At 51.3% G+C, this 70509-nt stretch overlaps 2 protein-coding genes across 3 annotated transcripts; both read left to right on the plus strand.

The window, feature by feature from the left end:
* Window positions 1-4988: 4988 nt before the first annotated feature.
* On the plus strand, window positions 4989-18259 carry LRRC15 (leucine rich repeat containing 15). The gene is made up of 2 exons (XM_043594561.1): window positions 4989-5070; window positions 12831-18259. Exon 2 carries the CDS (start codon window positions 12836-12838, stop codon window positions 14585-14587), a length of 1752 nt encoding a protein of 583 aa, XP_043450496.1. The 5' UTR covers window positions 4989-5070; window positions 12831-12835; the 3' UTR covers window positions 14588-18259.
* A 4361-nt stretch (window positions 18260-22620) lies between these two features.
* On the plus strand, window positions 22621-31228 carry CPN2 (carboxypeptidase N subunit 2). Of its 2 annotated transcripts, none has more exons than XM_043594564.1 (2): window positions 22621-22744; window positions 29274-31228. In XM_043594564.1, the coding sequence occupies exon 2, from the start codon at window positions 29274-29276 to the stop codon at window positions 30915-30917; it is 1644 nt and encodes a 547-aa protein (XP_043450499.1). In that variant the 5' UTR covers window positions 22621-22744; the 3' UTR covers window positions 30918-31228. The 2 variants fall into 2 exon arrangements, with proteins under 2 accessions (XP_043450499.1, XP_043450498.1); XM_043594563.1 differs by having other exon boundaries at window positions 22634-22744; window positions 29271-31228.
* Window positions 31229-70509: the final 39281 nt, after the last annotated feature.

Genomic DNA, 70509 nt, shown 5'->3' on the forward strand with positions numbered 1-70509 from the left:
GCCATTTTGCTTTCTCAGTAGCAAAGAACGTGCTGCTCCATGAAAGAGGGGTTCTTGGTGAGCTAAAGCTCACAGGTCCTGTAGCTGGATCCCCAGTCTGGAGAACTGGTCCTTCCTCCATGGGCTGCTTACTGTCTTGAAATCCATGTCCTGTCATGAAGACCAGAGAGGATGGTAGGAGTGCTTTGGAAACTGGATGTCCTGTGGACAGCCAAGGGTCTTCCATTAAATCTGAAACTCCTGCCATACTATGCTTCCTGCAGTGTGGCTCTGACTGTGCCTCTACTCTCCTCCCAAACCCTCGGTGTCTCCCTACTGCCTGTAAGGGACCTCATGTTCCTCAGGGAGGCGTCCCAGCCCTCTCCAGGAAGACCTGCCACAAAGCCTAGGCTCAGAGTTTTTGGAGAGCCTCCTCTCCTTGCTCTGATTCAATGGTTTTCCTTAACTCGCTGCTCTCATATTTCCAGATCCTGCTCATCTTTGAAGGCCACCTTCTTCACAAAACTCAAATGCATCCACATTTATCCAACTTATGCTGAGGACTTCACGTGCCTTGACTTCTTGAAATCTTTACTCTAATTTAAACATGGCCACACTCCTATCTGCAAGAGTTAAGTGAGTGTAAGCACACAGTGGGAGGGAAAGCATACAACGCACATCCAGGGTTTGAATTTTGGCTCTGTCACTTAGAGTGTGATCTCAGGGAAATTAGTTAACTGCCCTGAGCCTTAGTTTTCTTATTTGTAAAACAGGGACAGTTACTCCCACTCACAGGATTATTGGTAGATCAGTGGCTCTCAGCTCTGTGCGTGTGTGGGTGGGTGGCTGTGCATGCTCTGGCAACATGCATTTTTGGTTGTCTCAACTTGGGAGGGACACTAATGGTATCTAGTGGGTTGAGCCCAGGGATACTTTAAGCATCCTATGATACAGGCATATCTCACCTTTTTGCACTTTTTTTTTTTTTTTTTTTTTACAAATTCAAGATTTGTGGCAACCCTGCATCAAACAAGTCTATGGGTGCCATTTTTCCAATAACATTTGCTCACTTCATGTGTCTGTGTCGTGTTTTGGTAATTTTTGCAATATTATAACTTTTTCATCATTATTATGTTTGTTGTGGTGATCTCTGATCCATCATCTTTAATCTACTATAGTAATTGTTTTGGGGATCCACAAACCACACCCACATAGCATGGTGGACTTAATCCATAAATGTATCTGTTCTGACTGCTTCACTGACTAGCTGCTCCCCCCATCTGTCTTCCTCGTTTTGAGCCTCCTAATTCCCTGACCCATAGCAATATTGAAATTAGGACAATTAATTTCCCTCAAATTGGCCGTTAAGTGTTCAAGTGAAAGGAAGAACCACACATCTCTTGCTTTAAATCAAAAGCTAGAAATGATTAAGCTTCATGAGGAAGGCATGCCGAAAGCTGAGACAGGCTGAAAGCTTGGCCTCTAGTGCCAAAGAGTTAGCCAAGTTGTGAATGCAAAGGAAAGTTCTTGAAGGAAAATTAAAAGTGCTACTCCAGTGAGCACATGAATGATAAAAAAAAAAAAAAAAAAAGCAAAACAGCCTTATTGCTGATATGGCGAATGTCTGAGTGGTCTGGATAGAAGATCAAACCAGCCACAATATTCCCTTAAGCCAAAGCCTAATCCAGAGCACGGCCCTAACTTTCTTCAATCCTATGAAGCTGAGAGGAGAGGAAGCTGCACAATTAAAGATTGAAGCTAGCAGAGGTTGGCTCATGAGGTTTAAAGAAAGAAGCCGTCTCCATGATATAAACGTGCAAGGTGAAGCAGGAAGTTTTCCAGAAGATCTAGCTTGGATAATTAATGAAAGTGGCTGCACTAAGCAACAGATGCTCAATGAAGACGAAATAACCTTCTCTTGAAAGAAGATGCCAAGCTGACTCTTTTGTTTGGTGACTTGAAGTTGAAGCCAGTGCTTAGTTATCATGCTGAAAATCCTAAGGCCTTTAAGAATTATGCTAAATCTGCTCTCCCTGAGCTCTGTAAATGTAATAACAGCACCTGGATGACAGCACATCTGTTTACAACGTGTTTACTGAATAATTTAAGCCCACTGTTGAGACCTACTGCTCAGGAAAAAAAAAGATTCTTTTAAAAATATGACTGCTCATGGACAAAGCACCTGGTCACCCAAGAGCTCTGTTGGAGAGGGGAAATGAGGTTTTCATGTTTGCTAGCCCGACATCCATTCTGCAGCTCACGGGTCAAGGAGTCATTTCTACTTTGAAGTCTTAGTCCTAAAGAAATACATCTCAGAAAGCTCTAGCCGTCATAGATAGTGATTCCTCTGATGGATCTGGGCAAACTACACTGAAAACCTTCTGGCAAGGCTTCACCGTTCTAGATGCCATGAAGAACATTCATGATTCATAGGAGGAAGTCAAAATATCAACATAAACGGGAGTTTGGAAGAAGTTGATCCCAACCCTCATGGATGACTTTGAGGGCTCAAGACTCCCGTGCAGGAAGGAACTGCCAATGTGGTAGAAATAGCCAGAGAACCAGAATCAGAAGTGGAGCCTGAATATGGGACTGATTGCTGCAACCTCTTGATAAAATTTGAATGGATGAGAAGTGGCTTCTTAGGGATGAGCAAAGAGGGTCGTTCCTTGAGATGGAAGAGACTTCTGGTGAAGATGCTGTGAAGATGGTTGAAATGATAACAGAGGATTGAGAATATTACATAAACTTAGTTGATAAAGCAGTGGCAGGGTTTGAGAGGTCTGACTCTGATTTTAAAAGAAGTTCTGTGGGTAAACTGCTATCAAACAGCACCACGTGTTCCAGAGAAATTTTTCGTGAAAGGAAGTGGCAAACTCCGTTGTTGCTTTGTCTTAAGAAGTCACCAGTGGCCACAGTTTTCAGCAGCCACCACCCTGACAAATCAGCAGCCTCCCACACTGAGGCATAAGTTCCTATCAGCAAAAACATTATGGCTTGCTGAAAGCTCGGATGATGGTTAGCATTTTGAAAAAAAAAATCTTTTCTACATTTATTTATTTTTGAGAGACAGAGCATAGTGGGGGAGGGGCAGAGAGAGAATAAGACACAGAATCTGAAGCAGGCTCCAGGCTCTGAGCTGTTAGCACAGAGCCCGATGCGGGGCTTGAACTCACAGATCGCAAGATCATGACCTGAGCCGAAGTTAACCGACTGAGCCACCCAGACGCCCCGATGGTTAGCATTTTTTAGCATTGAAGTATTTTGAAATTAAGGTATGTACATCGTTTTAGAAATGATGCTATTCTTCACTTAATAGACTACAGTAGAGTGTAAATGCAACTTTATACGTTTTAGGAAACTAGAAAATTCATTTGACTCGCTTTACTGTGATACTGGCTTTATTGTGGTGGTCTGAAACTGAAGCCACAGTATCTTTGAGGAATGCGTGTACCTGGGACAGCTCCCCACAGTAAAGAATCCTCTGGCCCCAAATCTCAGTAGTGGCAACATTTAGAAACCTGGTATAGATAAAATACTGTAGAGATGTAATAAGGTGCCTGTGGGCTCTATGGTTCACAGTAGGTGCTTCATAAATGTCCGTCCTTCTCTCAGCTCTTCACGGGCAAGAAAAGTATCTGATTCATCCCTGTGCGGACCTCAGCAGCCAGTGCAGAGTGGCTGAATGTTAGAATCAGGAAGGAAGGAAAGAAGGTAAAGAGGGGATATTTTTATTCTTCCAGGTTCTACAAAAAGGTGGTTGACGGCTTCAGTTTGGGGAGGTGAAGGTGCCTGGGTAGTAAGAGGGAGGGGGGTCTCCACACAGAATGTTATTTGGAAGGGAGGTTGGTCGTTGAAGAACCAGGGCTGGGAGCTGTGGGGAGATCCCTCCAAGCGGTGCCTGCCCCTCTTAGACTCATGTCACTTAATGGACAGGGTGCTTTTTGTTTCTGGCTCTGAATCATGGTGCCACCAGTGAGGAGGAATGTGACATGATTCAGGCTGTAGGGCTTGACCATCGCAAGCCACCCAAGTGACTATTTCGGTAATAACACTATGCAGTTTTATATCTTCCTTTCATCGCCCATCTCAAAGCACAGTGCAAACATTAATTAAGGCTCCTGGCATTCCATGAGGCATTGTGTGTAAATATCACTCTCCCCACTGGGCTGAAAAGGTAAACTGAGCCAGGGAAGGGCACGTGGCTCAGCCCAGCGCAGTTCCTGCCTTATTGAGGCTGCATCTTGGAGAAGATGCTAGGGTTTGGTTGCCTCCTCACCCCATAAACTATGACTTCTTTCCCTTCTTCCCCAGGTTCTCTTGGTGACACCAAGAACAGAAATGGTTTCTTGTTCCCCACTAGGGCAGCCGGGAGTGGGCTCCAATGCAGAGGTGAAGGTCACAGGGAGCCTCTCATTCTTAAATATGCCCCTTGACTGCATGCCCCTATCTCTGCGGGGCGGCAGCCAGGGAGCAGAAGTTGATATCAGAAGGGAAACGAAACTTTGTGTTTTTTTTGGGGGGGGGGGTACTTTATCTCTCTTTGGAACTTAAATGCTTTTCCCACCATGTTAACAAATAAGCAAATTGGGTTAGGCACAGAAGAGTGTTCCTTGTATTATTCTTGCAAATTATCCGTAAATTTGAAATTACTTCCGAATTTCAAAGAAAAAGGGAAAAAAATCAATGCTTTTCTACAGCCACAGAGCTTTCCCAGAGCCGAAATGGCCAAGGCAGCGACTGAGTCCCAATGGAGCATTGGAGGCAGGAGGAGAACGTGTTCTGTAAAAAAAAAAAAAAAAAGAAAAGAAAAGAAAAGAAAAGAAAAGAAAAAAACCACAACTAAATCATGCAGGAGAAGCCCCCGCACCCTGCATCTCCGAGGAGGCTGTGCCCACGGCTGGGCCGCCCGCCGGCCCGGCCCGGCCCCTCCCCGCCACCGCGCCGACACTGCCCCCGGCGGTGACTCACGCCCGGACCGTTTAAATACGGGGAGTGCCGGGCCCGCCGCACTCATGCTGCCGCCTTGAGCCGGCCGCGTCCTGCTCTCGGGCTCCCTCTGGTCGACGGCGGGCGGGCGCCGAGCTGCTGGTAAGTGGGCAGGCCGGCCGCCGCGCCCTCCCTCCCTCCCTCCTGCCGGCCAGCGCCCCGGCTCTGTCCCCCACCTCGCGTCAGGCAGGCCGGCGTCCAGGGGAGAGGCGGGCGGGGTGCCTGGGGATGCTCTCCGGAGGGGGCCAACCCCCGCGAGCCTGGGGCCACCCGCCCCCTGCCCCACTTACCCTTACGCCCCATGAGGTCAGTCTGCGGTGCTGCCCAGGTAGTTTTCAGATGCCCCGAAAGTTAACTAAACTATCCCTGGGACTGTGCTATTAGGGGAAGAAGTTCCCTTTTTCCAAGGTTCGGGTTATTTCGAACCCGCGTCCTTTCCCCCAGCACTTACTGTGGTGGCCGCCAGTGGCTTGCCCAGAGACAGATCTGTCCTCTTTTCCTGGCCTTATCATTGCTACAAAAGTGGCTTCAGCAGAAGTGCCTGCCCAGTTCGGATCTCCAATTTGGATTTCGGCTGTGGACTGAGCATCGTTTCGGGGTCTAAGTTTGTGTGTGGCTTAGGCGGCGGGCAGCTTTGCCCTCTCGCCAGCCAGATGTGTCTGGGGGTGGCCGGGGCTGCTGGCTCTGAGCTGGGAGTCGGGGCTGGGTGTGCATGTAAAATCCTGTGACTGAGGCACCCTTACCCGCATCTCTGCTCAAATGTAGAGGCAGGAGTGGGGCCACGGAACCAACTGTGGAAAAGCAGAACTTTTCTAGAGCTTCCCCCCTGTGCTGAAGTGTGAGAGAGCCAGTCTACCTCCAGGGCCAGATGTATTACCTCAGGGCAGGCCTCGATGCTCTTGGATTAAGGTGTCACTCAGATTGAAGGTGCCAGCACCTTCTGGGATTATAGCACTGGATCTCCAGCGACTCCCAGATATGCTGGTGCCACCGTCTCCATAATTTAGAAATTCTCTAACGCTGTCACTTCTTTCACTGCACTGATGGGACATCGGGGGTACAGTCAGGACCGGACAGTCCCATTTGCCTGTGGTCTTGAGTCAGTGGGTGGGCTCGGCAGTGATGAGACAGGCCTGGGAGAGAGGTCAGGGCCAGGGGGGAGCGTTGTAAACAGACCCTGCAGAAAGTCAGGGCACTGGAGGCTACCTGGGCTTGCTCCGTAAATGCCGGGCGTGGTGGGCTGTGGATGGGAGTAGTTCCAGATGCCAAGACATAAGGAGAGATGGGGGAGAAGCTGTCCCCACTCGGTCCTGCCAGCACATGCTCCCGAGGCTGTGATTACACATGGCAAATTGCTTCCCTAAATCCCGACCACGAACGAATGAGTATAACTTCTGGTTTCACTGCCTCTCTGGGGCTCTTGGGACATAGGATTTAGAAACTTTTTCCAAGATGCTTTGTTGAGAGGTTCATCCATTTCTGTCTGTTTTGGGTCCCCTGGGGGTCACCCCGAGCAGGGGGCTGTAGCCGGTGGCTTCTTTCATAAAAGCGTCGGTCGAATGGGAGCTTCTCCCCTGCTCCGCTGACAACTTTGTTAGTATCTCCTGCCCCTTCCTGCGAGCTAATTACAGGCCTGCTTTGGCCTCTGCAGGAAGCCCTACCTCCCCTAACCCTGGGCTGGAAAAGACTTGCTTTTTCTTACTCATGTTCATTTTTAAACAAGTGAAGAATGTTTTGGCTTTGAAGGGCCAGGAGAGATGGGGTCAACAATCGAGTCAGGTGGGGGATGAGCCTTGGGGCTCCAGCATGCTTTGTGTTTGGGGTAGAGCATTCCTAATTTGGGTAAAACCCTGAGGGGGCTGTGTGTTCAGATTATGGGATTAATCCCTTCTGGCAACCCCTTCTGCTCTTCTAGGCCACTCAGGTGAAATTGAGCCAACATAGCATCAGAGCAGCCTTAAGGAAGGACATCCCTCAAACAATGCAGGCTGGGAGTAGGGAGGGGTACTTGATCTTGGTTAATAATGCTGGGCAGCTGGAGGGTGGATTGCATGTGAGCCTGAGATCATTTTAGGACAGAGGGAGTAAAGCCACCTCTTCCCCCCTTTCAGGCACTGCCAGACACGTGGTGGATAAGGTCCTGAAGCCTCGTGATAAGGTTCAGGGGCTCACCAAGCTCTCCAGTTAGGCAGAGTCCTGATCTGGATGTCAGGAACCTTCAACTGACTGTATGACCTTGAACAAGTCTGTTCCTCCTCTGGGCCCCTTAGTTTTCCCATCTACAAAATGACCAGATGGTTTGACAGGATAGTCACAAGGCCCTTGCACCTCCTATGTCCTGGGCTCTAAGTGCTGCTTTTGGAAATAGCCTGTACTGCTATGTTCAAATTAGCATAAATCTCAGATTTCTGACAGCGGTGACGAAAGGGCCAGGGAAGGGAATATTGGTAGAGGTCTCTGGGCGAGGTCTGTGATTTGGCCTTCAGCTTCCTTGATCCTGAGTTCAGTCTCTCTGTTCTTGGCAGGAAATGACACAGGTCAGGAGTATGTATCTGAGCTGGGCTAGACCCCAGTGAGTGCTTCTGAGTATAGACCATGGACACCTACTTCAGTGTCCCTTGGGGAATTTGTTAAACGCTACAGAGTCTGGGGCCCACCCAGGCCTAGGAATCAGGATCTCTGTGGGTGGAGTCTCAAGAGATCCTGGTTTTACTCAACAGCAGAACGAACAGTAACTATCAGTGACATTTATTGGGTACTCATTCTGTGCCAAGAACGACTCTCAGTGCTTTGTGGGTAGGATTCATTTAATCCCCACAGCTGCAATGCTACTTCTATTCAACAAGCATCCCAGGATCTTCCAGGTGATTTTTATCTACTGATTTGGGGTGTAGGGTGGTTACCCCCCGTTTAGTGCGATGGGGACGTCTGAATACACTGAGCCTTTCAGTCAGTGGCTTTAAGCCCGTTGACCAAGCACTGATGAGCAACTTGATAGAGGCTGATACTGGCTGGAGGGGGTGGCAGAGTTGCTGGGGGTGGGGGAAGACAACCCCTCAACAGCTCCAAGCCTGACATCTCCCTCGGCTGGATGGGGCAACATGTCACTGCAGGTGAGGCCATGCTTAGGGGAAGACCTCTGTGGGGAGAGGGCACAGGCCAAGGAAGGAGATCTCTCAGGTCCTCAGTTTCCCCGGGTGCACTGGAGGGGGTCAGGACCAGAGGCTCCCCAATCTCATGAAATGGCTCTTGGCTATTTGAAGATGCACTGATTAAGAAGCGGGGTTGCCCTGCCTGGGAAACTTCTGCAACAAGGTAGACCTGAAAAGATGGGTATGAGTTCCTCAGTCTTGGCATGAAGGGGCCAGGCCAGGTAGCATTGCCGGCCGTTCAGGGTAACCTGCGTGGTCTATGGGAGGGAGGGTAGGTGAATGGTGGGGCTTCAGGCTAGATTTCCTTTCTGTCTCCAGTCAGAAGATATCAGAGCTATCAAGGGCCCTTGGAAGTCTTTACAGGAGGCCTGGAGAATGTACCCAAACTCTCACTCCAGTTTAACATCAAGACCAGCGTCGCACATCTGTCTCCCAGGCTTTTTCCAGAAGTTTGCTCCGTGGCATTGCAATAAGAAGGCATCTCCTCCCAGGGAACCTCATGTTTAGGGGATGTGAATGATGGTAATAAACCAAAAAAGTGCCAACCCACCAACCAACAAAGCCCAGGGCTTCAACGCTAATTATGTGTTCACTCATGAGTCACAGGCAGTTCTTGCTGAAGAGACTCACAAAGTGCCTGGGCCAAGTGTTTCTACTCCTGGGGAGGGACCGCGTCGGGGTGTCCGGGTGAGCTGCCTGTCCATCTGCTTGGCTTACTGAATTCCTGGGCCGGCGACAGACCCCGGGCTGTCCCTCCTCCTAGGACAGGGGCTGGGCTGAGTCGCTGCAGTGACTGAGGACGCCTTTGGCCGCCTGGAGGAGGAGGGTATAATTAGGGTAGCTTTGTGGGTCTTTAACTGGCATTTGTCACGGCTGCCAAGCGGCACCGGGCAGCGTGTGCTATTAGGCTGCTGTGTGCCGGGCTCCTGAGCACGCCCGCAGCACTTGCTGGCTGGCCAGCCCCGCGCCTGTGGCCCCTCCGTCCCCTGAGGGCTCTGTAGCTGGGTTGGAGGTGGGCCCTCTGGAGGTCCTCTGGAGCAGTCGGTGCCTTGTGGCGGGAACAAGTGCTGGAAAACAGGAAGCTGCTGCGTGTGGCGCTGGGGCGGACTCCGCAGACATAAGGATTTATAAGAAGGAAAATCTGCAAATTCTTGCAATGTTTGTCAAGCTGAGTGTGGTCCATTTTGAACAACAGTGGCTCTGTTCCCATAAGGGAATTATCTTTTCTCTCTTCTTCTCAAGCCGTGAGGCACCCTCCCCTGGCCCTGGGCCCTCCCTGAGACTGGCATGACACCCTCCCCACCTCCCCCCGCCCCAGCTGGGGAATGCAGACTCAGGGAAGGTCTGAGATGGCTTCCTCAGAGGGCATCTCATCCCGCACCCTCACTTACAGATGGGGAAATCTGACAGGGACTGTCTTGGACTTGCCAGGTTGTGGGCACTTAAGTTAGTCCCCGACATTGGGACCACGGCACCATTTTGAAGCATGGTGAGCATAGAAGTAGAAATTAAAAATAAATGAAGCACATCGCATTACCAGGAGCATTTAGAGCTTCTCCTTTTTTTTTTTTTTTAATTTTTTAATGTTTATTTATTTTTGAGAGAGAGACAGAGGCAGAGCATGAGGGGGGGAGGGGCAGAAAGAGAGGGAGGCACAGAATCCGTAACAGGCTCCAGGCCCTGAGCTGTTGGCACAGAGCCCGACGTGGGGCTCGAGCCCACAGACTGTGAGTACCTGACCTGAGCTGAAGTCGGACGCTTAACCAACTGAGCCACCCAGGCGCCCCATTTTGTTGTCAGTCCAGGGGGTAAGTCTTTCACACACACATGTACCAAGGAGATGGGCAAACACCCACACCTGTCCACACAGACCCTTGGGAGCACAGGCACAATTAGCTGGGTATATGGATCTCACATCCTTGCTCTGGACTCAGCCTTAGAATCCCAAAATCTTGGGGGATAGACAGGACATCAGCTGTCATCCAGTTCAATACCCTCCCAGATGTAGGAATCTCCCCTCCAGCATCCTTTCCAGAGAGTTGGTCTGCCTCTGCTTGAACACTTCCAGTGATGGGGAGCTTACTAACGCCATAGGTTGTCCATTCTGATTCAGACAGTGGTGAGCTGAAATGTGCTCCCCTACAGTTTCTGCACACCACTTTTGACCTCTGGAGCCACAGGAAGGCTGCCTTCTGTGTCCCAGGGCAGTCCTTCATGTATTCTTAGCAAGTGCTTATAGCCTCCTCCTATCTTCTTCCAGGTATCTATCCACAGTTCCTTCAACGGGTGCTTGGAGGTTCTCATTTCTACGTCCCCTCACCGTCCTCTTACCCTTCTCTACAGGGCCTTCAAGGGACCAGTTTGTTATTGGCCTTCTTGAAGCTGGGGCACAGAAGCACAGGTGTGGCCTGATGAGGGCCATGTAGAAGAAGACCGTCACTTTCTTTGTTCCACACTTAATACTTCTGTTAATGCAGGCTAAGATCGACATTAGTTTTTCTGGCCAGTCTTCTTTCTCTGCTACGATCAATAAAAAGTCTTAAGTCTTTCCCCTGGGGTGGATGTTGAGTCACTTTTTCTGTGCCCCCTGTTTAGGCTGTTCATTTTCTACTCTTAAGTTCTGGACCTTCTTTTGTCTATACAAATTTGTGCTTCTGGATGTGTCTATAGCTTCATTGGACCCCATTCCTCTGCGTCTAGACTCCGGTGGCCAAGTTTTTCTTTCTTTCTTTTCTCCAACACGTTACATAGTTACTCAAGTCCTTAATGCAAAAATACAACAGGTCGGGGGCTTGGATGGGCTGTGAATAAATGAAAAATCAAGGTCTGGGTGGGGAGAGATAAACTTGGGTTCTGTCCTCAGAGTAGGCTTGTTGAGAGGGCAGGAAAAGGGTGCACTGAGTTAAGGCCAGGTTGGGAAGCCTGGATTATTCTGAGTTATGGGCCAGACTTTGGACTCCATGAGTTCAGGAAGAGAGGCTAGAGAAATACCTTCCCCACCCAGCCAGTTTATGCCTCACATGCCATCATTTCAGATTCCTTGCTCTGACCTGTATTGCATTGCAATAACACTCAGAGCACTCACCCAAGAATCTGGAGGTCCCGGATTTAAGCTCTGAGCCTCAGTTTCCCTGCTTCCTTCATCTCCAGAAAATAGTGGGGATGTATGATCAGCCGCTCTTCGCCTTTGGAAGTTAGAGACCCCTTTGAACCTCAGTTGGAAGTTACAGATACTGCTTTACACATACTCAGAAATCTCTAATCCCCTTAGGTAAGATTTCCAAGATTGAAAACACTTTGAGGCCTTCCTGCCTCCTTGAGTCTATAGAGTCCAAGTCGTGGATGACCTTGAACAACCGCACACATTTGCACAACATTGTGAAGGACACCCCCACATCCATTCTTCTGTTTGCTCCTCCCAGCGGCCTCAAGAAGGGGCAGAGGCTATCCTCCCAACTTAACACACGAGAAAGCTGAGCTTGAAGGTTTCAAGTTTCCTTTCAGGTCAAACAGCTAGTTAGTGGTTCTTAACTCTACGTAGGGCTCAGTGCCCACAGCTCATGACTCCACCACATTGTATACGTTATATATCTAAATATATATATATATATGTACACATATCTGTATATGTATCACTTCTGACCTCTGATCTTAAATATCACCTCTGACCTCAAATATCGAACCTTTCATGGGTTTGGGCTCCATTCCCAGATCAGCACCATGCCTTGTGGGAGTATATGGCCCTACCACCTTTCAGCTCAAAGTGCATCCCAAGTTTTCTGGGACTTACTCAAGGCCACTCAATGTTTCTTTGTGGAAACTGGAACTATACCCAGAAGGTAGACCCCAGGCATTGGCTCCTTCCAGAGAGACAGGAAGTGGCATAGATCATTTCCTTTCACTGGGAAGGGTTTGAATTAAAGCTGGGAAGGGGTACCGAAGGGCCAGGTTGTCAGTGGTGGTGATGGGGCAGGGAAGTGCCGGGAAGTGCCAGGCAGAGGAAAAGCTGAACTTGCCCTCTCGTCCTTTCTGCCAGATCAGCAGCGCATCCCACCTTTGTTGGCTGCTGCTGCTTTCCCAGAAGAGGCCCATGTTTGTGGTCTTAGCATCTTCTGCCAGGTCTCATTTCCTATCTGCTCCTCCCCAGGAGGTCATGTTCAACCAGCCAGTTAGTTGCGCTGTGAGGGATACAAGGATGCGTCTGATCCAAGGGGCTGGATCCAGGGTACAACCCAGACAAGATACTGTTCCTGCCTTAAGGAATCTCTGGGGATGAATGATGAACATCCCTGCCCTTGAAAAACTTATTGACTAGAGAGGGAGAGAGACGGGGACACAACGAATTCCGAACGAGGCCAGCTGTGGCATGGCCATAATGGACACTGGGAAGACCACCTGCATGGGAGGGTAACTAATGCTGACTCACAGAATCTGGGGAAAGCTTCCTAGAGGCGACTGCATTTGAGCTAGACTTGGAAGTATGGGGAAGATTTAGATGAGGACAAAGAGCACTCCGGGTGGGGGAATTGCTTGGCATGTGGGAAAGGTGAAGGGGCTTGCTGACCGGACCGTAAGTAGCATATGGCAGGGCATGTGGTTGTGGGGTTCAAAGGCAAGCCGGTGTTTGGCACCAAAGGTTGACGTGGGCTTAAAAATAACAGCAGTGTTGGTGAGATGACCCTGACTCACGTGTGCTCTCTCCCCTTGCAGAGGCCATGTCGCTGAAACATTACCTTCTTTTGCTGGTGGGCTGCCAAGCCTGGAGTGCAGGGCTGGCCTACTATGGCTGCCCAACTGAGTGTACCTGCTCCAGGGCCTCCCAGGTGGAGTGCACTGGGGCACGCATCGTGGCAGTGCCCACTCCCCTGCCCTGGAATGCCATGAGCCTGCAGATCCTCAACACGCACATCACTGAACTCAACGAGTCCCCATTCCTCAACATCTCAGCCCTCATTGCCCTGAGGATTGAGAAGAACGAGCTGTCCCACATCGTGCCTGGTGCCTTCCGTAGCCTGGGCTCGCTGCGTTACCTCAGCCTTGCCAACAACAAGCTTCAGGTGCTGCCTATTGGCCTCTTCCAGGGCCTGGACAACCTCGAGTCGCTCCTTCTGTCCAGCAACCAGCTGGTGCAGATCCAGCCGGCACACTTCTCCCAGTTCAGCAACCTCAAGGAGCTGCAGTTGCATGGCAACCACCTGGAATATATCCCTGATGGTGTCTTTGACCACCTGGTGGGCCTCACCAAGCTCAATCTCGGCAAGAATAGCCTCACCCATCTCTCGCCCAGGGTCTTCCAGCGCCTGGGCAACCTCCAGGTCCTCCGGCTGTATGAGAACAGGCTCTCAGAAATCCCCATGGGCACTTTTGATGGGTGTGGAAACCTCCAGGAGCTGGCTCTGCAGCAGAACCAGATTGGTATGCTCTCCCCTGGCCTCTTCCACAACAACCGTAACCTCCAGAAGCTCTATCTGTCCAACAACCACATCTCCCAGTTGCCCCCTGGCATCTTCATGCAGCTGCCCCAGCTCAACCGTCTCACGCTTTTTGGGAATTCCCTGAAGGAGCTCTCTCCGGGGATCTTTGGGCCCATGCACAACCTGCGTGAGCTTTGGCTCTACGACAACCACATCACTTCTCTGCCTGACAACGTCTTCAGCAACCTCCGCCAGCTGCAGGTCCTGATTCTCAGCCGTAACCAGATCAACTACATCTCCCCAGACGCCTTCAATGGGCTGGTGGAGCTGCGGGAGCTGTCCCTCCACACCAATGCGCTTCAAGAGCTGGACGGGAATGTCTTCCGCATGTTGGTCAATCTACAGAACATCTCCTTGCAGAACAACCGCCTCAGACAGCTCCCAGGGAATATCTTTGCCAATGTCAATGGCCTCATGACCATCCAGCTGCAGAACAACCAGCTGGAGAACCTGCCCATGGGCATCTTCGATCACCTGGGGCACCTGTGTGAGCTGAGGCTCTATGACAACCCCTGGAGATGCGACTCAGACATCCTACCACTCCGCAGTTGGCTTCTGCTCAACAAGCCCAGGTTGGGGACAGATACTCTCCCGGTATGTTTCAGCCCACCCAGTGTCCGAGGCCAGTCCCTCATCATCGTCAGCGTCAGTGCCGCTGTCCCCAGTGTCCAGGTCCCAGTGATCCCCGAGGTGCCCAGCTACCCGGAAACACCACAGTACCCGGACACACCCAGCTACCCCGACACCACCCCCATCTCCACTACTGAGTTCACCAGCTCCGTGGAGGACTACACCGACCTGACCACCGTTGAGGTCACCGATGACCGTGGCACGTGGGGCATGACCCAGGCCCAGAGCGGGCTGGCCATTGCCGCCATTGTCATTGGCATCATTGCCCTGGCCTGTTCCCTGGCTGCCTGCATCTGCTGTTGCTGCTGCAGGAAGAGGAGCCATGCAGTCCTGATGCAGATGAAGGCACCCAACGAGTGTTGAAGAGGCGGGCTGGAGGCGGAGCTGGGGGACAGTGGGACCACTGGAAGATCTGGGAATTTCATTGTTCCACCTCCACCCCTGGGTCCACAGAGCCATCCCCTGCTTCCTCTCTGCTCCCCAAGAGAAAGGCTCCCCCCCCCACAACTTTTTCCTGACCTGCCTGGTTCTCCTATAGAGAACTACAGGAGAATCAGCTCTTTCAGGGCCTTCGTAACCACCAGGGAGATCGAACTGGCCATGGCAAAACCCCCCTGGGGTTTCTAATTCATGTCTAATTCACTCAAGAAGGCCCCTCTCCACAGCCTCACCAGCTCTCCTCCAAGAACAAGCTTCCCTGTGTCCACGGCCCTGCTGGCCTCTGTAGACTCCGTTCCCATGTCTGCTCACTTTGTGGGAATAGTTCTCCCCGGGGGGGTGGGGGCAACTCCCCTCCCAAGTATGATGTAAGTTGATTCCCCTTCCTTCGCTTCCCACCCCCCGCCTGTGGCATGGCTGTCCCCTGTCCCCTGAAATGAAAGGTCTCCCTCAATGTTCTGCTCCTGAAGGCAGGGTGAGTTCTGTCCTCAAAGAAGGCTTCCACCCACTCAACTGGCTTCCTGAGAGTGGCCAAGCACCCTGGCTTTCGGATGCTGTGAAAGAGACAAGGAGGGACCATGTCGCTCAGTTCCTGTGGAGAGGGCCACTGTCAACATCTCTCACGGGATCGTTATCTGGAAAAGGAAGAAGGGCACCAGTGCAATAAGTCAGCCTCGTGGAGAATATTTCTGAACTGCAGACTTTGCTTTGAAAATTTTGGTCCCTTAGGGAATAAGATCATGTAGAATGTCTGCCCCCTAAAAACATTTAAAATCAGTTTATTGGTACTGGATGGAGAAAGCACCCAGGTACCAGGGGGCCCTTATGTTCACCCCTAGGGTTTTTTCTCTTTTAACTTTTTATTGAAGTGTAGCATACGTACAGAAACGTGGGAGTGTGATCATGTAGAGTTGGATGGATCTTCACAAACAGTTCATACCCATGTAATCAGCATCCACATCAAGAAACAGAGTATCACTAGTATCTTCAATACTGGGCTTTAACTGGAGAATACAGGCTTTTGGAGATGGGTCCCCATGAGCCAAGCCAGCCCCTCACTGTCCCTGCCAGCCAGCCCTTGCAAAGGCCCAGCTGCCAGGGGTGGCGGAGAGGATGTGGGTACATTCCGGCCTAGACAGCAGATGTTATTAGATCCCCACGCCCCAAGGCACCCAGGATGGCCAGGTTAGAGGCATCTCGACTGCAGAAGACCTTTCTCTGCCTGCAAGCTGTCTGCTGCTGATCGGAGGCCCCTCTGCCTGGCCCTTTTATGGGCATGCTATGCCTTATATCTGTTTTTAATTTTCACTCCCCATTTGAGGGAAGTGAAATAGTTCAGAGATGAGATCCTTTAATTGAAAAGCCAAGTGTAATGGAACCCAGTAATCCTGTTAGTGTGGTAAAATCCCCCATCAGTCAGCTAGACACGGATGTTCATCACATACAGCAGGCAACATCAGGGCATACAGAGAGGTCACGCTGGGTCAGGGGGCTCTCTGGGACTCCTTGTGCCTGTGGCCTGGTTATGAGAGTGGAGTTGTTTGGTCCGGGGTTATAATAGTCACATAAATGCCTGCCTTTGTCACCCTTCCTGCTCCACACACATTCACACTGGTAAAGAAATTTTGCTCAGGGCAACTCACATCTTCGTCTGGACAACTGGTCTATCAGTTGAGAGGTAAAAACAGTGAAATGGAGAATTTCGGGTGCCTATGTCTGCCCAGGAAAGAGCTGCAGCCAATGCTATCATGATTGGGAAACCCTGACTGGCTCTTACTAGTTTCCTCTGTAGCACAAGACGAATGGGAAATCCCGCGAGGCCTTAGCAGCACGGTGCTACGAGGTTCCCAACAAAAAGGGTCCATGAAGGGATGTGCTAACTAGTACACTTAGTAGTGTTACACTCTCTGTCCCAGAGAATCTGGGAGAGACAGGGCTTGTCAAAGGCAAAAGACATCTTCTCTCCAAGGTAAATCTGGGCCTCCAAAATGTTTTCAAAATATTTATAGCAACTAGTGGACAGGTACTGACACTTGCCAGAGCATGGAAGGAAGTGAGCCCAGAGCTTGGGGCATGGGCATCATTCCACTGATGGTGCTGCCCTATTCGATCCTGGGGCCATCAGGGGAAGCGGCCTGCTTTCCTCCAGACAGGAAGCATGGTGTGGCACCGCCTCCGGTGTCTCGTTGTACAAGGGTGCAAGTGGGCCAGAGATGGCAGGGAGGTGAGGAAGGAGTCATCTTCATCCAGTGTGTCCCCTTTACCTGACCCTCTGGTTTGCCTGTCCCTTTCTTTCATCAGAGTGGCTTGGATGGAGCCACTGGGCCTCCAATTCTTCGGCAGGCGTCTTGGCCTCTGCACCATGTTGTCTGGTCAGGAAGCTACCAGAAAAGCTGGGTGGAGTTTCCTTTCCCACAAGATATTGCATTTGCTCACTTCTCAGCGCTGGAGCGAGCTGCTTTGTCCCCCAAGGCTGAGGTAGGGCACAGAGTTCACTTTAATTTTTCACCTTGCCGGTACTAGCAGCTTCCATTAATGTTAATGTTGCAGGAAAGATAATAAAAGCCAGTTAGAACCACTGTTTAGCGACGATGCTTACGTAAGTGCGTAGATACCCTTTAAAGCACTTAACGAGCATTTTCTTTTTAAACTTCACAACTCCCTTGTGCATAGGTACTACCGTTATCCCTTTGAAATGGGTCTAAAATCACTTTCTTCTGCAACATTATTCAGTGGGCTGTGGGTTTCCTTTCTGTCTTCAAACTTTGTACGAGACCTTGTGGCCTGTCCTGCGCTTTCATCAGTCGAGAAAATGGGAGTCACTTTCCTGTTGCTTCTTATAGTCCCAGGCATGGGAACCTCATGTGGTAGTGTGTGGACCAGAAGCCTGGTCAATACAGGAAAACATGAAGTCACCCGTCCCTTACAAAAAAAAGGCCCCTCTCATGGAAACTGTTGGGGCTGTGTGTATGCTCTCTTCCTCTTTAGGAGTTAAGGGCGCAGCTCAGCTCTCAGGGACTCTTCATGGGCAACAACACAAGTTCACGACCCTTCAGATGTCAGTGCAGAGCAGTTTCAGGAATCTGTTTCCAAACTCAGGAAGCTTCCGGAGAGCAGACAGCTAGAGATAACTAGGTAACTAGAGCTGGTAACCAGACGTTGGCTGTATCCCAGCCTTTAGCTACAAACCACTCCGAGCTCAGCCCACAGATCCTACAGTCAGAACCGAATCCAGGGTGCTGGGGAGGTGGTGGAGGGCTCGAGGAAGAAGCCATCACTGGGGTTCGGAGAGGGGGGCCGGGCGGGTGCTTCTCCAGGCCAGACTCCTCCCAGCCTGGATCTCTCCTTCACCTACAGAGAGCTCCTTCTCACCAACCCGTTGCCTTCATGCTGCATTCAAAAGTAGATCATATTCGCCTCGCTTAGAGAATCACTGCAAATAATCCCAGGTGCTTGGTGATGTGTTTAGAGATTTCTAGGCCCCCAGGGTTTTATAGAGTGTGAGCCCTGGTGGGCAGGGTTGGGGGTCCAACTTCGCTGGACGCTGCCCGTAACAACCGTGGTGTACAGAATCAACAATAAATGGTATACACAGGACGCCTGTGCTCTCTATGGACGTCTTGGCTAAGGAACCTCACACCTGGTGATTCTACTCCTGTCACATGCGTGCAAGGCTGACCCAGACAGCCCCTGACAGAGAGTAGATTCCGAGCTGGGAAAAGGCCTTTCGAAAGTGAGGGGGAACAAAAATGGAGTAACCAATGCTATCTATAGGCCACTGTGGCTGGAAGGAGTCTTAAGAATAGGTTCAACCTGAAGAAAGTGAGATCCAAGGGGGAAATGAATTTCCCACAGTCACCTAGTGAACTGAGCTGAGCTTGGACTGCCGCGGGTCCCCAGACCCCCAGACTGGAGGTTCTTCTATGTCACCAGAAAGGCCACGAAGTCCACTCAGCCTTCATTGACCGTGCACGTGCACACACACACGCACACGCACACACGCAGACTCAGGCGGACAGGGCTCTCCTGCACACCTCAGGACTCCTATCAGTGCTGAGCACCAGGCTCGGTGAGTCACAGGCTGTCAGAAGACACTAGCTCCCTCCAACGTGTCCAGGTGTCCCCAGGACTCGTTCAGGTCTCCAGATTGCAGGGGCTGCCATAGTGGCTGACATAGTGCTTCAGAGAGGAATGACTCTGCTGTTCCTTTATCCCGCTGCTATGCCCAATAAAGGAGCTTCAAACTGTATTTTCCCGGGCCCTTTTTAGCTCTTAGATCCCTTCTGCCAGGTGTAAGCTTGTCCCAGGAAGCTGGACCTGAATGGGGGTCAATAGTGTGCTCGTTGTGCTTCAATGACTTGGGGCAACGCTTGTTGTCCTTCCTTCACCACTGGACCTGGCCTCTTAGACAAGTTTCTGGAGTTCTGGGTAATGGAAAAAGGGGTTAGAGTCTTTATCCCATTTCCCAGAAGGTCCCTAGAGTTCCTAATGCAAATCTCCCCTTCACACACACACATCAGCCCTCTACCACACCCATTCCACAGATGGGAATGCAAAGACTTGTAGAGATAAAATAACTTGTGTGAAGTCTGGTTAATTAGGTGAAGAGCCAGGATTCCAACCCGGATCCAGTGATACCCAATTTCTCTTGTTCACCATGATATTGACAAACAGACAACTCTCTTTCTGCAGATGAGTGTCAACATGATAAGAACCTATTCAGAGCACAGGGCAGATTGGACTGTTCCCCTAGCCTGGCTGTGAGTCTTCTCCAGAGGTGTGCCCCCTTCATTCACCCCTTGGCCTCTGGCCATTCTTCCAATGTGCCATCTTGCCTCTGTCAGCCTGGGTGCTATGAAGGTGGGTGCTATGAAGGGCGGGTGCTTTGGAGGGTGGGAGTTATGGAGAGCGGGTGCTTTGGAGGGCAGGTGCTATGAAGGGTGGCAGCTATGGAGGTCCACAGGTTTTCTCCCCTCTGACGTGCTCCCATTTTCCTCCGCCAAAGTGTGGATTTGTAATATGTCTCTATTGAAAAATGTTTTCTTGCTACATTTTATCAGACCTTTGTGGTTTGGCTGATGAAATATTAGTTAATATTTGAAAAGGAGTGAGATAAATATTAATACCATGCAACGAATTTTTTTTTCTGTCCCCTCTTTCTCTTTCAAAATGCCCCAGTTTGGGTAATTAATCATATGGGAATCCTACCTATTTGTCACGCTGTTCCTTGCACCTGACACACTTAAGTTAGAACTAGATCTTGCCCTATAGCAGTAAGTAATTCATATTAACATCATGCACAGAGTAGTGCTACTTCTGAATACCATTAAATTTTAGAGCCGGAAGGAATTTTTAGATTGCATTTAGTCCAGTGTTTTCTTTGTTTTCTTTCTTTCAGCACTTTATTATTTTTTTAATATGAAATTTATTGTCAAATTGGTTGCCATACAACACCCAGTGCTCATCCCAACAGGTGCCCTCCCCAACACCCCTCACCCACCCTCCCCTCCCTCCCACCCCCCATCAACCCTCAGTTTGTTCTCAGTTTTTTTTTTAATATATGAAATTTATTGTCAAATTGGTTTCCATACAACACCCAGTGCTCATCCCAAAAGGTGCCCTCCTCAATACCCATCACCCACCCTCTCCTCCCTCCCACCCCCCATCAACCCTCAGTTTGTTCTCAGTTTTTAAGAGTCTCTTATGCTTTGGCTCTCTCCCACTCTAACCTCTTTTTTTTTTTTTCTTCCCCTCCCCATGGGTTCCTGTTAAGTTTCTCAGGATCCACATAAGAGTGAAACCATATGGTATCTGTCTTTCTCTGTATGGCTTATTTCACTTAGCATCACACTCTCCAGTTCCATCCACGTTGCTACAAAAGGCCATATTTCATTTTTTCTCATTGCCACGTAGTATTCCATTGTGTATATAAACCACAATTTCTTTATCCATTCATCAGTTGATGGACATTTAGGCTCTTTCCATACTTTGGCTATTGTTGAGAGTGCTGCTATGAACATTGGGGTACAAGTGCCCCTATGCATCAGTACTCCTGTATCCCTTGGATAAATTCCTAGCAGTGCTATTGCTGGGTCATAGGGTAGGTCTATTTTTAATTTTCTGAGGAACCTCCACACTGCTTTCCAGAGCGGCTGCACCAATTTGCATTCCCACCAACAGTGCAAGAGGGTTCCCGTTTCTCCACATCCTCTCCAGCATCTATAGTCTCCTGATTTGTTCATTTTGACCACTCTGACCGGCGTGAGGTGATACCTGAGTGTAGTTTTGACTTGTATTTCCCTGATAAGGAGCGACGCTGAACATCTTTTCATGTGCCTGTTGGCCATCTGGATGTCTTCTTTAGAGAAGTGTCTATTCATGTTTTCTGCCCATTTCTTCACTGGGTTATTTGTTTTTCGGGTGTGGAGTTTGGTGAGCTCTTTATAGATTTTGGATACTAGCCCTTTGTCCGGTGTGTCATTTGCAAATATCTTTTCCCATTCCGTTGGTTGCCTTTTAGTTTTGTCGATTGTTTCCTTTGCAGTGCAGAAGATTTTTATCTTCATGAGGTCCCAATAGTTCATGTTTGCTTTTAACTCCCTTGCCTTTGGGGATGTGTCAAGTAAGAAATTGCTACGGCTGAGGTCAGAGAGGTCTTTTCCTGCTTTCTCCTCTAAGGTTTTGATGGTTTCCTGTCTCACATTCAGGTCCTTTATCCATTTTGAGTTTGTTTTTGTGAATGGTGTGAGAAAGTGGTCTAGTTTCAACCTTCTGCATGTTGCTGTCCAGTTCTCCCAGCACCATTTGTTAAAGAGGCTGTCTTTTTTCCATTGGATGTTCTTTCCTGCTTTGTCAAAGATGAGTTGACCATACGTTTGTGGGTCTAGTTCTGGGGTTTCTATTCTATTCCATTGGTCTATGTGTCTGTTTTTGTGCCATGCAACGAATTTTAAAGTCAACAGTCTGCTTTGAATGGGAGACTGGACATTGAAAATCATCTGAGATTGCTTATCTGGGTCATGCCTTCACCCTGCATCCCTTAAAACATATACATGCTTGGGGCGCCTGGGTGGCTCAGTCGGTTAAGCATCTGACTTCGGCTCAGGTCGTGATCTCAGAGTTCATGAGTTCGAGCCCTGCATCGGGCTCTGTGCTGACAGCTCAGAACCTGGAGCCTGCTTCGGATTCTGTATCTCCCTCTCTCTCTGCCCCTCCCCTGCTCATGTTCCATCTCTCTCCTTTAAAAATAAACATTAAAAAAATAAAAAAACATATATATGCTCATATACACCCCCACCCCCCCTCCCCTCCCCCCTCCGCCCTCCCCTCCCCCCTCCCCCCTCCCCACCTCCTTCTCCTCCCACACACAGTTTGCCTCATTCTGTAGCCCCTGGATGAACCTTTCCAAACAGGAAAACCACTGCCTCCCAAGGCAATGTCTTTCATCCTTGGCTAGCCCTGTGGTGAAAGCATGCCTCTCCATATTGGGCCCAAATCCACCGCCTTCTATCTTCTCCCTTTTTAACCCAGAAAGGCTTTAGAAAGTTGGCTTATGAAACAAACAGACAAACCAAGGAACCAGCCCACAGCCCTCTTAGAATGTCTCCTGTCATTGATAGCCCAGCAGATGTCTGTGGCTGGCTGTTTGGCCGAGGTCAGGCTCCCAGCACTGGCCTGGCCCTTCACCAGGAGAGGATGTAGGCGTGGACCCCCGGTCCTAGTCCTCACCTCGGGATAGGCCTATTGGAAACTTTCTAGGGCCTAGTGGATGCCCTGGGGTCCTCCTGCAGGTGCCAGGCCTGGGATCTTAGCCAGATTTTGGCCTCCGTGTGGATCTGTCCATGGAAACAGTTCAGGGTTATTTTGTAATCTTTAGAGGCCTTGTGCCAGATTCTATTCTCCTGTCCTGTGACCCTGGTGACATTCCGGGAACACTTAGGCCACGTGAGGGGAGGAACCACTGCCTGGAACTTTGATCCGTGCTGGCACTGCTGGGTTCATACTGATCACAGACCACAGCAGACCCTTCCGCTCCACCGGAAGAGCCAGGGCGGCTGGTGTGCACCTGCTCAGCCCCTCACGGTAGGTCTCCTGGGGTCTGTGGGGACGTGGGAGGAATCTGGCCTCAGTCCCGGCTGTGGGGCACGAGAGGGGAAGGCCACTCTCCCAGGTTTCAGAGCCTGTCCCCAACTCCAGGCAGGCTGCACTATCCGCGTCCTCTGCCATGGGAGGAGAGGCCCCTGAAGTGCTCAGCCGGGTGCTCAGGTGCTGGCCTGAGGCAAGGCTTTCCTGAGATCAAGGTGACCCGGTCGCTGTGCTCTGGGGGCACATAGTGAACCGTGGGGATAAGCAGACAACCACATGCCCAGGTTTGTCTGGTTCCAGCCTCGCTTGTGCCCTATTAATATCACCCCGGCATAATTATCCATAGCTCCTGTTTTAGTCCTGGCTTAGTTGATAAAGTCTATAGTCCCTCTAGGAATAAAATACGTATGTAGCTACCTTTTACTGAACATTTACTGTTGCCCAGGTACTGTGTTAAATGCTTTATATTTACTATCTAACTTACGCATTGAATACTAATTTTAACCCCGAGGGACGGGGTTATAATCATGCAGGGGAAAATGGAGGCTGGATGACCTGGCCAAGCCCACACAGCTTGTAGGTAGCAGTGTCAGAATTTGAACCCAGGTCACAGCCCCGGCAGAGCTCAGGTGCCCCCCGGCTCCACTAAGCAGAAGGAACATAAGGCGTGATGTACAGGGTGCCACGAGCCACAGACACTTGTGGTTCAATTCAGCACACAGCACCTCGCCCGGGCTCAGCTCAGTGCTGGGGGCGCTCCGTCAGGTTGGACCCGCTGCAGAGGGCAGAAGCCCAGCCCCCTGAGGCTCACAGTCAGATGGCTGCAAGTGATCAGAATTTAGAGCAGAGGAACGCAAGCGTTCCACTGAGGACGGGAATGGCCTGTGGGATCCCCAGGAGATGCAGTCAAGGAGGGCTTCCTGGAGGAGGTGTGACTTGCACGGGCTGGGGGTGCAGGCAGGATGGGGAGTCTTGGGGGCATTCTAAAATGGAAAGGGCTGTAGAAGCAGGAGTTAGAGGTGGCACCCTGTGGAAAGCGTTCGAGGAAACACCGTGCTCAGTTCGCAACTTGTCTGATTTCACAAGGCTGGCTATCTTCAAGAACACCATGGCAGCTGGGAGACGGGCTCTTCCAGGCTTTTGCAGTGTAATTTCAAGGAGGGAGAGAAATCAAGGGAGCCCATTATGTGTTTGGAACTGTGCTGTGTGTTTTACAGGATGACCTGAATTTTTATAATAACTTTTGACCTTATATCAAAAGCCACTGGTTTGTTATATTTTTAGAATGTAAAACATATATGATAAAAGCAAAAGGAAAAAAGTAAAATCACCCACAGTTCTATTTTTCAAAGATTACCCCAGCAAATACTTGGTGTACAATCTGAACTTTAGGGGCCCATGGAGAGTCACTTCATTGACATAAAGATGTGGGTTGAAAGGCGCTGACTATGAATAACAAAAGAAGCCCCCTATTATCTCTCAGGAAGCTTCAAGGGTTTTTGGAGCTGTGTCAAGAACCAGGATAAAGAGAGCAAATGTATATTTCTTTTTTGTTTTTTAATTTTTATTTATTTTTGAGAGAGAGAGAGAGAGACAGGGTGAGAGTAGGGCAGGGGCAGAGAGAGAGAGAGAGGGAGACACGGAATCCGAAGCAGGCTCCCGGCTCTGAGTTAGCACAGAGCCTGACACAAGGCTTGAACTCACAAACCCATGAGATCATGACCTGAGCTGAAGTCAGACGCTAAACTGACTGAGCCACCCAGGTGTCCCCAATTTTTTTAAGTGTACTTTTTTTTTTTGAGAGAGAGACATAGAAACACAAGTGGGGAAGGGGCAGAGAGAGACAGAGACACGGCATCTGAAGCAGGCTCCAGGTTCAGAGCTGTCAGCACAGAGGCCGACCCAGGGCTCGAACCACAAATGTATATTTCTTATATCACCATGTCACTTTTCTTACGTCATTACCAGTTCTCTTACGTGATTACCGCACTAACTGTAACAAAGCCTTAATTTAGGGAGTAGTGTTACTATCGTGACTGTTCTCAATTTACGAGTGCAGAAACTGTCCCCGAGGGGCCACTCCCCTGCCTGCGACACAGTGGGCAGCAGGGTGGGGAGGGCCGGCTGGCTGGGGTGGAGGCAGGAGCCCAGGAAAGGAGGCTGGGATCCAGGCAGTGGCAGGCGTTCCCCGGGGACCGGGATGAAGCAGTCGGTGGCTCCAACCTCTGAAGCCCCTCTTGCTGCTCTCGGATGCCCTGGGCCCATGCAGACGCCAGTGTCGACATCTCTGAGTATAGCAGCAGTCCGCTGGGGGTTTGGGGCTGGGGCTCTGGGCTCCCGTCGCCCTCTGGAAGGAGTGAGGGTTGGCTTTGTGGTGGATGAGAGACTGGCTTGTGGCACACACAGAAGTGTATCAACCCAAAAGCAACTTGAGAAGAGGAAAAAGTTCATCTGCAAGCAGTGAACCGCCCTCCCTGCCCCCGCCAAAGCCAGACTTCCTTGGCTTGCTAAAGGCATGGAACAGTTTTTGCGGGCATTGGCTGGTCTCTGCATCAATGCAGAGGTGGTTTCTCGGATGAAGCAGGAATCTTCTGGCTGCCGCCCCACAGTCCCTTCTGGTACCAGGCTCCATGGTGCCTAGGCAGGGGCACTTCCCATCTCCAGAGCCCCCAGTGACCTGCTCTTAAGGGCGGTTGAGGAAGGGGCCCAAGTCCAGGGCATCCTAGCCAGAGCCATCAAAATCTGTGCTCTTCTAAACCAAGGGCAAAGCAATTACATGTTTCCCTTGGCTGGGAGGAAAGAGCCAGAAAAAGTGCTACAGAGAGGCATCTCGCTGGTCCATAAATGGGGTGGTTGGACGATCTCATCAGGTTTTCCATAGCTAACTTCTGTGATGACTTCAGAACAAAGCTGGGACTGGCCTGAACTCAGAATAATCAGGGTCATTAACGCTCTGTTGCTGAACACTCACTGTGGGCAGGGCTCTGGGTTTGTAGCTTTCAACACATTTTCTCATTCAATCCTCAGAACAACTCCATGAGGAAGGTAGTATTGAAGCTTGCTGTTTTGAAGATTAGGACCTTGAAGCACAGAGAGGTTAAGTAATTCAGCCAAGGCCACACAGCTAATGAGGGATGGAGACAGGATTTGAACTCATGCTGTCTGACTCCAGAGCACAAACTCTTAGCCATTCTAGAGTGGTGACAATGAGTCTCGGGCTGAGAGTAGATCGTTTGGAAGTGGTCAGTGTTCCACACCTTCACTGTGAGTGCCGTCCCCTGCTTCCTCCAGCCACCCCAGACCGGGGCTCTTTCTTTCCTGAACTTCAGAGGCCCTGTTCTGGCCCTCTTCCCACCACGACACCTCCAAGGGGTGAGAAGTTTGCAAAACCATAGGGACATAGCCATCCGGAGGCTATGCCCCTATTTTATTTTATTTTATTTTATATTTTATTATTATTTTCTATTTTTTAGAAAGGGAGGGGAGAGAGTGTGCGTGAAAGCAGATGAAAGGCAGAGGGAGAGAGAATCTCAGACAGGCTCCATGCCCAGCATAGAGCCTGATGCTGGGCTCGATCTCATGACCACGAGATCATGACCTGAGCCGAAATCAACAGTTGGATACGTAACCGACGGAGCCCCCAGGCCCCCCAGTGCCCACATTTGAAATCATGCTTCAGGTACCCAGGGGCCACGGCTCATGTGGGCTGCCTTCCCAGGTCCATTTTCACTATGCTGATTATGTCACAGAAGTGCATACCCTTAGGGATCTGGGGACAGACAGCACGTGAGGTCCCTTGTATATATTCACTCCAGGGCCTTCATGTCCATACTAGTGGAAGTCTTTCTGGAAACTGCCTTTGAGAACCAAAGACTAAAGGGGTTTGCAAGGAAGGATACTGGCACAGTATGCGTTATTATGCATTATGGTACGTTTAACATAAAAATTGTTCTCCTCTCTTACTCTCTGGAGGAGAAGCATTCGAGTCTGCTCTCACGGCCTGGCTGATGGTCATTCACTTGGGCTCGAACCATGCTAGGGAAGGGCAAATCTACCTCCCACGCTGCTCATACCAGCGATGAAGCGTTTGGGGCCACAAACCCTAACCAAGTCCACGGTAAGTCAGCACCGTGCTGGACGCTGAGCACAGAGATGAGCAGCCTCATCTCACAAAAAAGGACAGCCATGAAAGGCCACCGTTCTGGAGGGCCCAGCTAGCTGTCAAGATGGAGAAGCAACCACCAGGCACCTCGTTTCTGGGCTCAAGGAAGTCTTCTGTCAGGATCCCTAGGGGCAGCCTGGGTGGGGGTGGGGCAGTGGCTGCCTCATCCTTCTCCAGAACCTCTGCTTCTTATCTGTATCCTATACGTACGACCTCAAGAGAATAAAGTCTTGTGCTCAAGCTGAACTCTGTAACCGCTGGTCTGAGCCTTGTAGCACCAGGGGGCACACGCTTGTCTGACGCTTGTTACTTTCCCTCCTGTGCCTGAGTGGCAGGCAGGCGCAGTTACTATGTGTCCTTCCCGGCCACCTCCTGTGGCTGACTCAGTGTCTCTGCAAGCATCAGGGGAGCCTCAAGGGAGGTATGCACTTTTTGTGGGACAAACGGTCCCTTCTCTATTGATTCGGCAGAAAAGTTCCTGGAAAAACTGAGTTATTGAGTGTCTGAATGGGGGAAGGGTATAGGGGGCTTTTGTAAGCACTGTGTTTGCAAACGGAGCCCTTTGGCCAGAAGTGGAATCTTGGGATGGAAGAGGCAGCCAGCAGAGGGCAGCAGAGAAGCAGCCAGCAAAGAGGCCGTTGGGGTCCAGATTCTCCAAAACCAAGCCAATTGTGAGTGCTTACTGGGGACAGATTGTTTCTGTATTTCTTCCTTCTCCCTTGTCTCTTTTCTTCCTTCCTCTCTCCCTTCCTAACTTCTTTTCTGTCTTTTTTGGTAAAGTCAAATGTATTCTGTCTAAAGGACATTCTGCTCTTCCCACTCTTTCGGTGTTTAAAAGAGTAATGATGTAATGATGAGTAATGATGCAAGGTGGCTTGCAACCTTGAACCATAATTAACACACTTGATTAATTTCTCATTCCATGTTAGACACTGGCCTAAAACTTTTGCTTATTTGTTGTCATTGAGTCCTCGCAATTCCCCTGACATGGTAGGCACTACAGATGAAGTAAGACGCCCACGGTCCCACAGCTAGAATGTGACGGAGCTTGTATTCAACCTCACGGAGCTTGGGCCACTACAAGCCATGGAAACGATGGGTGGGGGAGAGGGGGGCGGGTTGCACACCCCCTAATGGGGCAACAAAGCCCCAGTCGGTCTTGTCATGTGGGAATGTGAGCCCACAGCCCCTAAATCATCCTGAAATCTGGACTTTAAAAAAAAAAATCTTTTTTAATGTTTATTTATTTTTGAAGGAGAGAAAGAGCGTGAGCAGGGGAGGGGCAGAGAAAGAGAGGGAGACACAGAACCTGAAGCAGGCTCCAGGCTCTGAGCTGTCAGCACAGAGCCTGACGTGGGGCTCGAACCCACGAACTGCGAGATCACGACCCGGGCTGAAGTCAGACGCTTAACCGACTGAGCCACCCAGGGGCCCCCTGAAATCTGGACTTTTAATGTGAGATTGCTCCATGTTTACATGTTGGCTGATAGTTCACATACAAAACAGACTGAGCCCTAAAACACACTTATGACCCACAGCGCCAATCCAATCCTGTGGTTGGATGCTGGCATTAAAATTTTTTTTTTTAGTTAGCTAAAAACTCAGTCCTCTTCCCTTGAAAACAGAAACCCTGTGGGTTTCTGTGGAATCCCTGCAGCTGGGACCCTCTTTGTCCACACAATGTTGGAGAGTTCCAGGGGCTCCGAGGTGGGGGGCACAGGCAGGTGGGCAGGAGAGCACTGGGCAGCCATAGTGAGGAGCAGGGAACATTCGAGGTAAGAACCTGTCTTGTCCCTTCTGCTGCTCTCACCCTCAGCGGATGCACAGGAGCAGACGCTGAAATCTCCTCATAATTAGGGTCCGAAATGTGCTGACGTCTGGAAGCTCAGGAAGAGTTACGGTTTAAAGATTTCCAACTCACTAATAATCTGCCCATATTTGACCCATGACCTTAAAAAATTCCATGGGCAAAAATACCCATGCTCTCCTTACGCCCTGTCTTTCATGCCTTTTTATCCCATTTCTGCCCTTTCTCTCATCTGGAAAGAGCATGGGAAGTCCCAGAGGCCTGGGTCGCTGTCCTGCCACTAACCTGCAGGGTGACTGGGCACAGGCCACATGACACCCACAGTGTCAGGAGGTCAGAATGCTGGTCTTGCTGACCTCACGAGGCTGCCGGAGGCAGTATGGGAACAACCACTGAAAACACAAACGGCTGCCCCAATGGGTGGCCTCCCTGACAGCTGATCCCCGTCCCTGTCCCCCCACCCCGGGTCTTCTGGCTGACCCAGCGGTGTGCTGGCCACCGTGCTGCACTGCCCTTAAGGCGTCACTTCTGTTTTCTTTTCCCACTGGGGTCAGGAGATGCTGCCCAGAGCCTGGCTACCCTGGGCCTGCCTCCTGCTCCTGGCCAGGCACGCCCAGCCCTGCCCGGAGGGGTGTGACTGCTTCATCGGGGAGGTGTTCTGCTCCGATGAGGGGCTGGCTGCCATCCCGCCAGACCTCCCACCACACGCCACAGACGTCATCTTCGTAGAGACCTCGTTCGCCACGGTGGGAGCTGGGGCCTTCAGCGGCAGCCCCAACCTGACCAAGGTGGTCTTCCTCAACACGCAGCTCCGCCACTTGGGGCCGGACGCCTTCGGGGGGCTGCCCAGGCTCCAGGACCTGGAGATCACTGGCAGCGCCTTCTCCAACCTCAGCACCGACACCTTCTCCAACCTGACCTCGCTGGGCAAGTTCACCCTCAACTTCAACATGCTGGAGGCCCTGCCCGATGGCCTCTTCCACCAAATGGGCGCCCTGGAGTCTCTCCAGCTGCAAGGCAACCGGCTCCAGAGCCTGCCCGGGAGGCTCTTCCGGCCCCTGGCCCGTCTGAAGACCCTCAACCTTGCTCAGAACCTGCTGGCCCAGCTGCCCGAGGAGCTGTTCGACCCCCTCAGCAGCCTGCAGACCCTGAGGCTCAGCAGCAACGCGCTCTCCAGCCTGCCCCAGGGCGTGTTTGACAAACTGGGCTGCCTCCGGGAGCTCTTCCTGGACGGCAACTCCATCTCCGAGCTGCCGCCCACGGTGTTTTCGGGGCTCTTCCGTCTGGAGAAGCTGTGGCTGCAGCACAACACCATCAGGCACCTGCCCGGCTCCGTCTTCTCCTCCCTGGGCCGCCTGACCTTCCTGAACTTGCAGGGGAACGCGCTGCGGACGCTGCCCGCCGGCCTCTTCGCTCACACCCCCGCCCTGGTCAGCCTGTCTCTGTCCTACAACCAGCTGGAGGCTGTCGGCGAGGGCACCTTTGCCAACCTGTCCAGCCTCAGTTCCCTCACGCTCTCGCACAATGCCATTGCCTGTCTCCCCGCCGGCATCTTCAGAGACCTGGAAGGGCTGGTCAAGCTCTACCTGGGCAGCAACAACCTGACAGCCTTGCACCCAGCCGTCTTCCAGAACCTGTCCAAGCTTGAGCTGCTCAGTCTCTCCAGGAACCTGCTGACCACTCTCCCCGAGGGCATCTTTGACACCAACTACAACCTGTTCAACCTGGCCCTGCACGGCAACCCCTGGCAGTGCGACTGCCACCTGGCTTACCTCTTCAGCTGGCTGAACCAGTACAGCGACCGGCTCTTCAACATCCAGACCTACTGTGCGGGCCCCGCCTACCTGAAGGGCCAGGTGTTGCCCGCCCTAAAGGAGGAACAGCTGGTGTGTCCCATCACCCGGGACCGCTTGGGCATCCAGGCCCCGAGGATGGAGGACAGGGAGCCCGGGGAAAGCTGGGATCTGGTAGCGGAGGAGAGGGCAGCCGGGAGCCGGTGCACCTACAGCAACCCCGAGGGCACCGTGGTGCTCGCTTGCGACGAGACCCGGTGTCGCTGGCTGAACATCCAGCTGTCCCCGAGGCAGGGGTCGGGCTCCCCGGGACTGACCCACAATGCCAGTCAGGAGTGGGACCTGAGGTCGAGCTGCGGCTCCGTGAGGCTCACCGTGTCTATCGAGGCTCGGCCCGGGGGAGACTAAGTATAGGGTCACCGAGCCGGGAGCCTGCATGGATGACCCCCAGGGCCTGACCAGGCGGGAGGTAGGGGCAGAGGGGGAGCTGGTGCTTTGCTTTTTCAGAGGGATGGAGCTACATCTCCAAGGGAGAGGAGGCCACGCAGCCAGCTCCACCAGCCAGGGTCCCCTCGTCCTCCTCCTCCTCTTCCATGATTACCACCCCAGCTCAGAGGCTGAGCGACCTGGCCGAGACCTGCCTCGGCCTTCCTCAAGCTTTGCAAAGCAGCCGTTAAAGCTGCACCACGGTCTGGAGAATAAAAGAACATTCTCTCTGGTGTTTCTTGATCCTCTAATACCCATCTCACTCTCATCCTGCCCTGAGGTTCCGGAACCTCCAGTCCACGTCCACAGCACGGAAGCTACCCTCTTTGGACATCCAGATGTCCAAAGGCCAGATGTCCCTTTCCATCTCTCTCCCTGGAAATTTGTTTTTCATTGACACTGAGGAAAACAAAGGAGGTGATAGAAGCGGGAGTGACCGGAAGGTTTAGGGGCAGAGGTGTGACTGCTGTGCGGGGCACTTGTGTCATTAGGGGCCACGTCTGGCAGCATGGCCGGGAGAAAACAGGATGAATGGTGCCTCAGGAGAGCAGACACGAGCTGTCTGGCTCTCCCCACACCAAGCCCGCTGCCCCTTACATCCAGCAGATGACGGGGCTGCTCCTTGAGGAGGAAGGGAGGAGGGGGCATGAACTGGATGGGCTGGCATGGAGGTGCTTCGGTTCTTAGCTTTCTGATGGCATCTGACGCCGTGGGCCACTTGCTCACTGCAGTGCTTCTCTGGTTTGCTTATAGCCCTGGCCACTCTTCAGCCCCCCCGGGCCACCTCTTCCATGCTGCTGCCCTGACGGTCAGCCTCCCTGGGGAATCTCATGCATGTCCCTGGGGTCCGATGCATGATGACCCAAATCTTCATCCCGGGCTCCCGTCCTTCTGGCCCCCTGACGAGATATCATACTTCCCATGTACAATTATGCAGCCACAAACACGTGTAGACCAAACCCCTGTCCCCAGTTCTTCCCGGATTCCCATGGAGCAGATTGCCAAGTCCAGGGGCCGAGCGTGTTCTCTAGTCTCTGCTCGGCCTTGATCTCCATGGCCTACCAGTTGGTGGATGCCCATGAGTACCCCTCTCGCCTCCCCCATTCCCAGCCCAGGGAACCACAGTGCAGCGTCTTACCTGGTTCTCTGTGTGTAGTGCGGATGGGTCTGAGAGAACCGCTCGGTGGGGGAGGGAGAAATGAATCTGGCAGTTCCCTCCAGGAACTCACTTGAGGTCTGGTGGGAGAGATCAGACGAGGGGGCATGTGAGTGGAGTGACTCCCAGCTTTCTCTCCTGGGTGGCGGGGAGGACAGCGAAACCAGTAACCAAGGACAGGAACAGATTTGGGGGACGGGAGGAGCAAGAGGTCAGTTGCAGACAAGGAAGTGGAATTCCTCCTTCATGTCCAGGGATGCCCTTTTAAAAAACGTGCTTCCGGGGCGCCTGGGTGGCTCAGTTGGTTGAGGGTCCGACTTTAGCTCAGGTCACGATCTCACGGTCCGTGAGTTCGAGCCCCGAGTCAGGCTCTGGGCTAATGGCTCAGAGCCTGGAGCCTGCTTCCAATTCTGTGTCTCCCTCTCTCTCTGCCCCTCCCCCGTTCATGCTCTGTCTCAAAAATAAATAAATGTTAAAAAAAAAATTAAAAAAAAAAAACGTGCTTCCTGGGGCACCTGGGTGTCTCCGTTAGTTAAGCGTCCAACTCTGGGTTTCGGCTCCGGTCATGATCTCGCAGTTTGTGGGATCAAGTCCTGCATCGGGCTCTGTGCTGACAGTGCAGAGCTTGCTTGGGATTCTTTCTCTCTCCCTCTCTCTCTGCCCCTTCTCAGGGGCTTCTCATGCTTTCTCTCTTTCAACACAAATAAATAAACTTAAAAAAATTAAATTAAAAAAACCCCACACTTCCTGAGGCTCAGATTAAAATCACAATAGATTCTAAGGTGATGGAAGATAGAGTTCAGCAGATTTGCCAGAGGAACAGACTCTCTCCCAAATTTACTGGGTTCAGTTCCCAGAAGCATTTGGTTTCATAATCTCAATCGGTCCTCCAAGGCTGGGGAACCCTGCCATCCCAGAAAGGCTGAAGCCCTGGGTGTCTGAGAGCCGGGTAACACCAGCCCCAGGCTGCTGGCACAGCCCAGGCTGGAGGCCTGGCTGCCTTAGGCTGCTGGCAGCCATCAGGGGGTGACACTATTTGGGTAAAGCATTGTCACACCTAGCCTGTCTGGTGCTTCACGAACCTCCATCCAATGAATGAGCTACAGCCCAGGGTCCAAACTGTCATGCGTCGATGGCCAGGGATAAAGGAACAAAATAATCAAGCGGACATTTCTCTTAATTATATTTTCCCCCAAACTAGAACTCTTTATGCAATTAAAGTATAATCACTTCTGTCTGGGCTGAATGATGCTGGGGAAAGAGCACTGGCTGGCGGCCAGGGGCTGTGCGGTCTGGGCAAGCTGCTTGCTCCCCCTCCGGGCTATGTGACTGACCCCAGATGCACTGTGTTCTTTCGGGTAGGACTGCTGGATTCTGCAAATAAACAAACCTAAACATGTTGCGTGGGACCTACTTATACTACAGAACAACTGGTAGTTTATCTGGAATCCAAATTTAACTGGGTATCCAGTGTTTTATCTGGTGACCCAACCACATGATGAATGTCGGGAAAACAGTGGGGCAGAGGTGGTGGGGAGCGGATGGTTCTCCTCAGGGCCAGAGGGAGGCCGGGGCTGAGTCTGCAGTGGTAGGAGTCCTGACCACTGACCACAGGACCTTGCCGGGAAGCAGGAGGTGGGAGCTTTCCTCCAGCTCAGACGGGGGGAAGCAGAGAAGAGGCTCCGAGTGTGCCGCACCCCCCAAGCGTCCTCATGCCCTGCTGTCTGTCCCCTTGTGGAGCCGTCCCAGTCTGGGGCAGCAGTAAAGCTTCTGATGGGTTCTGGGATAGAAATCAGGATACTTGACTCCTCCCACTTCCTGAACCTTCAGCCTCTGGCACATCATGGAGCCTCTCCGGGCCTTTCCTCAGCTATACAAAAAGGAGTTTGGTTCTCAATGTGGATTGAACCTCAGAATCACCTGGGGAGGTTAAGCAAACCCCCAACAGCGGGTACCTGGGCCCCACTTTCAGAGATTCTGATTCAGGTGGCTTGGGGCCGACCCAGGTACCTGTTTCATTTTTAATTCCTGCAGGGACCCTAATACTCAGCCAAGGGTTGAAAACTCAGGCTTGATTTTGTCCTGTCCTGGGTCTCACAACCATTTGTAACTACACTTGAGGCAGCCAGACCCACCTCCTGTGATGCTCCGGATGAACTCAGGAATGAAACAAGCCCCAAAGCTGCATGTAAAAATATTTCATAGGGTTTCTTTTTTCTCGTTGGTGTTTTTTTTTATTTCACCATCCTGCTGCCCCCCGTAGATTTTGAACAAACAAGCTGGATGCATGCTGCCTTGTTTTCCTGAAGTACAGGAATGGCTAAGTCGTCCCAAAGCACCTCCTTCCAACAGGCGGGGCCCCTCGCCCTGATGTCTTGAACCTTCCACAGTTCTGTGGTTCCCTGCCATTTGCTCACAGTGTACTCTTGGGCAAGTTACCATAGCTCTCTGTGCCTCAGTTTCCTCATCCATCCTGTTTATCACCGGCACAGTGCTATTATTGGTGAAGAGAAAATAAATGCATTCATGTAAGGTGGCCAGAGCAATGACACGTGGGCTCCCAGAATGCTATCTGTTATTATTTCTAGAGAAGTGTGGTGGGTGTGGCAGGAGGCAAGAACTGGCCAACCTGTTTCCACTGGTGTTTCTGGGAGGCCATTAAAATTGCTGTCTGCATGTGGAAATTGTATTGTTTGGGAGGACCGGAGAAGCCACTGACAAACTGTGCAGTACTTGCCGGGGATACTGGAAAGCTGGACAGCAATGCCAAAAATCAGTTTAGCACAGTGTAAGCCCAAGTTCTTTCCCACCCTGTGTTTTCAACCTGCCTCCACGTCCCCATCTGCAGACTTTTCCACATTTCACGAATGGCAGACGGGCCGATTCGGCGTCCCAGGGCGCCCCCTTGTGGCATACTGGAGGAACGGCTGTCCTCGCGGGGCCTAACGAAGCGGCGCAGGCGCTGCGCGGTCCGCTGTGAGAGACAGAGGGGCACATTGACTCGGTGGTGGGCCGCTCCCGGGCAGGCGGACGGAGCTGCCGAGGCGTCTGTCTCCTGCAACTCTGGGCAAGGGCCAGGCCGCTCGGTGCCCGGCCCGAGGGGCGTCCGGTGGCGTCCGGACACGCTGGGGCGTTCTCGTTTGCCCCAGTGAGGCTGCGTGTCCCGCACCGTGGGACAGCCCCGAGCGACAGGGAGTGGTCACGCGTCACCCACGACTTGCCAGCGGGCTGCCAGGCACTGCTGTGGGTGAAATCCTGTAGGGGTCTCCGCCCATCATTGACCCTGTCACAGGTGGACACAAAGTTGTCCTCCCTGATGGGACACTTCTGGTTTTCCAGGACGGCACCTTAGCATATACGTGCTGGGAAGACGGCTTTTTCTTTGCAATTTTATCAGAGGTGTTCAGCATTTTGGAAAATCTTACCCCCTTGGCGAGGCTTACCCCGTACTTTCAAGAAGACAAATACAAACAAAAAGCAAGTTCTCTTAAATTGATCCTTTGCTCAGTATCTAGTAGGCGAAAGCTGCTGACTGCTTCATCAGATCTCTAGTGAGGTCTTACTGAGGCATTTGCATATGGAAATGAATATTCTTTTATCCTAAACTACCTTTTATTTCTAATTGATTGCTGTTAGGACACTTAATTTTTAAATTCTCTACACGATCTGATTATAATTGTCCCTTCCTCCACCCTTTTGTTCTATTCCCGCCCCTCTTCTGGAAACACCCTCACGAGACGCACCCAGAAGGAATGTTTTACCAGCTCTCTGGACGTTCTCAAGCCCAGTCAAGGCGACCCATGAAATGAACTGTCACAGTCTTTACTGATTTGGATTATTTCCTGGCACTTTTCCCCTTATGAGGTGGAGGTCCCGGGTCCCTGCCTGTGGCTCCCGCTTCCCTCGCTATGGGAGAGCACCGCTCATTTTCACGTTACCAGAGACTTTGTAAATGGGAATAGAGATTGAAGTCGGGTGTGGAGGGAGAGAAAAGATTAGGGACAGTAACCAGGGGCTTTGTGCACACATGTTCTCTTCAGATGGGTGTGTGGAGGGTCCAACCTTCTGCCCCTGCCCTCCCGGGTCTGCCCACTTGGCCTGGGGGGTGGTGGGTCCCCCGGGAACAGGGCCCGGGCCAGAGTCGAAACTCTCAGCCTTGCAGGGGGGGGCAGCTAGACTCCTGGGCCACAGCTGATGTGCACGTCTCTTTTCCCACCCACGAGAGCAGGCATGTGACTTCTCGGGAGAGGAGAAGGGGCCTCCGGCTTAGAGTCGGAGACCAGACAGGGAGATCTGTATTCAATCCCTGGACTGAATTCATTTTTGTTCTCAAATCTGTGTGTCAACCACTATTCTTTGTGTACGATATTGTTTTGACATCTGTGAAGCTGGCGAACTGGCGAAGTCTCCTAGAGTTTTGAAAATTGGATCTGTGAGATGAGCATATCCTAATAAATGGCAAGCCAAAAGCCGTAAGGCCTTTGCGATAAGTATTATTAGACCCACTGCGTTTGCCCACAAACGCATCCCGTATTTAGATTGAAATAGGAGAAGTCATTCAAGCAAAATTTCACTACCCAACTACTACACTCTCCAAGTTAGAGCTCCAAACCAGGAAAAAAATAAAAACATCTCCCAAGCAGCAAAAAGAAGTTTCCAATGCCTTAGATGAAAGCTTGTGCATTGCTCAAAGGAACATTCCTCCACTCAGAGTCCGTTCACTTTTATGTCAGACACAAATCTATCAAGTTTGGTCATATGGCTTCCAGACTGTGGTAGATTAAAGGCAAAAATCACAAACAGGGAGGAGGGTGGAGGTCCTGCTGGAGACATGCAACAAAGAAAGAGATGGAAACATGGCAAAAATCAGACACAAACTCCCAAAGAGCACCAGCCCGGGCTGTTTAGCGGAGGGCACCTCCCGAGCTCCCGAGGCAACACATCACTCCAGCACAGAGCTGGGGGTAAATAATGAGCTGAGGCGGGTGGCCATGACCCTGAGCTGCCCGGGAAAAGTGGACATTAGGAAGAATATGGTTTTGGTTTGCGTGCTCATGAAAGCAGAACTTGGGGCAAGAACTTGGATGTAGTTTGATGGGGAGGGAATCCCAGGAAGCAGCACCATTACAGAAGGACAAACCACACAAGGATGTTCTGTGGACGCTGCTGTTGCCCAAGGGCTCAAGTCCCTAAGGACCTGCCTGAGAAGCACCCAGAAGGTCCTGGAGCTGCCCTTACTCGCCCCGCACCTACCCCCAGCTTCCCTTCATGCCCACTTCTGGAAGTGGCCCCGGGGGAAGGCCAAGGGGCAGAGAGACAGCGACAGCCAGTTTTGAGGCGGGCAGCTCCCACGCGCCCAAGCTGTCGCTGAGAATGGGCGGGCCGGAGGCACCTGCCCCAAGCACCCTCTGTCTACAGCAGCAGCTGTGAACTCCAAGCGGTGTAAACGTTGGATGCGGGCTGTGGGCTCACGTAGCGTCCCTGGGAGTGTTGAAGAACCTGTGCTCGTGGGTATGGTCATGGGGGTGCTGTAAGTGCAGCTGAGCAGCTGTGCAGCTGTAAGTGCAGGCACCTGGGCACTTGTCATTAATCCTGGCTTCAGCCCTCCGCACACCGTCTTTGGGCCAGGGCTGCTTCCCTAGTGTGACAAATTCCCCTAGTCACCCATTATGTTTCATTTGCCCCTCTCCTGGGCTGGTATTAGGGTCCATCCCTTCATTCATTCCACAAATGTTTCCCAACGTCTTAGGTCAGGCTCCCCGGAAATAGACGATGAGATGAGGGTCCAGATGTAGGTGATTTCTTTTTTTTTTTTTAAGTTTATTTTACTTATTTTAAGACAGAGAGTGTGTGAGCAAGAGTGCGAGCTGGGGAGGGGCAGAGAGAGAGGGAGAGAGAGAGAGAATCTGAAGCAGGCTCTACCCTGAGCCTGACATGGGATTCGATCCCACAAACTGTGAGACCATGGCCCGAGCCATGATCAAGAGTTGGATGCTTTTTTTTAAAACATTTTTTTAATGTTTATTTATTTTTGAGAGAGAGACAGAGACAGAGCATGAGCGGGGGAGGGGCAGAGAGAGAGGGAGACACAGAATCCGAAGCAGGCTCCAGGCTCTGAGCTATTAGCACAGAGCCCAACGTGGGGCTCGAATTCACGAACCGCGAGATCGTGACCTGAGCCGAAGTTGGATGCTTATCCGACTGAGCCACCCAGGCGCCCCAAGAGTTGGATGCTTAACCACCTGAGCCCCTCAGGTGCCCCAGTGATTTCTTGAAAGGAAATGATCCCAGTGAGAGAAGCAGGACAAGGACAGGAAGCCATGCAGCATGTGATTTCAGGTGGAGAGTCAGCCCCTGTCCAATCCAGCAGGAAAGCTCTGGAGTGCAAATTGTTTCTCAGTTTGCCCCAACCCAAGGCAAGGAGCTGGGCTTTCTACCCCTCATCAGTCAGCCACTGCCAAGGACAAGTCCCCCGCATCCCAGCTGCTCCCCAGGATGCGAAGCAGCCCCAGCAGCCTGGGGACAGCTCTCCAAAGAGGCACAGGAGCTCAGGTGAGGAGTGAAAATACCCAGAGGCCGAGGAAGAGCACACAGAACAAGAAAAAGGGGCCCCGGGGATCTGGAGGAGCTTTGCCGGTGCCCAATACAGTTAGGCTTTACTCTGAGCCCGGTGCAGGGTGGGGCTTTACCAAGAACTCTGGGAAGAACTGATTTTGGCTATTCCTGTCCCCAAGTGCACTAGACCCTAGGAGACGCGAGTCCTCTATCCAACCCTGTAACTTTAAGAGTTTTGGTTTCCCGTATATAAGTGAGGGGGTTAGACTCTGTAAGACCTCTCCCCTTCTACACTGACAAGTGGCGTGGTTGGTCACTGAGGCCTAACGTTATGGCACATATGCACTGACGAACGGTACACCTTTTAGCAATCGCGTCATCTTGTTTTTTTCTAGAAGCATACGATTAAAATTCTGCTATAAGGCTGCTGATGAGACAGTCAGATTGTTTTCTTCGGTGGTAGGGTAGAATCACACGAGCATTTTACTTATGTAAATTCCATCACAAGAGTTCCGCAGAGGGAGAGAGAGAGAGAGAGAGGCAGAGAGGAAGTAGGGCGAGGTATGTGATTTTAGGTGGATATCTCCAGGGTGTTGAGATAGTCGAGACAAACCAGGTTTAAGAACAAAAGGTACGAATGAAAGAATAAAAGGTAATTGCCACTTGAGACCAGGGCCAAAGGAGAGTAAACAGTGGAGCTCCGCTGTCATCTGGCTTTTGCCCACCCACGTAGCGGAGAACACAAAGGCCAGATTTCTGCCTGGAGTAGTAGCTGTTATACGGAGCGGGGTGGCTGTGGTTGCCGTGTGGGGTCATCTGTGGTGTAGGATTCACCGTGACCAGATCCACCTCGTGGATGTGGCTGTGGGTCTGCTTTCTGGAGCCCATCCAGGAAGGGGTGGCGTTTTGAGCGATGAGGGTTTTCCTGCCTGTCGCCGGCATCCATAAAGTATACTGGCAGGGCACGGGGACGGCTCAAAGCAGTGTGCTCCTGGCTGACCCAGTCTGTGCCTGGGAAGGGCCGCTGCACCCCCAAAGAATGCCTGGGGCCGGGGTCGGGTCGAGGCGGAAGCCTGAATGCCAAGCAGTCATTAGGGGAGATTGATGGACGGCCGTGCTTTGCAGGGGAGGCCCCGGCAGCCCGCTGCAGTTCCACTGTGGTTATTTATGGCCCTGCTAGGGTGTCAGAAGCCAGGTTGACAGCTCCCCGTAACCTGACCCGGCTGGTGCACGGCCTGCGGCCTTCTGCCTGCTCATCCCTCAACGTGAGGAATGTCGGCCTCAAAGACAGTGACCAGACCCGGTTGGTGTGGGAAGAAAGATTCCAGAACGCATCCTAACCCAGAGACCTCTTTATCCAGAGGGAGGTGTGTGTGCGTGTGCATGTGGGACACACGCCGGGACCCCCTAAATATTTATAGAAGCAGACATTGGTGAAATAGACAGAGCACAGCTAAATGGACTGGTACTCTTGGTCCCGGGCAAGGGAGCTCCAACAGCCCCGAATAGTAAGTCACCCAAAACCAGTTCTTTGTCATTGGCTTGGGGAACGTACGCTGAAGGTTTTTGTGTGTTTGTCTTCTGGGTTTGTTTGGTTTTGCTCTGCGCGCGCGTGTATCTTTTGGTAGCCATGGTGCCGGTTCTCATCCTATCTGATTTACCCGAGCTTTTTTTTTTTTTTTCCTGTGCTTAACTGACGCTGCAAGTCAAGAGGCCTAGAAATGTTCCGGGTGCTGAGGGCTGAGCCAAGCCGGTCAGGTGTGTGTGGCTGATTCAGCCACCCAGGCCCATGCAGCCGGGCTCAGCGCGGTGGTTTAGCAGCAGCCCGGCTGACGGTGGCCAGCATGGGGCGAGGTGTGCAGGCACAAGTCTGGGCTGGAGTGCCAGTGGGACCCGTTCCCTTTATAACACTGGCCTTGTCATTCCTGCGGATCTGCCCCCATGGCCGTGTGGCAATCAGGTGGAATGAGGCAGGAGAAAAGCCTCCCCACGCCGAGGTCCGTGTCCTCGTGAGACGGCTCTGAGTGGGGGGCCTTTCCGGGAAGGAAGTGTGGGTCCAGCCGTGGAGAATGGTTTGGTCTGTGACTGCAGAGCGGTGTTCTGTGTTCGGGGTGGCTCCCTGTGGGGTACAGCCTCGGGGAGTGGGGGGTTCTCTCTGGGGGTCTCATAGAGTCCCCGGGGCAGCGGCGGGGAGGGAGAAAGTGAGGCTCCATGAGAAGAAGGACACTGTGGAATCCAGTGAGCTGTAAATACAACTTGGTGGTTCCCTGAGGTCATTTAGCCTGGAGGGACATGGCGGCCATCGGTCCCTCTATGTCCTTCATCTGTTTACTCCACAGATGAATGTCTGCAAGCCGTAGGAGACCAAGGCTAGTGTGACCAGTTCGTGAGGCGTTCAAGGTTTAAATGAATATATTCTCTCTGATACTTAATTCATCTAAAAAACACATATCTCCCGGGGCACCTGGATGGCTCAGTCGGTTTAGCGTCCGACTCTTGATCTCAGCTCGGGTCATAATCTCATGGTTTACGAATTTGAGCCCCGCGTCGGGCTCTGCACGGTCAGTGGGATTCTGGGATTCTGTCTCCCCCTCTTTCTCTGCCCCTTCCCTGCTCCCTGTCTCTCTCAAAGTAAATAAGTAAAAACTTTTTAAAAAGTGAATAAAAATCACGCATCTGCCATCTTTAGAGGAGTAACTCAGCTAGGAGTTCATTTTTTTTTTCACGTTTATTTATTTTTGAGACAGAGAGAGACAGAGCATGAACGGGGGAGGGTCAGAGAGAGAGGGAGACACAGAATCGGAAACAGACTCCAGGCTCTGAGCAGTCAGCCCAGAGCCTGATGCGGGACTCGAACTCACGGACCACGAGATCATGACCTGAGCCGAAGTTGGACGCTTAACCGACTGAGCCACCCAGGCGCCCCTAGGAGTTCATTTTTGATACAACGAATCATCTTCCTGCTAGTTCCTGGGTTTCATTGGGTAGAGGTTTGCTGAGTGCCCTTGGGGCCCCAGAAGGGAGGCTGGCCCAGGATGTGGGGATGGCAGGTGGTCTGGGCCCTGGGTCCTCAGGGTCTAGCGAGGAGCCAGAGCTGTCTGCCAACAGTTACGGCTCATGGATAAAATGTGCTGGCAGAGAGAAGCCCAGGCGTCCTGGGCCTCCAGAGAAGTACTTTTATCAATTGCTGCACAGTAAATTACCCTAAAACAGAGTGGTTTCAAGCAACAGCAATTATTTATTACCTCGCTGGGTTTCCGCGGGTCAGCACGCAGACAGGCATGGCGGGAACACTTTGTCTCGGCGCCATCAGGGGATAACCTGAAGGCACACCTGTTGTGACCTGTTGGCCCGGAGGCCTCCTAAGCATGGTGGCTGGGGTCCAAGAGCAGGTGTTGAGAGAGAGAGAGAGACAGAGACAGAGAATAAACACAAATACGAATAAGAACCAAGTGGAAATGCTGACCTCTTCTGACCTAGCCTTGGAAGCTTCCCCTCCACTCGACGGGTCAGAGCTCTCACCAGACAGACCCAGACCCAAGGGGAGGGCCTGAGACCCACCTCTCCACAGGACCAATGTCAGTCACACTGCCAGGAGGTCCGGTGGGATGGGACAAGTGCATGGGAGTGGCCATCTTCGGAAAATACCATGTGCCGTGCTGTATGGGAGAGGGGGGAGGGGCAGACGCTCGCACCGAGTCTTAACGACTGGTAAAGCTAACATGTGTGGCGAGGGGGGTGGAAAGGGGCTCCAGGTAGCGAGGCAGCACCACTAGGCACCAGGATGTTGACGAAGCATGGAGACTTTGGTAACTGCAAGCAGTTCCGTGGTGCTGAAGCCACTTGTGTGAGGCGGGGACGGCAGGGGACGAGGCTGTGGAGTGGGGGGAGCTCAACCTGGAGGTCGTGACCCACCGGGTCTGCCAACTCTTCTCAGAACCTGACGGAAGCTATGGCCCCTCTCTCAGGAAATGGTGCACAGGATATTGTACACCATTTCAGGGACCGGGGCAAGGCCTCCAACCCAAGAGGACCTCAAAGACCCCTTCCCGCCCTGCATTCTCTGGAGCCAGAGTGGGCCCCAGGCTTGCCAGTGGCTGTGAGCAGGGCGCTAAGGGCAGGGGGTGAGGAATTCACCCCCCGCTGTATCAGGAAAGGAAGAGTTTGAACTTTATGTGGGGGACGTGTCCGTGGGTCAACGCCTGCTGCTGAAAGGCCGTGTCCTCTGCTCTGCCCCCAATCCCCAGCCATCCCAGGTGAGTGGCGTGGCCGTGGGGACACGACGCGTCGTGCTGCGCTGGGATAACGTGAGTGCTTGGGCGGAGCTCTCGAGGCCGGGCCTTCGGGAAGGACCGGGCCTCCCTGTGAGAAGGGCTCAGTCATCCCCATCTGTGTGAGGGGTGTGAAGGTGAGTGCACATTACATTTTTTAGGTCAGCGTTTCAACACTTCGATTCGTTGTCTAGCAAAACAAAACAAAACAAAACAAAACAAGTGTAGGTTTACCTTGTCGAGTGAGAACACTGACAGTCGCCGTCTCTCTGCCCTTGTGATACAGCCAGCCATGGTGCAGACACACAGATGCGCCTGTATGCCGCACTGTTCCTGTGCCCCGTCTCTCACGCCCTTCCCTGGCCCTCCGGTGGCCCGGCTCCTGCCTGCATGCCCACCGGCATCCGTGGTGTCAAGGGTACTTACTCTTAGCTTGCTTGCCTCCCTGCTACCAGGGATGGGGTCACAGGCCTCATAGGGACCAGACAGTCTGTCTCTCCTTGGGGCCTCACCTGCCACTCTGCCTTCTCAGTCATTTAGAATAGGGTGGCTCGTCATAACAGAAAGGCCAGAGGCGTGGCCGGGCGGTTAAAACTCACCAGAAACTAGCCTTCGAGTCTAGCAGTCGGCAGCAGGCCGATGGCACCAGCCTCTCTGCGGGTGTAGGTAGTCCCAGGAGGCCCCAGGAGTGCGTCAGATTCAACCCAGCCCTCGTCCCCAGCGCCTCGGTGGCATCACTGAGCCCTGGCCAGGTCTGGCATCTGCTTGGCACCCCGGGTCTTCCAGCAGTAGCTAGAGCCTCACTGTTCACAGAGTACCTCTGTATGGTTTCCAGTCTCCCAATGGGGGGAGAGGCGGGAGGGTATGCTCTTCACAGGTGGGAAACCAAGGCCCAGAAGGCACTGTTCACTTGCCCAAAGTTACACGGCTAGTTGCTGTCAGGACTGGCCGCTGCCGTGAGCCTAGCAGCCTCTCCAGGACAGTCCCGTCTCCACAGCACCGTCCGGTGTCCCTGATATCACTGAGTCACCAGACAGCACCTTGCCCGGCCCCACCCGTGAGGCTCGGCTCTGGGATAGTGTGGCCTAGCTGTGAGTCAGCTGTTGCCTCAGCCAGAGAAAACTCCAACAGAGCCATGCTGACCCGTCCACATCTGCCAGCCCTCCCAGTCCATGTCTTCAGTGTGGATTAGCTGTCCTTTCGGGGAGGCGCCTCACGCTCCCTGTGTTCCCGCTGTCCTCCCCTCAGCTGCCTACTCTGTTCTGCCCGTGCTACGCACCAGCCTGCCGCTTTCACGCAGAGTCCTGGCCTTCTCTGCTTGCTTTCTGTGCTGGGGACACATTTCCCAGGCGTCCTGATCTCTGGGCTTTCAAGTAGGCTTGGCCAATAGCAGGCGCGAGGTGGGAGGGTGGGCGAGGAGAGAAGCCAGGCCATTCCGTCCCTTGTCCCTGCACTAGGCTTCCTCCACATGGCCTCAGCCCGCACCGCACTGCACAGGCCTGCTTTGGTTTGTGCAGGGCCCGGTGGTTCCCGGCTCCTGGCTCCCGGTGCAAGCCTCCCTCTTTTGTCCTTCTTGCCCTAGATGATGCTGGTGGCTTCTCACCATGGCTAACCTCTGTGCTGCCTCCACACCCTGTTCGGCTTGTTAGCTTTTACATTGCTGTGTGACTGGTCCTCTGTATTAGATTCCCTCGGTCTGAAGGGCTAGTGTGCTTCCCGCCCCCCTGCACCCTGCAGATGGGGCCTGCCCCCAGGTCCCTTTCCTGTTGGGACGACAGCCACCAGAGAGTCAGGTGTTCTTCTCCTAACCCCAGGGCTTACCATTCCCTGACATTCTCAATGATCCTGGTTAATGTTTAATTTCAGTCTCTTTGTTTTCTGTGAAGCTGAGAACAGCGTGCTGTAGCCGGGAATGTAAAAGACCACCAGAGGACAAGTACCCACCCAGTTTTACTTAACAATTGCAATTGATTGTTTGCACTCCCCCCAGATTCTGGGGAATGAAATTTTATAATCTCGTAAAGCCCCCTAAAGCTGGAGCTGTAGGCATCAGCAATATGCTGGGCTCTGAAGAGCCTCAGCATTCCCGGAACTTTTACCAAGGTCGCTTTCCTGCATCACAGGCCAGATTCCAGTGGATCCTGGATAAAGCTCAAACTCATCAACTTTATATCCAAGCCCCACCTCCCGCTCCTCCCTCTCTGTTCGGCCTGGACCTTTTCCAGCCAGACATCGCGTGTACGGGTTCCAGACAGGCCACGAGGTGGGTCTCGTCTCTGCACCTTTGGAGGACAGAGTAGAGGAGCGATTAGAAGTGCGAGGTCCAAATTTGGACAGGCTAGGGGTCACGTCCAAGCTCCATCACGCCCCAATTGTGAGGGCCACACAGCCTCCAGGAAGCCCTCTCTGATTTCTCTGACCCACGTTGTGCATACTCCCAGTGTCCACCTGTTCCAAATGCCATCCTTCCCAGCACTCCCATGGACATCAAAACCTCCAGTTTTGTGATGTCTATTTCATTGTCATTTATTTGTGTGTTTGTCTAGTCTCCACCCAGGCTCTGTGTGCCCCTCAGACTGCCTGCATGAATTATATCTAAAGATGGAAACCCACTGTGCACTTTGGCCAGAGCTGGCCGTTCAGCCCGCTCTGGGGACAGGCTGCTCAGCGTGCGCACATTTGTCTACAAGATAGGTACGTGTAAGATCGGCCTCTGATGTCTCTTCCTTGACAATTCAGAAGGAGAATCGTGAACAAAAAATCGGGCTGACACTCAAATCTCTACCCTGTCCTCTCCTGGGTCACCTTGTACAGGCCACCTCCCACTGTGCTCTGTTGCAGTTTTCCTGTGTCTCCACGCGTTGCCTCAGTGCACCCCAAGCAGACAGGACAAGAAGGCCATGGACCTCCACAGGCCTCCTCAAGTTCATGAGGTGCCTGACTTGTGGATAAAGATCAGAACTCACAAGTGTAACCTCTTGGGGAGAAGGAGGGGATGTTTATGCATGTATGAAATTTGAGGTGCCCAGGATGATTGACCCTGGACGAGTTCTTTCCCTTCTTTGGGTCTTAGTTTTCCCCCATCCGTCATGCAAGAGAATTGGATCAGATAATCTGGAACATTCCATCCAGCTCTCTGACCCAGAGATTTTGGGGAGGATTTTGCCAGCAGGCTCCACACTAACAGTGCCGGGACGAGGGCTTGACCTGACGAAACGGGAGAGCCCGACCTGAGCTGAGATCAAGTGCGGGACGCTTAACTGACTGAGCCACCCAGGGACCCCTTAAATTTTTTTATTTAGTGATTTTTGTCCATATAGATTTATAGAGTTCCTGTGTCAAAAACTGAGAGTGGTTGCCTTTAGCCTCTGACCCACCCCTTAGAGTTTTTACAAATACTGGCGCCTAGGTCCCGCTTCCAGGGGTTCTAATTTAATTGGGATGTGGTGCCTTTTGGGCACTAAGATTTTTGAAAGCTTTCCAAGCGACTCTAATGCGAGGCCGATGAACGTTAGAAGGTATGAGAGGTGTCAGGCTCCACGCCTAGGCCTGCGGGGCTCCTAGACACGCTCCCTGAGCCGTGGCCACTAGAGTGCGCTGTCGCACCGCCTGGGAGGCGGCGGGAGGCTCAGACTCCTCCCCGCCCGCGGCAGGGGCAGAGGCAGGGCTGGGGGGTCGGCGCCCACGGGAGCGGCTCCTCGCCGAGGCCGTCCTCTCCCGGGCATCTGTACCTCGTTAGTGCAGGCCGTGGCCCCGCTGCGCTTGGCGTCAGTGAAGTGCTCCGTGCAGCGGAGATGCGGCCTTTGCGGCCCCACGAGACAAGTTGCTTGACGCAGCCACACGTACCGCGCGCCTCCTCCAAGCAGGATGCCGGGCTCACTCTGGGTACTGAGCCTTTGTTCACGCCCCTCCGACGATGACTCGGACTGAGACCCAGTGCCCTTCCCCATCTTCCCCAGCAGCTCTGTGCCTTGTCAGGGATCCGAAGGTCCCGGGAAATCCCCCGGGCCCAAGTCCTTGGATTTGCCAGGTCAGCGACAGGAACCAACTCAAACCTTTCTTAGGAGTTTTTCTTTTCCTTGACTCTCCTCTGCTCAGTTCCTTCCTTGCTGCCTGCCCTTCCCTTTTCTGTCTTATCTGAGCTGTGTGGATCAGATATTCCAAGCTACTGTGTTTTCGTACGCAGGAGTGGCATAGATGGGGCCAGATTGCCACGGTTTCGTATGACAGATAAGGCAGTGCCATTTGTAAGCAACATCGGCTCTCTTGGTGGGTGGGAACTGGGTGAGTTCTGGATGTTGATGTAATTAAAAAGAAAAAAAAAAGTACCCCTTCAAGCAGAGGTGGGAATTTATTCTGGAGATGAGAGCCCAGGCAGGTACAGTGATGCTGCCTAACTTCCCTCACTGGCTGAAGACTCTCTTCCTTTCCCTGGAGTTGCTTTTCCCAGCGTCCACGCCAGTGTTGCTTTTTATCATAAACGTTCCATTTCATCCCTGCTTCTGCACGTCCCCCTACCCCCTCAAATCTGTTTGGTGTCTGGGCTCACTGGTGTGAGATTTCATCTGGAGAAAGACTGTGTGGGTAAAAACAGCTTGACTACCTCTGGTCTGGATGATGCCTCATGACCGGTATGGCTTCGACAGCTCCTTCTCAGAGGGGAAGAGGTAATTCTGGGAAGCAGGAAGCAGGCTTCATTTCTCCCTCTGGCCTTGCCTTCAAGTACCTGTTCCTAGTTTCTCTCATTTGAGTCCCACAGCATCCCCCCCCCCGGCCATGACCAGCCAGTGAGGTGGATGTCCCTGCAGCCCCACAGGAGGGTGGCTGCTTGGACGTTGGTGAGGGACGTTGGCGGAGGGTGTCAACACTGGGCCGATGGCGGAGAGCCAGCCAGCTCAGAGGGGAACAGAGGCCCAGAGAGGGGAAGGGAGTTGCTCAAGGTCACACAACTGGTTCTTGGCAGATCCCTTTTCAAGCTAATTCCTCAGAAGCCCCTGCCAAGGCCCCTCCGAGCTCCTACTAGGTCCCGGGTATGACATTTTAAGGCAGTGTTGAGGGAGTGGTGGCTGAGATCCAAAGGGAACCAATTGGGTTTAATTTGAAGAAATCTAGTTTCTCCTTGAATCCAGATGACTGACCTCTTGTCAAAGCAGATGTCATTCCTGGGCTTAGCCTGAACTTAGGGCAGCACTGAGTCACCGATCCAGCAGGGGCGTGGGTGGAAACAGCCTCCCCCAGGACTCGGGGAATTTAGCCTGCCCCGCAATGGCCTTCAAGAGGGACGGAAGGCCAGGGGAGTACACATCCTTCTCCTTCCGGGGTAGCCTCTGATAGCGAGGGCCTGAGCCTTGAATTGGATCTCAGATGGGTCTGGGGTGGGGGTGGGGGGCAAGGATATCGAGACACTGGTGCATTTGGACTTGTGTCCCTGCTGCCCCAGCAGCCCATCCGGCATCAGGGACTCCTGTGCCATCAGCATGGAAAGGATCACGGAGATCCGTGTTCATGGCATATGGGTGAGAAATTTGGGTGTGGCAGGAGGGGGCTGGCCCAGGTCCCTGAGCAGTTAGAGCCAGCGCTTAGACACAGGCTCTGGACTCTGAGTTGTCCCACCACTGTCCTGTTTCCCATGTGGAAAGAGGCCCCCCTGACCCCACCCTATGCGGGCTGCCCCCTTTCCTCCCTTTGGGGTGTGTAATGAATGTGTCTGTGTGCATGTGCATGTGCACGTGCACAGACATTTCCTGTTTCCTTTATGCCTGCCTCCAAATCCTCTCTCTGCTTCACGAAAACCCAGAGAAAAGAGATTCTATAAACCTCAGCCACCGATTCCAGGATCACTATCAGGAAACCCTTGTCCCCACCTCTCCCGAACCTGCCATGCTCTAGTTTAAGTCCTTCCAGGTGGGGCTGGCAGAGTCTGGGACATGTTCCAAGGGCCCCCAGGAAAATGGGCTGGGCTGTTTCCCGAGGAATGCCTGCTCAGGGTGTCCACACTGCTGTCTCCAGCACATGCTCTCTCTGCCTGGGATCTTGAATGGTGCTGCTTTTGGGGGCGCTGATCCCAGCTAGTGATTTATTGTCCGCTTCCCCCAGACACTGCTTGTTCACTTCTGCCGGTGGGAAGGGATGGGGGACGGAGGGCGGTGAACACGTGTCCTCTGAGCTGCAGAGGAAGCCAGCAGGGATGACTTCTCACCTCCCTCCGACAGTGACCTCTACGAACTCTTCCTCCCTGACTCTCTCCACCTGATGCGAAGCAGAATGCACTTCCCTCCCACCTGGGAGGCTTCAAGCACCTTTTCTGCTCAGAGGGCATTGAATGCAAAATTCCACCCAGAAGAGGAGGATGAAGGAAGGAAGGAATGCACGGAGCACTGCTCTGAGCCCCGTTATCTCACTGGATCCTTGTGTTGTGACCCTAAGATTTGGGTATTGTCTCCGTTTACAGATGAGAGAACTCATGCTCCGGGGGCTTACACTGCCTGAAGTGATATGGAGGCGGATACAGTTGGCATCCGAACTCTTGTCTGGCCAATACCAAAGCATGCTCTTCCTTGACCAGGGTTTCTCAGGAGTGTGTCGTGGGCCCCCTGCGTTGGAATCCCTTCTTCATTCAGTCAGTTCCGTTAAACGGATAGGACCGACCCAGGCACTGATCCAGGCTCGTGAGATTCAGCAGGAAACAAGACCGGTCCTCCCTTTGTGGAACTTGCGTTACTGGGGAGACCAAAATAATTATAAGAAACAAATCCGTTATACAGTTGTCTTAGCTTGGGCTGCTGTAACAAAATACTGTACACTGGGTCGCTTAACGAACCCTTATTTCTCACTGTTTTGGAGGCTGAGAGGTCTAAGGTCAAGGTGCAAGCAGATTTGGGGTTCTGGTAAGGATTGTCTTCCTAGTTTGCAGATGTCTGCCTTCTTGCTGTGTCCTCACAGGGTGGGGAGAGAGCTCTGGTCTCCCTCCTTCTTATAAGGGCACTAATCCCATCATGGGGGCTCCACCCTCATAACCTCGCCTCAACTTAATCACCTCCCAGAGGCCCTCCCTCCAAATACCATCGCATTTGGAGTTAGGACTTCAACATACGAATTTGTGGGGAGGACGCAAACATGCAGTCTCCAGCGATGGTGTGACAGAGGGTGTAGTGTTGTGAGGAGAAGGAGCAAGGGAGGGGATGGGGACCAGGGAGGTGGTGTATGGGTTGTAGTTTTAAATATAACAGTCAGGATAGGCTTTACTGAGAAGGTGACATTGAACCAAGACTTGAGAGGCCAGTGTTTTACTATTGACCCTGTGTTTCCTGTACCTACTTAGACCTACCGGCTCATTCAGAGCCTCCAGGAGTGGGGTCTGGGAATATGTCTTTTTTTTTTTTTTTTTTAAATTTTTTTTTTTTTCAACGTTTATTTATTTTTGGGACAGAGAGAGACAGAGCATGAACGGGGGAGGGGCAGAGAGAGAGGGAGACACAGAATCAGAAACAGGCTCCAGTCTCTGAGCCATCAGCCCAGAGCCCGACGCGGGGCTCGAACTCACGGACCGTGAGATCGTGACCTGGCTGAAGTCGGACGCTCAACCGACTGCGCCACCCAGGCGCCCCTGGGAATATGTCTTTTGACAAGTCACTTAGGCACACCAAAACTGGGAAATTCCTGCTTGGCACCCTGGTGCTTTTTCTCCATGCAAAAGACTCTGACCTAGCAGTTCAGGAAATATTGGCCCAAATCTATGAGTGACTTTAGGAGTTTAAGAGTGCAGCTGGAGGGGTGCCTGGGTGGCTCAGTTGGTTGAGCGTCTGACTTCAGCCCAGGTCATGATCCCGTGCTTCGTGGGTTCGAGCCCCGCGTCGGGCTCTGTGCTGACAGCTCAGAGCCTGGAGCCTGCTTTGGATTCTGTGTCTCCCTCTCTCTCTGCCCCTCCCCCACTCTGTCTCTCTGTCTCCAAAAATAAATAAACATTAAAAACAAACAAACAAAAAAGAGTGCTGCTAAAATCCAGGATCCTGACTTGATAATTGGCTAATATTTAGTAATTCAAGCAGTCAAAACACACCCCTGACCATGAGCGGGTCTGGAGAGCCCTTAGTGCAGGGCGAGATGTTGATTTTGTCAAGTCGAGGGGCAACCCAGCTTCTTGAAGCTACAGGCCGGTGTCATGAGAAGGGTGTGACTTGGAAGACTTGGGGTCTAGACTGGGCTTGACTGTGGTGAGCTTGGGCAGGTCATTCACTTTAAGGAGTTTCAACTTCCAGGTTTATGAAATGGAGCTGCTGAAGGTTCCCCTACTTATGTCACTATGCTGCTTCAACTTTGCCACCAGCCAGTCTGTGTATCCATCAGTCCATCCATCCGTCTGTCCATCCATCCATCCATCGATCCATCTATCCATCCACCCACCCGTCAGTCCATCCATCCATCCATCCACCCACCCATCAGTCCCTCCATCCATCCATCCATCCACCCATCCATCCATCCACCCACCCACCCATCAGTCCATCCATCCATCCATCCATCCGCCCATCCATTCCCTCACCAGTCATCTCCACTGCCATCAATTTCCTTATTGTATTATTATCTGCATTTCTAATGTGGCCCATTCCATGCCTAGAACTTATTATAAAAGAATTTGGCCTGAGAAAATAATGTAGAAAAATTGTATGGAGAGTAATTAACTGGGCTACTGAAATCTTTAATCTTGGAAGATCTGCTCCATGAGGTCCAAAGGTGGGGTTCGTGCTCTCGTCTGGGGGAAGCAGACAAGTGCCTTGTAACTTCAGTTGCAGCGAAAGCAGCGGTAAAGGCAACCTCAGATCTCCCCTGATGGCCGGGAGCCCGGCCTCAGTGCCCAGCCCCATTAACTGTTGGCTTCCCAGGTGCTGAATGCAGCCAAAAACCTCCTTCGCTGTTTGAAGTGCTTATTGGAAAAGCAGATTTCATCTTGGCTGGAGCTCTGAGCGGCTCCTTCTGTGGGGTACTCCCCAGGGCTGTAATTGAACGCAAGAAAGCATCGGCCTCCTTTGGCATTCTTGCTTTCATCTCAAAGTCACATTTTAAAATTTATATTTAAAAAAAAAAAAAAGTCAGGGAAAGGGGCCAGCCAGCACAGCTCACATGGCCACTGGTGCCAGAACCCCCAACACGGCAGCTCCAGGAAGGAAGGCTGGGGAGGATTAGAGGAGAGAATCAGGACTGTACAGTATGGTGATGCTTCGCGCCAGCCTTCTGGGAGTTCGCAGCATGCTTTTGAGGCCAGGCCATGGTGTGACCTGGGCCGTGCAGAGCAGGAGTCCTGAGGGACCAGACCAGTCCAATCACATGACAATTTTCTAAAAGCCTGGGCAAACAGGAGAATCTAAAGCCTTCGGACACCCAACCAGGAGCTGACCAGTCCTCTCAGTAGGAAATGCTGCCGGCAAACCTGCTTCCAGAGGCGTTTATCAACACTGGTGACCGCAAGTGGGAGAAAACCTGTACTGTTTTCTTTGTCCTCCTGATGCTCCCTTTTCTAGAACTTGGGCAGGACTCTGACAACAGTAGGTGTCTAATGGATGTTAAACCAGCTCTCGTATGCAGAAATTTTGCAGTTAGGCGTGATACAATCTTTTCCTACGAGTCTTAGTAAAACCATTATCTTCTTCTGAGGCCAGTGTGAGACTAAAACTCAAGCTTCATGGAAAATTGCAAGAAAATAGTGGTCTGGAGAAGGAATAGCCCCCTTGCACAAGATTATTGTTGTAGCATCGGCTTGTGCCCCACTCTGACCCCTTCATCGTTTTCAGGGATTTTTGTTTATGGAAAATCGTCATTTATGCAGCTGGTTTCCTCTCTGAGAGTAAGACCTTGCATTTATCTAAGATGACTGATACCTTGAATTTAGCCAAAAATAAAACATGAAAAAAATTGGGTGCTTTAGAACAAAGAACACATACTCAATAAGGTTATTAAAATTGTCCTATTTTCAGGACCACAGGAAGGAGGAGGGGAATAAAAATACAAAACTTAAAACTATTATGAAAGTGAACTCCGAGGCTCTTAGTAGCCAATTTAAAAAAAAAAAAAAAAAAAAGGAAGTAGATTGATTCCTTAAGGGAGATAAAGTTTATCTTGTCTTTGAGTTCTAATTTTTTGAGGGGCTCCTGGAGGGTGATACAGTGGACCAATGTGTCAGCAACAGTTTTATGCTAAACGCGTGCATATTTTCTATCATGATCTTGGCCAGCATTTAGGACACCACTAAGACTAGTCTGGGAAGTGGAAGGATCTTGGGGTACAATGGAATGTGGGAAATTCTTTTTTTTTTCATTTTTTTTAACGTTTATTTCTTTTTAAGAGAGAGAGAGAGAGAGACACAGAGTGTGAAGGGGGGGCGCACAGAGAGAGGGGGAGACACAGAATCCAAACCAGGCTCCAGGCTCTGAGCTGTCAATGCAGAGCCTGACGCAGGGCTTGAACTCACGGAACGTGAGATCGTGACCTGAGCCGCAGTCGGACGCATAACCAACTGAGCCGCCCAGGCGCCCCTGGAATGTGGGAAATTCTAAGAGCACTGGTAAAATCATCTGGCACGTATATCATGCCTTCCTTACTGAAGGGCACTTCAAGTTAGATGCAAAAAAAAAAAGACGAAAAGCAAGCTACTAAAGGCTTATCTCCAGGGAGTCACTAACTCCACATGTGGCCAACTTTCCTTCCTGTGCCCCGTTCCCCCGCCGCACTGAGCAGAAAATGAATCATCTGGTTGAACGGCTAATAACTAAGTTTTGTTTGCTGTTGGTGTCCGTGGCCATGCATGTATGGGAGTGGATGTGGATACAAGCCCTTCTTCCCCTGCCTACTTCTCCCCCTCGCCCCCAACATACCCACCGCCTCGGAGAAGACTCAGTTTCCTGGAATCAGTTCCTCTGTCGGTAATTTTGATAACCAGCCAAAGTAGAGGGTCTTTTCAAGGTCTGAAGGTCATTAACTCTTTGGAAGAATAACAGGACAGTTTCTGAATGCTCAGGGTGACCGTCTGTGGGTGATAGCCTCAATTACTCCAATTACTGAATGTTTACAATGGAGTCGGGAGAGCCAACAGTATCGGGAGAAGGAATCTTTGCCCCATGACTGTGGGGTCCCTTGTTAGACTGAGCTGAGTCCCCCTGAGCTGAACACAGCTCACAGGCCCCCACAGCTCTGCCCTGTGATGGTATTTTTGCCCCCTTTGGGGAGGCATTGACTTGTAAACCAAATTTAAAGGATTTATTCGTTTATCTTTCACTGAGGACCCAGCGTATTTGAGGCGCTGTGCTAGGCCCCGGAGGCTCTGACATGTGGTTCCCAGCCCTGGAGGAAGTGGAGAAATCCATTCCTCCAATACAACCTCTTATGTGATGAGCCCATAAGAGGAGATGAAAGCAAGTTCTAAAAAATTCTTCTCCCAGATTGTGGTTTCCCTTCCATGGAACCCCAGGCCATCTTCCTTTCTCTATCATCGTGACTGCTACCCTTGGGGTCAAGGGCATGACTTAGGCTTAAAAGCTGTTAAGTTCGGTGGCCACCAAGTCCCCTCTGAATTCTGAGAATGTGGCGCTCGTCTCCAAGGGGAAAGTTATTGCAGGGACCAGGGTAGCTCTGCAGGGGACTGGCTGTCTGCGAGGGGTGTCCACCTTGCTTTCCCCTACGGCCTGAGGACTGACCCCTAAGAGGCCCCCGACCATGGCCACAGGACAGGCCAAGCGTCCTGGCCTCCTTCCGCCCTATTCTCACATCCAGGCTCCGGCTAAAAAAGCAGCTGGTGATTCCCAGCCTTGTTTCAGCCCCTGACCAGCGGGAACTTTCCAGCCTGACCGTGGTCTGCAACCAAGAGAGCCACTGGCTCTGATGGAGCTAGTGTCTTGGTCATATGCTCATCTCAAAGCCATTGCCCCCCAATATTTTCTGTGTGTGCGGATCTCTCAGCAGCAAGAGAAGTGATAGGGAAGTTTGATCTTGTTCCTTTGCAATAAACAGAAGCAGATGGTTTCTTTTTGAAACCGATGGTTCTTCACCATTTTCTACATCGAAACACCTGGAGGAATTTTAGCATGGTCCTGGACCGGGGATCGGTACCATCGGCATCCCCCCAGGGACTTGTTAGAAATGGCACATTCTTGGGGGCGCCTGGGTGGCTCAGTCGGTTAAGAGTCAGACTTCGGCTCAGGTCGTGATCTCACAGTTCGTGAGTCCGAGCCCCATGTCGGGCTCACTGCTGTCAGCCTGTCAGCGCACAGCCCACTTCGGATCCTCTGTCCCCCTCTCTCTGCCCCTCCCCCACTTGCGCTCTCTCAAAACTAAACATAAAAAAAAGAAAGAAAGAAAGAAAGAAAAGAAATGCGCATTCTTGGCCCCAATCTCAGAATTACTAAATCAGAAACTCTGGGGGTGGGTGGAGCGGTTTGTGTTTTACCAAACCCTCTGTGACTCCAATGCCACTCACGTTTGAGAGCCACTGAGGCATGTGCCAGAATCTCCGGAACTGGGCGTGTGGGTGGCCTGTGTGGTTTGAAAAACCCCCTAAAAAGATGATGATATCTTTCCCCTACCTTACCCTACCCTATTTGAAAATCCTTCATCTAGAACTAATTATGCATTGGAAGGGCTCGGCTCATGCCACACTCTTTGTATTTTGATGATTTTTTTTTTTTTTTTTTTAAGCTTTGGAAATTTTATTCCGTCGCAGAGTGACCTGTGCCCGGCCTGGAGATGTCTCTGCAGAGTTGTGTCTAAGGACTGAACGTATACTCGCAGAGTCTGAAAGAAGGAGAAGAAGTTTCGTCAGAGTGGTTGGGGAAAACCCGTCTGAGTAGCTTGCACATGAGGGGTTGGGGAGGTGATAGCCCCCCCAGGACACCCCCCTCCCCGCCCCGGGAACTGCCCCTCCTCGCCAGCTTGGGAGGTTGCAGCACCAGGAACCGCGGGCAGTGGGCAGTTGCCCTGCTGATCCATGAGCCAGCATGCGGGCCTGCGTTATGTTTTTGACAGGCTCCTTAGAGGAAACAGATGTCAGGAGCCTCTTCTGATTGCCCTTGACACGGAGAAGATGTACCCTAAGTTGTCTGGTGTTTGCCAACAGTGGTAGATCTGAGTTTGTTTTCTTTTTCTCTAAAAATGTTGTATTCGGGAAGCGGCCTTGGATTTGAGGAGACGGCGGGTATTTAAAAAGCAAGGAGAGTTACCTTGAATCCACCCATCGCCCTGCGATCTGCAGGTGTTCGAGCTGCGTCAACTTGCCAGGAAAACAGCTAGGAGAGAGGCAGCTTCTCAGCAAGTGGGTTTTCCTGTTGCAGGGTTGGTACTGGCAGCGGTGGCTTATCTGGGTGACGGTCTCTACCTCCCCAGAAGGCGGTATTTCCCTTGTGGCTACTGAGGCAGGAAGCAGGTGGCAGGGAGCTGACCCCACAGATCCCCCAGAGCAGGCCGGGGTTTGCCACCAACCGTGGCCGGTGCTGATCTCACTGATTGCCAGAGACAGGGAGCCTCTCCGAGGAGATGGAATTGGCTGATGTCCCCTGCAGATCCGGTGCTGCAGGCCGGGGGTGGGAGGCATCTGGGCCTCTGTCAGGGAACAGGAGGTCTGCCGGGGTCCAGCGCTGCCGCTCGCTCGCTCGCTCTGAGTGCATGCGAGACGAACCCGGGCCCAGTCCGTTTTGTACTGATGCTCTCTGCCTGAGCCCTGGCCTCATTCGCTTGCACGCAAGCTCCCCAGACGTGGAATTTTACTGGTTTTATTCCCCACAGTGCCTGGCACACGGTAGGTTCTTAATAAATATTTGTTGACTGAATAATTGAATTCCTGTCCCCCACCCCAAGCCTCCTCTCAAACCCGATGGGAAAGGAATTTAAGGCCTTGTCCCTGGCTGTCAGCCGCTCTTCTGGTGCCCTGGCGGCAAAGACTGTCACCTTTCTGCAGGGGTTTCCAAGAGACGGCTAGGGAGAGGAAGTGCGTCCCCAGTATGCAAACACCAGGCCAGGGTGTCACATGTTTATAAGATGATGGCTCAATTCTCTCCCTCCTCCACCCTCTCCTAAGGACTGTGGACTGAAATCCAGCATGCCAAGTGAGGACATCAAGGGACTGAAACACACAGCCATGAGGGGCAACTGCTTCTCCAGCAGATTTCTTTTATTTAAAAAAAAAAAAATTTTTTTAATGTTTATTTATTTTTGAGAGAGACAGAGACAGAATGCGAGTGGGTTAGGGGCAGAGAGAGAGGGAGACACAGAATCCGAAGCAGGCTCCAGGCTCTGAGCTGTCAGCACAGAGCCCGAAGCGGGGCTCGAACTCACGGATCGTGAGATCAGGACCTGAGCCAAGGTCGGATGCTCAACCGACTGAGCCACCCAGGCGCCCCCAGCAGATTGTTTTTAAACCCATAGTTCACCCAGAAGGTGGAGACCAGCTGACCACCTGACTACATAAGCAGTTCTGCATTGGAGGGGGTTGGGCAGAGTCCTGGGCACTCCCTTGAGTGATCCCAGTGGCTTGCAGTGGGGCAGGGAGCTTCCCACTGGTGGGCTCCAGGCCGTGTGGTCCCTGGCTGAGGACCCATGCCCACGCTTGAAGGGCCCTGTAGGATGGCCAGGCAGGACTCTCTCCTCCATGGACTCAGAAATTCCAAACGGTTCCAACTATTAGTAATATGAATAGAATATTAGTAATATTAATAGAAAAACATTCCCTGGGGCTTGACGAAGCCACTGAGTTGTAATGCGCCTATAAAAGCAAATGGGTCACGTGTTGTGGTTTTCGAACTTTCCCTTGTGCAATCAGGTGGTAACACGGGTCCCGTGGTGGCCTCCTTGATGGGCTTGGCAATAAACGTGGCACCATGAGAGTGATCAGGAAAGAGAAAAAGAGTGAGGCATGGAGACAAGCATGATATGCCGCATTAATCTTAAACGAGATAAGACTGGTTGTTTTACCAGGAGGCCTAGGCCAACCCGTTCCAGCCTCAGCAGCGAGACAGGGAGGAGCAGGGACTCGCCTGTGGTCCCGCGGTGGCCCAGACAGCCCTGGGGTTTGATGGCTATGAATGCAAGTGCACTGGCAGGGCACTGGGCATGTGGCTGGAGACCACTTAGGAAAAGAGTTCCAGGTCCTGTGATAATCGGCCTGTTAAACATTCATTTAAGTAGTCAATCATTCACCTTCCAGGAAGTGCCTTTGGAACACGTGCTGCACCAGTACCGGAGAAACTCTGGTGACAAGAGACACCACACCCCCCGCCCCATGCCTGCCTCGGTGCCCTTGTCCCCACCTCTGCCCTGTTCCTATGGATGAAGGATGAACGTTCCATGCTGGCCAAGGTCGGCCCCCCACCTGCACGAGCCCTCCCGTACCCTCCTGGCTGCTCAGGGATGCCGCTCCATTAGTCTCTCCCTCTTTACTGGGTCTCTCCTGACAGTGGGGGACTGCGCTGTCATTTCTTCCACCCAAGTATACCCTCTCTGGACCCCGCTTCCTCCCTGAGAAAAATGGCCTCAGTGCTCTTCTCCTTAAAGCTAAACTCTGACCACAGCAGCCTGTGCCTGTGGCTCCAAACCCTCTCCTGCATTCTGCTTTGGGTCCACCCCTGTCATACTGTCACTCACAAAACCATCTTGTCAATGTCATCAGTGTCCTCATTTTGCTAAATCCAGCGGACATTTCTTGGGCCTCATCGGGCCTGACCCGTCAGCAGCATTAGACGCAGTCGGCCCGTCCCTTCCTGCTGCTCAAACAGCTTCTAGCGCACCACGCTCCTGGGGTTTCTTTTCTACTTCTGGCTCCACCATCTATCTCCTCCCCTTGCTTCTCCACAGCTTCCTGAAAAAGGAGGTACAAAGAAGGACATCAAGCCTCAGTCCTCAGAACTCTCCTCTATCTATCCTCACTCACCGAGTGACTGTAAATGACGCCTTCACGCTGACTCCCAGGGCTGTGTCTCCTTGGAGCTCGCTGTGTATGAGGCATCTCTGCTGGGCAGCTGAGTGCTGGTCTCTTCCAGAACCCAGCTCCTGCTCGCACCTACCCCTCCCCCACGCAAACCCTCTCTTGCCTGCAGTTTTCCCCGTCTCAGCTAATGGCAAGTCCGAAAAAAACCTCTGTATCCTCTTTGAGGCTTCTTCTAGGCTCAGTTTGAGTGAATCATCAAATCTGAAGCTCTGCCTCCAAGGTCTGATCATCACCTTTGCTGCTGTCACCTTGGGCTCACCCATTAATATGTCTTGGCCTGAGCATTACAAGACATAACTGGTTCTGCCTGCTTCCACCCTTCCCCACAACCCCCTCCCTGCCTTCAGTCTATTCTGCACACAGCTTCCAGAATAACCCTTTCAAAAGTAAGTTAGATCATGTCTCTTCCTTCCCGTCTCACTCCGAGTGTCAACCACATTCATCCCAAGGCCTGTAGATGCCTATATGATGTATCCTCCTACTACCTCTCTGACTGCCTCCCTCTGCTTTCTCCTTTGCTCACTCTTTCCTGCCTCAGGACCCTTGCACTTACAGTTTCTTTTGCTTAGAACTCTTTTCCTCCCAGATCTTTCCTCAAATGTTGCTTTAGTCCTTCCTGATCTCCTTATTTAAAATTGCTACCTATCCCACTCTCATTCCCCATCCCCCATCCCTATTCTATTTTCTACATTGTACTTATTATTCTCTGATATTTTGCCATAGCAATTCAGTGGTGGGGTAGGGGTGGGGAAGGGCATAAGGAGATGCATCATCTGTAGAAGCTTTAGGAATAATCATGAAATGTACTAAAGGTCAGTCGGTTTTAGCCCCATGTACTGGCCATTCTAAATAATGCCCATCAGGGTGGGCAGCTCCCACTAACTCTCCCGGGTTTAATGCACTGCATTTCCCTTATTTATTTGCTTATTGTTCTTTTCCCTCCACTAGAATGTAGGATGTTTTGTCTGTCTTGTTCATTGTTGTTTCTCTAATGTTTGCTGTGTGGTAAATGCTCAGTGAGCTTCCGTAGAGTGAATGAAGGAAGGAGACGGTTCCATGAGTACCCAACAGCTGAGGGTTATCAGGACGGTTTCCTGGATAAATCCATGGCTAAGTGGTCTAGTTACAAAAGCCTAGAGCAACTTCACTTTCAGGGTCACCAAGCCAAGCATAGGTGTCTGAATTCCTGAGTGTCATTATTAAAAGTGTTTCCTTCGTAATGTTAATGTTGAGTGAATAAATGTGTTCCTTTATTTGTAGATGGCCGAGGGTCCATGGGGATGTCTTGCAGAGACGGCTGGTTGTCACTGTTATTTTTTATTTTTTTAATGTCTATTTATTTTTGAGAGACAGAGAGAGACAGAGCATGAGCTGGGGAGGGGCAGAGAGAGGGAGACAGAGAATCTGAAGCAGGCTCCAGGCTCCATGCTGTCAGCACAGAGACCTATGTGGGGCTCAAACTCATGAACTGTGAGATCATGACCTGACCAGAAGCCGGATGCTTAACTGACTGAGCCACCCAGGTGCCCGTGGCTGTTGCTTTTAATCAGAATGGCTATTTTCCACTCCTGCTGAAGAACTGGAGGCTTGGGGCCTCGTACACAAGGTCAGAACCTTCACTTACATCTTGAGTTAAAGTGTGGACTCTGGGAAACCACTCAGGAGGAACAGTCCCAAAAAGTGACGATGAGAGCCGGGAGACACTCTCAATGCCACCTCCTGCGGGAAGTCTTCCCTACTTTCTCTTCCCTCTTCTGGTCAGAGTGTATACCTTTTTCCTCGTGGCTTCACGTTTACTTCTTTAACATTTATAATGTGTTACTGTCTTTATTTGCTCCCATGTTTGTATCTTCTACTGAAAACTGACCCCAGAACAGAAATGATGCCCATTCATTTCAATTCCTGGTCCCTAGCATAGCAGCTGGCACACTGGAGGAAATCCATCAATGTTTGCTGAGTGCACAAATGACAGAGTAGATATTGAATAAAGGGCTGTACCACTATCAAATGAATATAATGTTTATCGTGATGATGCTTTTGAATGACAATCCTGATAACGAGAGTGACGAGTAGTCCACAGTGATCAATTAAAATCTAGAATACAGATATAATATACATTCTTTTCTGGAAAGGTCATAGGTCACTTAACTCTGTTTTTTTTAAAGTTCCAGAGGCCCAGTATCATCCACAATCGTTCAAACATTACTGACGCAGAGTGCCTATTAAGCATCAAATATGTTATGGCTTCCAAAAAAGAGTGCATTGGGCCGAAGACCAATGTTTTTTTTCTTTTTTTAATTAAGTGGAGTTAACCTGAAATGCTGGTTTTATGTGTGTAACTACTAGTCTGAGGCGTGGAGATCAGCTCATATGCCAGTGCACTGATCCAGCCACAATTGACAGGTGGGCCCTACCCCACTACAGAGAAATCTTACAGGCTTCAGAAACCAGTCTAATGAAATGCGATTTTTCACTAGTTCAAAATCAGAGTTCAAAACCAGTTCAGTGAACATGTAAGTATCCAGTTAAGACAGGAGGTTGAACAAAATTAATTTGGAAACTTTCATAGGCTTTAAAAAAAAAAAAAAAAACAACCCCAAAACTTGAGACTTTAAAATCGACTGTTTCATTATAGGCAATGCATTTGAGTATTAAATATATGTTAAATTTCATTTAGCCGATCCCTCCCCAGACTTTTAAAACCACCACCAATAAATATTTACATATTTCCCCCCCTCCCCAAAGCGTTTCCCCAGGCACACGCAAATACCACTCATTCTGAGGTCCTGTTGCTCCAGATTAAACAGATTCTCCTTCCAAGAGAGCAGCGCGTAGCATTCTGCTCCAGCCAGAGCAAGGTTTCTGGCTCTCGGATAATTTCACCGCCTCTGGTTGACTGAGCGGGGCTGGGAATTGCATTATGAAAGCCTTCCACCTCTCTCCCAAGCCAGCCTGGGAGAGGCGGCCAGGGTTACATCATCCATCGCGGGCCGCAGCCCGCCTTGTTGGAGGCCAGCTCACCACAAGTGCTTTTGGAGCATCCCAACAGTGGGACCATCATTCACTCCACCATCCCAGATGGGGGCAAAACTTGCGTGGCACGTTTCCCACTCCAGGAAGACTGCAGTGAGCTTCCTTGCACTTCTGGGACGGTATCCCTTCATACCGGACAGACTGCATCGTAGTTAGCAGGCTGGGAGGCTTTGGGAGGTTTGCCTTCAGCAGTGAGAGGGCACCAATGGAGACACTCTATAGACCTGGGGTCTAGGGCTGGGAGCCTGACCCTTCCTTGTCCATGCCTCCCCACCCCCGTGCTGGGACACGAGTACCCGAACACCTCAACATCTTGGGGTAGTTTTAAAGTCTGTTTTATTCTCAGCTAGGAGTCTCAGTCACTGGAATATCTACGTTCTCAGACTACCCAGGGGGTTCTTATTTCTTTTTTAAAAATTAAAAAAAAAAAAATTCACAGTTAATCCGTGGTCATTGTAGAAAAATAGGGAGGAAGTGTAAATAAAAGGAAAATATTAAAAATTAATACCAGGAGGTTAAAATATATACACATCAAAGAAAGCGATGGACCTCCAGACCAGTTAGTAGGTAGGTCTCTCTGAAATCAATCCGGCAAGAAAAGGATACTGCGCTTTGGACCCTCTACACTGTTGCTCCTTCCCTATTCTCCTTTGGGGACCACAGCACAACAGCTGGTGTGCCACAAATGGCGGGCATCACTGACGCCGGGTATGAACAGCATTGAGGAGCAGGTATGCGCTGACCCCTCTGAAGGGCCGCTGTGCTACATTCTCCCTCGAGACTCCCAGGGGGTAGTCCTGACTGGGCTGGGATCTGGGATCTGGGATCTGGGATCCGGGCTTAGGCTTCTGATCTCCAGCCTGAACCACCGTCTGCTCCACTCTGCAACAAATTGGTTTCTTCATGGCGCACTGCAAGTGTGAAGGAGCAAACAGTCTGCTGTTGGGACAGTGGCAGGAGGTCTAGGTGTCCCTGGCTGCTTGCGGGTTTGTGCTTCCCACTTGTGTCCTTCTCAAGCCCATCGGCCGGTGTTATCACCAGTCCTCTGTGTGGGCACCCAAGAGGCAGCCTTCTAACTCAACAGAGGACGGCACTCAGAAGCTGGAGTGAAGGGGTCTTTGGTCCTTTGGGAAGTTCCCCAGGGGGAGGTTGTGCTCTTATTCTGATGGTGAATGTTCTCTCACCCAGGTTCTGTGTGGGGCCTGGCCAAATCCTCTGGGAGAAATGAGCAAGGCATATGGTCAATGAATATTCCCTCCCAGCCATCCAGGAAGTCTGCCTCCTCCTCTTACCCCCAGGCTTCCTGGAAATGGCCCATCTGACCTGTCTGCAGGCCTTTGGGATTTTCCGGAAGGGAAGAGCCTGTTCACAGGGCCTGTCTCAGGCTTAGCAGGTGCCTCAGGAGTTGGTGGGGCCGTGGGGGGAAGGGTGGGAATCTGGGGCAAGCTTTCTCTCAGGAAAAGGGCATCCAGTGGGCTTGCCCTCTGCCTCCCCCCCAGACCTCATCCCTTTGGAGGCACCTTCCCAAGTGACTGCTGTTGGACGCAGTCCATTCCCTGCTCTAATGACGTTGTAATTAGGATTTCTGCAGCACCTACCAGAAAGAGAGGCGGCGCATACTTCATTGCCCACCCTCAAAACTGCCTCTCTCCGTTCTGCCCAACGAGAGGCTCAGAGAGGATGTCTGGGGTCAGCCATATGTCTATATTTTAGGTCAGAATCCTGGCCCTCGGAAGCCCCACTCGTGGTTATGGTCAGCCAAGTCCGCTCGGCCATGGTGTCAGAGGAGGGTCAGATAGTGGTCAGGCCGAGCCCGTGTTCACTGGGCCAGGATCGTAGAAACGTGTCCCCTCCGGCAGCTATGCCTCTCTCACCCCAGGTCCTAGAGCTTCTCCACCAGGGCAAGGAAGCAGGTGCAGAGCGCCGGGGCAAGGTTTCTCCAGGAGCCTGGCCTTTATCAGGCAGCTAGGAGCCTCCCGGGGTGGGGGGCGGAGGCTCCACGAGGTTGGGAGGCCAGAGTGGGGAGGAGAAGGCGGGGAGAGGGGGGAGGGGAAGGAAAGGGAGGACAGAAGGGGGAGGGCGAGGGGAGGAGGGCCCAGGAGGGGAACGGGAGGGGGAGGAGAGGACCAGGAGGGCAGGGCCGGTCGGGAAAGTGGGCGGCGGCCGCGAGCCTGGGGCGGCCGTGCGGACGAGGGGCGGGCCCGCTGGTGTGGCCGATGAGCCCGTAATGAAGCCGGGAGCCTGGACCCCCTTTGTTCCAGGGAAACCTTTTTAAAAACCCCTTCCTCAGCCCCCTTGCGGGGCGATTGGGGACAATGGCCGGCGGCACAGTGGGCCGAGCGGAACGCCCCCTTTAGAGAGGCCTTTCCAGCCGCGGGGCCCGGGCTTGGAGGCTCCGGGCGAAGGGAGGCCGGGGCGAGGCCGGGGCTCTGCCCGCGGGCGCGCCCTGCGCATAGGGGCCACGAGGCCACCACTAAAACAACAGCGAGGGTTTAAAAAATGGTGCAGTCGCGGAAGGCTTGGGCCCCGTGGGTCCTTGGCAGATGGCCAGAGCAGCTCCGCAGGCGCCCACCTGGCACCCGGGGAATGAGGCGCGCACGCAACCGTGGGACGCATGGTTGCGTTTCCCTGAATGCCACTGTGGCACATTCCTGGCCTTTGCAATTATTGGGAAACGCGAAGATCTTTTTTTTTTTTTTTCCTACCGTTCTTGCCCCTTCCCCCTCCCTTCGTTTTTCTTCCAGGCATGGAATTATCTCCTTTAGCAGTTCAAAAGACATTCCATTCCCATGACCGAAACAGAAACGGTGAGGCTGGCTTACCGTGGCCCTCTCTCTTATAGGGAAATTCAGGCAATAAGTCATAATGAATCACAATTTAAAATAACATTTCTTTAGCTTTTAAGGGTGTGCTTTCCTTATTTTCAGAGAGCTGCTGACAGTTCTGTGTCTTGATTTCCCTCAGAAAGAACCCATTTCCAAATTTTATTCCTTTACAATATTCCTAAAAAAAAAAAAAAAAAACAGAAAGAGGATTGAGGAGGCTCCTTTTGAACCCCCTCTGAACTCTAAAGTTCTTTAAGTCTATCAGTGCACAGAGGCTGTTGGATTTTAAAACAGAGTTGGGGGGAAAACCTATCACCATGATAAATGATCGATCTAGTCTGTCAGCTATCCACCCCGATTCTGGTTGGTGCTCTGCTTCCCCAGACCCACACCTCACATCTGTTCCAGAAAACAATGACGTACACAAACTGGCTCACCAAAGGCAGATGTACCTCTGTGTCTGCCAGAGTATCTGGAAAAGTCTGATCAAAAACACTCTCAATATTGTGTAGTCCAACAGGAGACACTGAACTGGAAAAGAATGGAAGGTGAGGGGGTGTATTTCCACCAGAGAATAAAATTATTGTACAAGTTTGAACTCATCTTTAAACAAAGCCATCTCAGGCTTTCATCCCTAATGTGTTGCCATTTACACCCAGGCTGGAGGGTGTAAGGGTATCTTAACAAGTAATTGTTTCCAGTAAGGGTCACTTTTGGCCTCTCAAATTATGGCTCTGGTATGTCACACTGGACAGGTATTTTCATAGTTCACTGGGTCTGATGGGTCTGAGAGTATTGAAGGCTGTGCTAGAGAGGAGCCCAGGGACATGGTGATTAGGGGGCTTCTGTAGGAAGTGCAGTGGAAGGGACAATGGGCCAATTACCAGCAAAGCCAGCGGTCTCCCTTGGAGAGGTTAAGGAGGAGAGCACATGGCCTTTGAGCTACCATGTCATCTGTCCTGGGGCTTAATCAAGTTATCATATCACCCCGGTGTCTCCAGGCCTCCATCCATCGATTTGAATGAAGACAAAAATTTGCAGACAAATTTCTAGCAGCAGGAAGTTGGTGCTCTCCTGCGAGGCTGGATGAAAAGCACCTGTAACCTTGTCGGCCTCGTCCAGCTCCTGCTGGGAGCTGCTTCTGGCTGCAGCCTGCTGGCTTCAGAGCCTGCCTGTCAGCAGGGGATGCTATTATGTGTTTCAAGAGAATGCCCTGGAGCAGGCTCGGCTGTGGCCAGGACAACACAATGTGGCCAGCTACCCATAAATGGGTAGGTAGACACGGTCTCCATCCTTTTGATATTGGCTTGGACTCATATTTAAATTACGACAGGGCTGGCAAGCCACAGCACTCATGGTGGCACGATGGGGGTATTTATGTTTCTCCCTCTCTGTGGGGAGTGTGAGAAGTAGGGCGTTCTACAGGATGCCATCAAGGCCAGACCTCTGCTTTTCTTTGACCTGCATGTCCCTGTTTGTGAAATTCACAGGTGTAATTTATATGCAGGCTGCAGGGTGGAAGGGAGAGGAGTTGAGTGTAGTAGATGGAATGTTGGGTGGGGTCGTGAGACGTGTGCTCCAGGCCTAGCTCTGTGACCTGGGGAAGTGGCTTGGCCTCTTTTTGTCCTGGTTATTTCACTTACAAATAAGAGGGGGATAACGATCCACGCAGTTACCCACTTCGCAGGTTATGAGTCAATGTGACGATAAATGCTGAAGAATCCGTCTATCCAGTAATGAAAAAAGTTTAAAACCACATTATCAATGCCTCTAAAGTCCTTCCAGCATCAATGCCCTATGATTTGATGTTCCAAAGAGGAACAGGAGAAGAAGAGCATTATTAATTAGCATTAATATGAGAGCATGTCATCCAGAGAATAAGTTGATCGCTGAATGCGAATTTCACAGCCATGAGTAGGAAAAGGTGGAGGATATGACTTTTAACACTCCATGGGACCTGTTGATCTGATCAGAAGCAACTTTTCCGAAGCCCACAGAAAACTGGACTTTTGGACGTTTTGTTGGAGGACTAATAGCCTTAAAAAGTAGGAGGAGACCTGACCAACAAATCACTCCTTCCCCTGCCCTTCAGACTGTGTTTATATTCCGTGGCCACTTCGTGGCAGGGGATATCAACCTTGAACCCAGTGGCAGCTCCAGACTGTTTCCTCATCTATAAGACGGGGCATACTTCTCGGCGTCTCTAACTCACGGGAGCATTGGTGGAATCGACTGGTTAACAGGTGAGAAAATGCTTTGTAACTAACGTGGAAGGCGCTAGATGGGTTTATGCTGTGCATACCCACACGCACACGCACACACACTCATAAAAGACTATTATTGACCCTTTACCTGGAGCCTGAAAGAACACGGGGAATTTCACGGCCTTGTGGCCCTGACTATATGGATCCAATGTCACCGATGGTCTGGCTCGAAAGAGGATTCTTCATTTGGAGTTAACATCTGGCGGCTCTCTGGGAACCAAAAGATATAGGGTGCTTCGCTGACTTCCATCTCCTGAGGGGTGGCCCTGTGGGCACAGGCAGGGCTGGGGCCCTGGGGCCCAAACACAGAGATAATCAGACAGCAAAAAGCTAGAATAGGGACTGAGTGCCCTTCATTCGTTACTTTCCAGTTTGTCTGCCCTAAGCCCCTCCCCACAAAATATCCACCACTCTCCCAAGCATCACATGAGGTCCTGCTCCATCATTTTTGCTTCTGCCGTTTCCTCTCTATCATCTATCCACTTTCTCTGCCTATTAAATCTGTTTCATCCTTCAGAGTCCTATGCAGTGTCACTGTTGTGAAGCCACAGTCTTCAAACTCTTAGCCCAGTCGGAACTGACTGTCCCCACTGTGAAACATTGTCCTGTCCTTTGCCCCATCGGTCTGTTTTGTATTAGTATGCACCTCTCTCCCTGCTTACTCTGAGCTTCTCAGCTGCAGAAACACTGTCTAATTCCTCTTGGGGTTCCCTGGTCCCTAGTACAGCTGCTGGTGCACAGTAATTTATGCACTAAATCTTAAATTGCATTCTTTTTTTAAGTTTTATTTTTATTTATTTTGAGAGGGAGAGCGAGAGCAAGCAGGAGAGGGGCAGAGAGAAGGAGAGAGAGCATCCCAAGCAGGCTCTGCACCGTCAGCACAGAGCCCAATGTGGGGCTCGAACTCATGAGCTGTGACATCATGATCTGAGCGGAAATCAAGAGTCGGACACTTAACCGACTGAGCCCCCCAGGCGCCCCTTGAATTGCATTGTCCCCACTCGGTGTGTCAGAGAGGGACATGAGGGACTGTGGAAGGGGAGGAAAAGACGAAATCTTGTCTTTTCACGTTTATTTAAACCACATCCATCTTTGGTTTTTGCTTTGAATCCCAGCCGATTTGAAAATCTGAAAAATTGCTTCAGTGTAGTTGGCAATGTCAGTTTGATTATGCCTCCTTTCCAAGTGGGTTAGTCCTGCCCAATAAGGCATTCCTTTGCTGCCTCCTAAGTGACGTTAGGAAATTTCTGCAGAAATGGTTCCTGGCCAAGTGGACGGCAAGGCAGCTCTTGCTCAGGCTCCGGCTCACAAAATGCCCCTTGTGCACGAGTCCATGGTATGGTATGAACCTCACACTCCGGCCGGGACCCAGGGGCACAAGTCCTGTTTCTCAGTTCCGTATTTACACATTCAGAGAATGCTGCAAGCAGGAGAGCATCTCTTCCTGTAGTTTCTAAGTGTGGGGTCCCTGGACCACCAAAGATTCATAAAAGTAGTGAACCAGGCTCTTTGACCTGTTCCAATATTTCGAAAAGCCAGAGATAAGGGTGCAGGGCCTGCTGTCATGGAAAGTGTCTCTGTCTTTTGTTCTCTTTCGGTTTGGGCTCCGTTCAATATGGTAGCAGGGCATAGCTGATGATAAAAAAAAAAAAAAAAAGTTACCAAAAACTATATTCAATTTTTTAGGTCAAAGTCTTTTTTTTTTAATTGCAGTATCGTTTACACAACAATATTTACATACTTTATGGGTGCAGTTTGGTGAGCTTTTGGCAGTCATGCACAGTCATCTAGCTACTACCACCATCAAGATACGGAGAATATCCATCATCCCCCAAAGTTCCCTCATGCCCTGTCATCGTCAGAACCCTCCCTAGAGCCCCTGCTCCAAGCACCTGCTGATCTTATCATTGTAGTTTGGCCTTTTCTAGAGTTTGATGTAACTAGAATGGTACGTTGTGTTGTCTTTCGTATTTGACTCCTTTCACTTACCATGAGGTTTGGGAGATTCATCTATATTGAATCAATGTTTTGTTTCTTTTTAGTGCTGAGAAGTGTTTCATAGGATAACTACAACTTGTCCATTCACCAATGGATGGACGTTTGGCTTACTTTCAGATTTGGACTCTTGCATCTGTGGCCATGAATAATGTTGCTTATGAACCTTCACGTACAAGTCTTTGTGGGGACATAGGTCTTCATTTCTCTTGGGTAAACAGCCGGGAGTAAAATTGCTGGCTTGTATGATGGATATATGTTGAACGCTACAGGACACTGGTAAACACTTTTCAAAGTGGCTGCACCTCTGTCATTCCCACCAGCAGTGTATGAAACTCCAGTGTCTCTCCATCTAACACCGGGTGTTGATGGTCATTCCATTTTACCCAGCCTAGTGGGTACGTGATAATGTTTCACTGTGGTTTTATCTTTTATTTCCCCAATGATTGGTCATGTCCATATTGGGCAGTCACATATCTTTGTTGAGGAGGTATCTGTTCAAGTCTTTTGCCCATTTTTTAATTGCACTATTTGCTTTCTTGTTATTGTGGAGACAAGCCCTTTATCAGATATGTATTTTGAAAATATTTTCTTCCAGTCCATGGCTTGTCTTTTTATTTTCTTACATGTGTCCTTAGACGAACAAGTTTTTAATTTTATCATATATATATACATGATATATCACATATATATCACATATCACATATATATACATATGTGTATATATATATCTCACATATCTATATCTATATCTATATCTATATCTCACATATACCTATATCTCTGTATATAGATATATATTGTGACTCATGCTGTTTGGGTCATGTTTAGGTAATCTTTGCCAACACAATGTCACAAGGATTTTCTCCTATGTTTTCTTCCAGAAATTTAATTTTAGTTCTTAGATTCAGGCCTATGATCCATTTTGATCATTTTGTATATGGTGTGAGGCAAAATCTAAGATTTAGTTTTTCCCTCACGCAGATATCCAGTATCAATTTTTGGGGGGGAGGGGGTAGGGGAGAGTGTAAGTTGGGGAGAGGGTCAGAGGGAGAGAGAGAGAGGGAGGGAGAATTCTAAAATTCCAAGTGATCCCCACACCCAGTGCAGGGCTCAGTCTCCATGACCCTGGGATCATGACCTGAGCAGAAATCAAGAGTCAGTCATTCAACTGACTGAGCCACCCAGGCATCCCCAGTATCACTTCTTAAGAAGATTACTCATTCCTGGGTGCCTGGCTGGCTCAGTTCTAGAGCATGTGATTCTTGATCTCAGGGTCATGAGTTCAAGCCCCACCTTGGGCATGGAGCCGACTTCAAAACAAACAAACAAAAGACTACTCATTCCTCATTAAAGAACTATGGCACTTTTGTAAAAAAAAAAAATCAATTGACTATGTAAGCGCAAGTCGATTCTTGGACTCTCTGTTCTGTTCTCTAGGTCTATAATTATAT

Source organism: Prionailurus bengalensis, chromosome C2 (assembly GCF_016509475.1).
Source record: "Prionailurus bengalensis isolate Pbe53 chromosome C2, Fcat_Pben_1.1_paternal_pri, whole genome shotgun sequence".
Classification (NCBI taxonomy): domain Eukaryota; kingdom Metazoa; phylum Chordata; class Mammalia; order Carnivora; family Felidae; genus Prionailurus; species Prionailurus bengalensis.

What these genes read in the sequence shown, in the direction of transcription:
- LRRC15 (XM_043594561.1), top strand. Translation starts at nt 12,836, where the DNA reads ATGTCGCTGAAACATTACCTTCTTTTGCTGGTGGGCTGCCAAGCCTGG.
- CPN2 (XM_043594564.1), top strand. Translation starts at nt 29,274, where the DNA reads ATGCTGCCCAGAGCCTGGCTACCCTGGGCCTGCCTCCTGCTCCTGGCC.